The following is a 72089-nucleotide window of genomic DNA, read 5'->3' as shown; positions in this document are numbered from 1 at the left end:
GTATATATATATATATATATATAAATATAACACAGGGCTGTAACCCAAACCAAGCGCGAGGTGCAAACCTCTAATAAGTACCCAGGACGGGACCCGTAATAACAATACATGGGACGAGACCCGTAATAACAAGTGCACACTAACACGGTAACACGAAAGCCGATACAACAGAGCACAGATACTCACAAGACCAATGGACATGGAACAATAATCCACAAGGACAATGGGGAACAGAGGGCACATATATACACATACTAGGGGGAATGGGAACCGGGTGTGCATAATGAGACAAGACAGTCCGGAGTTGGTGGTAATAATCCAGTTCAGTGACGCCTAGAAGGCCGGTGACGTAGACCTCTGGAGCTGGTGAACGGAATGAGCGGCAGTACCGTGGGAATCCGTGACAGTACCTACCCCCCCCCCCCCCCCCCCCCCCCCCCCCCCCCGACGCTGGTGCAGTGGGACGACACAGGCCTCGGGGACGACCACGGGGACGTGGTGCGTGTCGGTCAGGGCACCAATGGTGAAAATCCCTGGTCAGCGAAGTGTCCAGAATGTCCACAGCAGGAACCCAGCACCGCTCCTTTGGGGAGTACCGCTCCTTTGGGGAGTACCCCTCCTCGGTCTGACCCGACGCCTCGAATCCAGGACTTCATGGACCGAGTAAGCTGGACCTCCCTCGACGTCCAGCCTCAGTGAGGGGACCAGGCACCGCTGGCCTGAGGAGAGACACATGAAAAGTCGGGTTAATGCGGTAATCAGCAGGGAGTTGCAAACGGTACATTACCTCATAAACCCTCCTCAGGACTTTAAACGGACCAGGCACCGCTGGCCTGAGGAGAGACACATGAAAAGTCGGGTTAATGCGGTAATCAGCAGGGAGTTGCAAACGGTACATTACCTCATAAACCCTCCTCAGGACTTTAAACGGCCCCACAAACCGCAGGCTCAGCTTCCGGCAGGGCAGATGGAGAGGCAGGTTCCGGGGGAAGAGCCAGACCCAGTTGCCTGGAGAGAAAACAGGCGCCTCACTGTGGTCTCGGTCAGCCTGCTCCTTGTGCTGACGCACAGTCCGCTGTAGATGAGTGTGCGCAGCGTTCCAGATCTCCTCAGCTAGCCGAAACCACTCATCCACCGCAGGGGCCTCGGTCTGACTCAGATGCCAAGGTGCCAGGGCCGGCTGATTCCCCAACACACACTGGAAAGGAGTGAGGTTAGTGGAGAAGTGGCGAAGGGAATTCTGCACGTACTCAGCCAAAGGTAGATAACCCGCCAACATTCCCCCGACTGGTCCTGACAGTAACAGCTCAGGAACCTGCCCACAAAATTATCTATATCCACAGTAAAACGAGTCCTATATCGACATAAACTGAAAGGCCATTCAGCAAGGAAGAAGCCACTGATCCAAAACCGACATTAAAAACTAGACTACGGTTAGCAACTGCACGTGGGGACAAAGATCATACTTTTTTGGAGAAATGTCCTCTGGTCTGATGAAACCAAAATAGAACTGTTTGGCCATAGTGACCATCGTTATGTTCGGAGGAAAAGGGGGATGTTTGCAAGCTGAAGAACACCATCCCAACCGTGAAGCACGGGGGTGGCAGCATCATGTTGTGGGTGTGCTTTGCTGCAGGAGGGACTGGTGCACTTCACAAAATAGATGGCATCATGAGGTAGGAAAATTATGTGGATATATTGAAGCAACATCTCAAGACATCAGTCAGGAAGTTAAAGCTTGGTCGCAAATGGGTCTTCCAAAAGGACAATGACCCCAAGCATACTTCCAAAGTTGTGGCAAAAGGGCTTAAGGACAACAAAGTCAAGGTATTGGAGTGGCCATCACAAAGCCCTGGCTTCAATCCCATAGAAAATGTGTGGGCAGAACTGAAAAAGCTTGTGCGAGCAAGGAGGCCTACAAACCTGACTCAGTTACACCAGCTCTGTCAGGTGGAATGGGCCAAAATTCCCCCAACTTATTGTGGGAAGCTTCTTGAAGGCTACCCAAAACTTTTGACCCAAGTGAAACAATTTAAAGGCAATGCTACCAAATACTAATTGTGTGTATGTAAGCTTCTGACCCACTGGGAATGTGATGAAAGAAATAAAACCTGAAATAAATAATTCTCTCTACTATTATTCTGACATTTCACATTCTTAAAAAAAGGTGGTGATCCTGACTGTCAGGAAAAGTGAAAAAATGAATTTAAATGTATTTGTTTAAGTATGAAACTTCCGACTTCAAATGTAGACAACGCTCCAACAGTCTTCCCAGCACAGACCTGGCCAACGAGACATGCTGGGTGTGGTCAGCAGAATGTTGTCATATAAACCACAAGGCCCATCCCAGCATGTCCCGGAACACTTCGTTGATAAAGGATTGGAGGACTGAAGGAACATTAGATGATGGTTGGGATGAGGGGTAAAGGATAGCTGAACTCAACAGTGGCTTTATTCAGTTTTCGATAGTCAATGCAGGAGTGCAGTGCCCCATCTTTCTTCTTAACAAAAAATAAGCCTGAGGAGCCTAGTGACATAGAGGTGGCTGATAAAACCCTGCTGAAGGCTCTACTGTACGTAGATCTCCATGGCCTCGGTCTCCACATAGGAGAGGGGGTAGACTTGTCCTCTCGGGAGGGCTGCGTCAGACAGCAGGTCAATGGCACAGTCCCAGGGGCGATGAGGAGGCAGGCATTTAGCCTGGGTCTTAGAGAAAACTTGTTGCAGATCCTGGTGTTCCTCTGGTAAATCCACTTGAGGGGCGTCGTCCGGACTTTCCACCATAGTGATGTTGACAGACACCGCAAGACACCTCCCCTGGGTTGGAACAGGGGAATTCCCTGGCTTGCCACCTCCTCGCCTATTAGTGAATAGAGGGCAGGTCGGGGAGAAATTACAATTTTCTCCACCGTAGGAACAGAGGCCCAGATTCCTCCTTCTCCTACACGCTGCCTCGGGCAAACATGCAGAACCCACCTCCATCGGCTCTGGCCACGTAGCAGGTCTAGCCATGGGCTCTGGATTCCGCGCAAGTCTTCGTCTGGACCGCAGGAGGTTGTCCAACCGGATCGCCATGCTGATGAGCTGGTCGAGTGACAGGTTGTCATCCCAGCAGGTTAACTCCATCTGTACCTCCTTCCGCAGTCCGCTGTGGAATTTCTCTACCCAAAATAGAGTACATCATGAACATGACGGGGATGAATCCCAAAACAAACAAGTATATTTATAACACAGGGCTGTAACCCAAACAAAGCGCGAGGTGTAAACCTCTAATAACTACACGGGCGAGACCTGTAATAACAAGTGCACACTAACACGTTAACACGAAATCCGTACAGATACTCACAAGACCAACAGACATGGAACAATAATCAACAAGGACAATGGGGAACAGAGGGCACATATATATACACATACTAGGGGGAATGGGAACCAGGTGTGCATAATGAGACAAGACAGTCCGGAGTTGGTGGTAATGATCCAATTCATTGATGCCTAGAAGGGCGGAGACGTAGACCTCTGGAGCTGGTGAATGGAATGAGCAGCAGTACCGGGGGAATCCGTGACATGAGGGTAGTAACATGTAGATAGATGGATTAGATGCTGGATCCTAAAATACCTTATTACTGCAGGTACAGTATGTTTCCCACAAAGTGTCAATAATCTTGAGAATATCTTATTCTCAAGCTGCAGTTTTCTTAGTAGTCATTATTTACGTGATAATGCCCGATAAGCCATGTTTGGAGGATATATTGGCACGGGTTTGTCTCGGGCCGGCAAACCGTGCAAATGTATCCTCTAAACACCGGCTTTCAGGGCATTATCAATTTTATATAACGGGTTACCAACCATTCAAATAATGATTGACATATTTTAATTAAAAACTTTATTTTGATGAATTTATTCATACTTTTTTATCCATATATCCATAAACATTATGCCAGCTGATTCATGATTTCGACTGGATGAGAAAGGTTGCCTGCCTTTCTGTCTCGTCCCGACACCCGACATGTTCATTACTATGGAACAGCTGGAGATCGAATTTGAATATCGAAACAATGTTGCAAATGTTGGAGAGACAGACAGCAAAGTTTATATAAATCTCTGCTGTTGAAAACTAAATGTTAGTCTAAAAGATGTTACGGTGAGTGAATGAGGACCCAAAAGCGAACTAACTTAAACAGAGCTTCTTTAATAACCAAACATAGGTAGGCTCAGATAGACCGGCAGATTCCGACAGGACAGGACAAGGTTACAGCAAACATGACGATAGTCTGGCTCAGGCATGAAACACAACAAACAAGAATCCGACAAGGACAGGAGCAGGAACAGAGAGAGATATAGGGACCTAATCAGAGGGAAAAAGGGAACAGGTGGGAAAAGGGGTGACGAGGTGGTTAGGAGGAGACAAGGCACAGCTGGGGGAAAGAGGAGGAGAAAAGGTAACCTAACAACGACCAGCAGAGGGAGACAGGATGAAGGGAAAGGACAGAGACAAGACACAACATGACAGTACATGACAGTACCCCCCCACTCACCGAGCGCCTCCTGGCGCACTCGAGGAGGAAACCTGGCGGCAACGGAGGAAATCCTCGATCAGCGCACGGTCCAGCACGTCCCGAGAGGGAACCCAACTCCTCTCCTCAGGACCGTACCCCTCCCAATCTACGAGGTACTGGTGACCACGGCCCCGAGGACGCATGTCCAAAATCCTGCGGACCCTGTAGATGGGTGCGCCCTCGACAAGGATGGGGGGGGGGGGGGGAAGACGAGCGGGGGCGCGAAGAACGGGCTTAATACAAGAGACATGGAAGACCGGGTGGACGCGACGAAGGTATCGCGGAAGAAGAAGTCGAACTGCGACAGGATTAATGACCCGAGAAATACGGAACGGACCAATGAACCGCGGGGTCAACTTGCGAGAAGCCGTCTTAAGGGGAAGGTTCTGAGTGGAGAGCCAAACTCTCTGACCGCGACAATATCTAGGACTCTTAGTTCTACGCTTATTAGCAGCCCTCACAGTCTGCATCCTATAACGGCAAAGTGCAGACCTGACCCTCTTCCAGGTGCGCTCGCAACGTTGGACAAAAGCCTGAGCGGAGGGGACGCTGGACTCGGCGAACTGAGATGAGAACAGCGGAGGCTGGTACCCGAGGCTACTCTGAAAAGGAGATAGCCCGGTCGCAGACGAAGGAAGCGAGTTGTGGGCGTATTCTGCCCAGGGGAGCTGTTCTGACCAAGACGCAGGGTTACGAAAAGAAAGACTGCGTAAGATGCGACCAATAGTCTGATTGGCCCGTTCTGCTTGACCGTTAGACTGGGGGTGAAAGCCGGAAGAGAGACTGACGGAAGCCCCAATCAAACGGCAAAACTCCCTCCAAAATTGAGACGTGAATTGCGGACCTCTGTCCGAAACGACGTCTGACGGAAGGCCATGAATTCTGAAAACATTCTCGATGATGATTTGTGCCGTCTCTTTAGCAGAAGGAAGCTTAGCAAGGGGAATGAAATGAGCCGCCTTAGAGAACCTATCGACAACCGTAAGAATAACAGTCTTCCCCGCTGACGAAGGCAGTCCGGTGACAAAATCTAAGGCGATGTGAGACCACGGTCGAGAGGGAATAGGAAGCGGCCTGAGACGGCCGGCAGGAGGAGAGTTACCGGACTTAGTCTGCGCGCAGACCGAACAAGCAGCCACGAAACGACGCGTGTCATGCTCCCGGGTGGGCCACCAAAAACGCTGGCGAATGGAAGCAAGCGTACCCCGAACGCCAGGGTGGCCGGCTAACTTGGCAGAGTGAGCCCACTGAAGAACGGCCAGACGAGTAGGAACGGGAACGAAAAGAAGGTTCCTAGGACAAGCGCGCGGCGACGGAGTGTGAGTGAGCGCTTGTTTTACCTGCCTCTCAATTCCCCAGACAGTCAACCCGACAACACGCCCCTCAGGGAGAATCCCCTCGGGGTCAGTGGAGGCTACTGAAGAACTGAAGAGACGAGACAAAGCATCAGGCTTGGTGTTCTTAGAGCCCGGACGATAAGAAATCACGAACTCGAAACGAGCGAAAAACAGCGCCCAACGCGCCTGACGCGCATTAAGTCGTTTGGCAGAACGGATGTACTCAAGGTTCCTATGGTCAGTCCAAACGACAAAAGGAACGGTCGCCCCCTCCAACCACTGTCGCCATTCGCCTAGGGCTAACCGGATGGCGAGCAGTTCGCGGTTACCCACATCATAGTTACGTTCCGACGGCGACAGGCGATGAGAAAAATACGCGCATGGGTGGACCTTGTCGTCAGAGAGGGAGCGCTGAGAAAGAATGGCTCCCACGCCCACCTCTGACGCGTCAACCTCGACAACGAACTGTCTAGAGACGTCAGGTGTAACAAGGATAGGAGCGGATGTAAAACGATTCTTGAGGAGATCAAAAGCTCCCTGGGCGGAAACGGACCACTTAAAGCACGTCTTGACAGAAGTAAGGGCTGTGAGAGGAGCTGCCACCTGACCGAAATTACGGATGAAACGACGATAGAAGTTCGCGAAGCCGAGAAAGCGCTGCAGCTCGACGCGTGACTTAGGGACGGGCCAATCAATGACAGCTTGGACCTTAGCGGGATCCATCTTAATGCCTTCAGCGGAAATAACAGAACCGAGAAATGTGACGGAGGAGGCATGAAAAGTGCACTTCTCAGCCTTCACAAAAAGACAATTCTCTAAAAGGCGCTGGAGGACACGTCGAACGTGCTGAACATGAATCTGGAGTGACGGTGAAAAAATCAGGATATCGTCAAGGTAAACGAAAACAAAGATGTTCAGCATGTCTCTCAGGACATCATTGACTAATGCCTGAAAGACAGCTGGAGCGTTAGCGAGGCCGAAAGGAAGAACCCGGTATTCAAAGTGCCCTAACGGAGTGTTAAACGCCGTCTTCCACTCGTCCCCCTCCCTGATGCGCACGAGATGGTAAGCGTTACGAAGGTCCAACTTAGTGAAAAACCTGGCTCCCTGCAGGATCTCGAAGGCTGAAGACATAAGAGGAAGCGGATAACGATTCTTCACTGTTATGTCATTCAGCCCTCGATAATCTATGCAGGGGCGCAGAGACCCGTCCTTCTTCTTGACAAAAAAAAACCCCGCTCCGGCGGGAGAGGAGGAGGGGACTATGGTACCGGCGTCAAGAGCTACAGACAAATAATCTTCGAGAGCCTTACGTCCGGGAGCCGACAGAGAGTATAGTCTACCCCGGGGGGGGGGTGGTTCCCGGAAGGAGATCAATACTACAATCATACGACCGGTGTGGAGGAAGAGAGGTGGCCCTGGACCGACTGAACACCGTGCGCAGATCGTGATATTCCTCCGGCACCCCTGTCAAATCACCAGGCTCCTCCTGTGAAGAAGAGACAGAGGAAACAGGAGGGATAGCAGACATTAAACATTTCACATGACAAGAGACGTTCCAGGAGAGGATAGAATTACTAGACCAATTAATGGAAGGATTATGACAAACTAGCCAGGGATGGCCCAAAACAACAGGTGTAAAAGGTGAACGAAAAATTAAAAAAGAAATGGTTTCACTATGATTACCAGAAACAGTGAGGGTTAAAGGTAGCGTCTCACGCTGAATCCTGGGGAGAGGACTACCATCCAGGGCGAACAAGGCCGTGGGCTCCTTTAACTGTCTGAGAGGAATGTCATGTTCCCGAGCCCAGGTCTCGTCCATAAAACAGCCCTCCGCCCCAGAGTCTATTAAGGCACTGCAGGAAGCTGACGAACCGGTCCAGCGTAGATGGACCGACAAGGTAGTGCAGGATCTTGAAGGAGAGACAGGAGTAGTAGCGCTCACCAGTAGCCCTCCGCTTACTGACGAGCTCTGGCCCTTTACTGGACATGAAGTGACAAAATGACCAGCGGAACCGCAATAGAGACAGAGGCGGTTGGTGATTCTCCGTTCCCTCTCCTTAGTCGAGATGCGGATACCTCCCAGCTGCATGGGCTCAGCACCCGAGCCGGCAGAGGAAGATGGTAGTGATGCAGAGACGGGGGCGACGGAGAGCGCGAGCTCCTTTCCACGAGCTCGGTGACGAAGATCAACCCGTCGCTCAATGCGAATAGCGAGTTCAATCAAGGAATCCACGCTGGAAGGAACCTCCCGGGAGAGAATCTCATCCTTTACCTCTGCGCGGAGACCCTCCAGAAGACGAGCGAGCAAGGCCGGCTCGTTCCAGCCACTGGAGACAGCAAGAGTGCGAAACTCAATAGAGTAGTCTGTTATGGATCGATTGCCTTGACATAGGGAAGACAGGGCCCTGGAAGCCTCCTCCCCAAAAACAGATCGATCAAAAACCCGTATCATCTCCTCCTTAAAGTCCTGATACTGGTTAGTACACTCAGCCCTTGCCTCCCAGATTGCCGTGCCCCACTCACGAGCCCGTCCAATAAGGAGAGATATGACGTAGGCGACACGAGCAGTGCTCCTGGAGTAAGTGTTGGGCTGGAGAGAAAACACAATATCACACTGGGTGAGGAACGAGCGGCATTCAGTGGGCTCCCCAGAGTAACACGGCGGGTTATTGATTCTGGGCTCCGGAGATTCGAAAGCCCTGGAAGTGGCCGGTGGATCGAGGCGGAGATGGTGAACCTGTTCTGTGAGGTTGGAGACTTGGGTGGCCAGGGTCTCAACGGCATGTCGAGCAGCAGACACTTCCTGCTCGTGTCTGCCTAGCATCGCTCCCTGGATCCCGACGGCTGAGTGGAGAGGATCCGAAGTCGCTGGGTCCATTCTTGGTCGGATTCTTCTGTTACGGTGAGTGAATGAGGACCCAAAAGCGAACTAACTTAAACAGAGCTTCTTTAATAACCAAACATAGGTAGGCTCAGATAGACCGGCAGATTCCGACAGGACAGGACAAGGTTACAGCAAACATGACGATAGTCTGGCTCAGGCATGAAACACAACAAACAAGAATCCGACAAGGACAGGAGCAGGAACAGAGAGAGATATAGGGACCTAATCAGAGGGAAAAAGGGAACAGGTGGGAAAAGGGGTGACGAGGTGGTTAGGAGGAGACAAGGCACAGCTGGGGGAAAGAGGAGGAGAAAAGGTAACCTAACAACGACCAGCAGAGGGAGACAGGATGAAGGGAAAGGACAGAGACAAGACACAACATGACAGTACATGACAAAAGAAATGTGAGATAATGTCTAGATGCTTTTTATAGTGGAGATCAAGTTTATAACATGCCTCGCTGGGCTGATGAGACAGTGGATTGTGCAGTCAGATGGAACAGAGTATATAGGCATTGTAACGTCATAGATTTAGCTGGTGGTAACTTGTGGAATAGACACTGGCAGGAATGCGCTTTTAACCAATCAGCATTCAGGATTAGACCCACCTGTTGTAAAAAAAGGTTTAGACATATGTATGTATACGCTGGATACAGTGCATTATTACCATAGTTCTGGTTCTCTCTGATGTGGTAAGCTCTTTGTGTCCATAAGGCAGCTTCATGAATATTTAAATGTCATATGTAGGTGTAAATAATGCAATGTCACGCCTTGACCTTAGAGAGCCTTTTTATTTCTCTATTTGGTTAGGTCAGGGTGTGATTAGGGTGGGCATTCTAGTTTTTCGTTTTCTATGTTGGCCTGGTATGATTCCCAATCAGAGGCAGCTGTCTATCGTTGTCTCTGATTGGGGATCATATCTTGGCAGCCTTTTCCCACCTGTTGTTTGTGGGATCTTGTTTTTGTATAGTTGCCTTGAGCAATGCAATACTGCACATTTGTTATTTTCGTTGTTATTTTTGTTGTAAGTTTCACTATTAAATATAATGTGGAACTCTACTCACGCTGCGCCTTGGTCCGATCCTTCTATCGACGAACGTGACATGCAAACAAATAAAAACACAGTGCACATTTACTAGGCAGCCAACAGTAAAACGCTGTGTCCCCTTAAGGTACAGGTAACTGCCAAAATTAAGAAAACACTTAAATGAGCGATACAAAGTATATTGAAAGCAGATTCTTCCACAGAGGTGTGGTTCCTGAGTTAATTAAGCAATTATCATCTCATCATGCTTATGACAGTTGCCCATTATTTTGGCTACAGGAAGATATCTCAGTGACTTTGAAAGAGAGGTCTCAAAGTAGCATAGGCGGTTTAAAAGTGTGTGTGTGTGTCTCAGTCGCCAGATCTCAACCAAATTGAACACTTACGGGATATTCTGGAGTGATGCCCTAAACAGCATTTTCCACCACCATCAACAAAACCCCAAGGGACGTAATTTCCCATAGAAGAATGGTTTCGCATCCCTCCAATAATGTTCCAGACACTTGTAGAATCTATGCCAAGGTACATTGAAGCCGTTCTGGTGGCTCGTGGTGGCCCATGCCCTATTAAGACACTTTCTTGGTGTTTCCTTTATTTTGGCAGTTACCTGTAATTGCCTTCACAATGACCGCAGTACAAATATTTTCAAACATGGCAGTACAGTACAGCTTCCTGCTTGGTACATGCATTTCATTAGGTTATCAAGTTTATTAAAGTAGATTACTTTTCAAGTAAGTCTCAGCACGTTTGAGTGACCATAGATCATTGTTTTCCAGCTGTTTTCCAGTTTTCCAAGATTCAAGTATCATTTTTACAAATGTCTTGTTATAATCCTAAAATGATGGATGTGAAGTGAACAAAGTATGAAACTACTTCAGTGTGTTGGTTTAGCAGTCCTCTTAGTCTTGCTCATTTTAACAGCTCAGGTTTGTCTTGTTATTATCCATCTGTTATGACAGCTTGATTGAGCAGCCAGTCAGTTCAATACAATTCCATTGTACCCCCTTCGCTTTTCTCTTTTATGATAATATATTTCCATGCAGTAGATTGCATCTAGCTGTTCAATTCTGGCACTATACGTGAATGGGTTCATAAGAAAAGACATCTGAACAATGCTTTGTATGGCGGACACATAATAACAGTATTAATGACCAACATGATCACTTTGCTGGGCAACTGAATTACAAACCATGATGAAAATGCAAGATGTACTTCTTGTTGTCCATGTTTTTCCCCTTTGAATTCAAAGACCTCTCACATCACCATGATGGTTTTTTAATACAACAATGGAATATTCAGACACAATGACTAAAATAACTCACGTACCAGTCCTGTCCAGCTCATATTCACGTTATTTTAAATAGGCAGACAGTACACAATTGATGCGGTTGAATTTGATTATTATTATTCTCTCTATTCCCTACATTCACTCTCTTGTTACTCTGCCAACCAGCTTTGTACTGAATAACTCGTTATATGTTCAACTCCTTCCTGTTCTGAAACCTTTGTGTTTTTAGAGTGCTCTGTCTGTCTGTTTTTCTCTGTGTAATTGGGGCTCTTGGCTAGTTCACCTGGAGTGGGCCAGTGGGGGAGTACCTGCCATCTGTACTGCTGTGGGGGAGCCCAGCCTGCCCACTGGCCACCTAGGGGCCGCTCAGCACTTAGGGGCCGCTCAACACCTAGGGGCCGCTCAGCATCACCAGGAGGGCCTGACATCTCTATCGTCAACCGCTGGGTAATGAGGGCCAGACAGCTGGCCGACTGACAGTCTCTGCTACTGCCTCAAGGAAAACTGTCCGAAAGGCATTCTGAGCTTTTCAGCAATGTAAGCAGTTCTCTGGTCAAGACACTCTGGGTTTGACTTTGAAGTGTATACAATGGCACCCACTGCCTGTTTGTTAATTAAACCATGGTTGATTTTACCTCAAAATGTGACCTTATTCTCTATTTGGTTAATATTGTTTGGTTATGTCCTCTCCCAGGCTGTGTCTATAGCAGAATATCTCCACAAGAAATGTTATCTTATTCACAAAATTGCCTCTGAGGGTAGTTTATGTACACTTTCAAAAGAGATATTCTGGATGCTCTCTATTAGTCTGATTAGAAGCAAGGCGAAAGAGTTCATTGAACAAGTGTGGTTGCAGCAATGAACCTACAGATGTCAGTGTTTTAAAGGGAAATGTGACATTTACATCGCCATATAGAGAATGCAGTAAAAACATGTATATATTCGAACTGGCTCTGACATTAAAATAATTCACACACCCCTCCCCTCCAGTTTATCCTCGATAGACACACTTGAGAACAAGGAACAACGAAATATGAAATGTATTGGATGATACTGTAATTGAAGTCTTTTTAGCTTTTGTCACTATACGCATGAAGTAAAACACGCAATACAACTGAGCACAGTATGTGAATGTGAGAGCATCAGATGACTCGGTCATGTGGACAGACTTGTCGATGAAGCCAACGCTCAGTCTACGAAAAAATATTGCACTGAGCCCTAGTGAAAGGATGACGCGAGGGAGGTTTGGTTTAATCCGCACACACTGTACGTGAGATGAAAGTAAACTGACGAGAGTCCTGTCTTGAAGCCTACCACCGGCATTCAAACACCGAATGGAAACGTGAAGAGTCTTTTGAAATGTGTAATTGGGGTTGCGAGTTTAGAAAACACGTAGGCTAAATATCCATTGATCAAATGAGAGAACTGTTTCAGCGTGATACATGAGAATCAAAATTGTCGCATCCTGAACGTTTTTTTCTCAGTATATGGACATTGCGCGCATCACCGCTGACTGTGCCATTGTGGGACATTTTCCAACCCCAAAGGAAGGACACTGAATCCAGCAGATCCTTTATTCATTCAACACACTAGACACATCATGACTGAGACTTTCTACTGCTCAAGGTGAGTACCATACTAAGATTGATAATTGCAACCCATGAGGACGAAATTGCAAAGTTGGGATACTTTACGCGACCAGGGCGCATTGAAATGACAAGCGCGCGTCCAAAATAAATGAGCTACCGGTACATTCTTATTGTTCGAAATTTATTTACATACCGGTATATTATTTCAGGGTGTAGGCTATTCCAATTGTAACAATTCCGTAGAAGTAATGTTGAATTGAGTTATAGTCTACTGTGATATCATCTCGTTTTCCCAGACAGTGAGCAGCTGATGGGCACATAACGCATGCAGCACGCATATGCTTCATGACTTATTTATATGGAAATAAAGTATCTATCTGGAATATCTCAGATTCTGATACATTCTCTATGGAGTCGCTCTTTAGTGGTACTGCACAATCATGGACATATTTCTCTATAGAGGTATCATCTGGTATGATCATGAGAACACCAAGATTAGACCTCTGTGGGAAATGGGTTTTTGAGGCAGGCACTTTACTTGATTGCCAACTGTCAGGGATTCTGGGTTTAGGCAGCAGCAGCACACACAACCTAAATATCCTTCAATGAGACGTCATTGTAAATATGAATTTGTTCTTAACTGACTTGCCTAGTTAAATAAAGGTTAAATAAAAATAAATAAAATCCTCATCATCATCATCATCATCCTCAATGGGCATACATCAAAATGTGCATCCTCATAGAGATAAATGCATCAGGTACCACCAAACCAGCTGTGGAGAGAGTTATCTAATCCTGTTGAGAGTTGTTTGGCCATTATCTGTAGTTGTATGTAGTTTACTGGAACTTCGGTACACATAGCCAGCCTTGGCACAGGAGTGAGGTTAGAATCTATTGAGTTGATGGAGACAAAGTGCAAAGCGGAGAAGAGTTGGAGCCTAAACAGCCAGAGTAGATGCAGCTGCAGTGCAAACTTCCACAATGATGTTAACCAAGCTCATCTCATCTTTGTTCTGTGTGTGTATTTGGGAGAGGTATTGGATTTGGTGCCTTTTAAACTCTCCCAGTCAAGCAAACCAGATGGACCCAGGGCTCTCTGTGTTCCTGCTTATCTCACTGGCCAGTTGGACTGGATTTATTCAGATGGTCCCACCAGAGCTATAAAGCTTCTCACAGAGAGGGAGATTGGCCTCTCTCTGTTTGCTCACTAATGCCAGGCCGCTACTTTATCAGTTGCTTGCTAAATTTAGAATTTAAATGGGTCTTTATTTTTGTTCATTTTTTATTGCTACACTGTAATATAATGATATTGCATTTTCCTTTGGAGGTGACTCAGAATTGCTTCCATTACTGTATTTCTCTATATATTTATTTGCAAGTGCCAATGGCAAACAGAGTGCTATTTTGTTGCAGCACAACTTTCTGTAATGTATCGATTAAATGAGACTTTGTGTAATGTATTGATTTAATGAGACTTTCTGTAATCTACTGATTAGATAATATGTAACATCTGTCATGGACTCTCGTTTTCATTGCCTTTCATCAGTCATGAGTTCCCTTCATATCTTTAGATTGAATGTTGCAGCACTGCCTTGTGTGTTCTTTACCGAGGTGTCATGATCCCCCTTTGGAAAGGATTATTGATTTAAACAAAGATTATAGATAAAAGAATACAGTTCACTCACATATGATATATATTTAGCGTGGCGTGGTAGCCTGATCAAATGTTGACACTATATAACTATGGTTGTTGTGTGATCAAATCAAATCAAAGTTTTTTTTTCACGTGCGCCGAATACACCTTACAGTGAAATGCTTATTTACAGACTATAATCAATGGTGTGAAAAAAAGGTGTGTATGTGTGTGTGTGTGTGTGTGTGGTGTAGGCAAATGTATATAGGTAAATGTAGGTGACTGTATAGTTAAAGTGACCATGCATATAAGATAAACAGAGAGTAGCAGCAGCGTAAAAGAGGGGTTGGGGGAAGGCACACAATGCAAATAGTTACCTGTTCAGGAGTCTTATGGCTTGGTGGAAAAAACTGATGAGAAGCATTTTGGTCCTAGACTTGGCACTCCGGTACCGCTTGCCATGCGGTAGTAGAGAGAACAGTCTATGACTGGGGTGGCTGGGGTCTTTGACAATTTTTAGGGCCTTCCTCTGGTGTTGAGGTCCTGGATGGCAGGCAGCTTTGCCCCAGTGATGTACTGGGCCATACGCACTACCCCCTGCAGTGCCTTGCGGTCGGAGGCCGAGCAATTGCCGTACCAGGCAGTGATGCAACCGGTCAGGATGCTCTCGATGTTGCAGCTGTAGAACCTTTTGACGATCTCAGGACCCATGGCAAATCTTTTTATTTTCCTGAGGGTGAATAGGCTTTGCCGTGCCCTCTTCACAACTGTCTTGGTGTGTTTGGACCAATCTAGTTTGTTGTTGATGTGGACACCAAGGAATTTGAAGCTCTCAACCTGCCCCACTACAGCCCCGTCGATGAGAATGGGGACGTGCCCGGTGCTCCTTTTCCTGTAGTCCACAATCATCTCCTTAGTCTTGGTTATGTTGAGGGATAGGTTGTCTCTGACCTCCTCCCTATAGGCTGTCTCGTCGTTGTCTGTGATCAGGCCTACCACTGTTGTGTCATCAGCAAACTTAATGATGGTGTTGGAGTCGTGCCTGGCCATGCAGTCGTGGGTGAACAGAGAGTACAGGAGTGGACTGAGCAGGAGGGGACCCCTAGGGAGCTCCAGTGTTGAGGATCAGCGTGGCAGATGTGTTGCTACCTACCCTCACCACCTGGGGGCGGCCTGTCAGGAAGTCCAGGATCCAGTTACAGAGGGAGGTGTTTAGTCCCAGGATCCTTAGCTTGGTGATGAGCTTTGATGGTACTATGGTGTTGAACGCTGAGCTGTAGTCAATGAACAGCATTCTCACATAGGTGTTCCTCAAAACATCATCAGGAGCAATGTGGGTCAGCGGCAATGCCATGTACTCTAGTTGCAGTAGTAAGTCAGGCAAATTAGTGTATGTAAGACAATTACACGGTGTGTGACTGCACAGCAGCTCACTACCCAGAGCTGGAAACTCCCCCGTTGCCCACGGAGACACTGATTAAACACAACTTCTTAGATGCTACAGCCTGAGGAGAAGAGCATATGTGAAAGAGGGAGCATCACAAAGAAAGGCAGGGAGATAGAGTATGAGAGTAAGAAAGATAAATAAAATCCCCCAAATGAACAAACATTTCCTGTAGCTGTTGTGCTCCCTCTTCTCTTACCTCATCAGTCCCCCCTCTAGCACCTGTTTATTTAGAGCCTGAGCCAACATTGAGGTAAAACGACTGTACATTTATATTCAAAGTAGTGGAGAGTGTGGGAGGAGAGATACAGGTGGAGGGAAACAGGGAGCTCACCTGCCATATGGTTCCTTTGGCAGTACACTGCATGCAGGGATTGCTATCTTGCAATATGGCACAATGCCTACAGATTGTTATCACTATTGTCAATGTAAATGCTGCTGTCACAGTGCTATTGTATTGGATGATCTCCTACAGGCTACTTCCATGTTGATTTGTAATCTCTGGCACTTTGTGATGGCATTGTGCCAGTGTAAATGGGTGAGCCTTTTAGATATTAAGTGAGACACACTGATGAATTAGTGAGAGAACGAGACCAATGACAGGACATTGAATAGATGAGCAGGGTTGAGAACTAAGAGATAAGAGCAGAGATAAAGAGATATACAGGACTCTAGGAGGGAACTTGACAGTGTCAGACATGTCATGTGAGGAGGAAGCAATGCTGCATACTGTATAGGGGAACATGATTTGTGCAGCAAAGTCCGTCTCTATGCTTTTATTCCCTGTACCGTGCCCTTGACTCATGCATTAGTGCAGCGTTTCAAGGTAGGGGCAGGCCGGCCCTCCAGACCATGGGAAGAAGCTAGGCTGATGCTTGTATTTGCATAGCTCTGTGTGTGAGCCACCTCCTTGGCCTTATTTACACTTAGGATTAAATCTGGAATGGGTGCTGCCGGTGCACCGGAGACTCCAGAGAGGAAGTTGTGAATAGCAGACAGCATGAATTGTCTCTCCTCCTCTTCCCTGTTTGCTGTGTTTCTCTCTGGGCTTCCAGCGATTTTTGTCAGCAGTGAAGGTAGCAGATGCTCTGTAAATCTTTGATCGTAATTATTCGTGCCAGCTACCTCCATCATTGGCATCCTCCTCCCTACACAGCCATATGGGATAGTTGAGGGAAATTGAGGAAACATACAGCTTTGGTCTGAATCAGTTATTATTGGCTTTGTGTGCATGTCCATATAAGGGTGTGTGTGCATGTGTGAATATGTGCTTCATGTGTTTCGTTCTATTGTGTATGTTATTTCCTCCTCATATGCTGTACTCTGTACCCGGGAGCCTACTTTGTATATGGAAGTCTACTGTCTATCAGTTGAGAGAGCAACATCTGCACTGCTTTCACTTTTCTATCCTGAATGATTGACGCCAACAAACCTTACACAGTATAGCGAACTATACAGTCATACCTGATCTACAGGGGCAGTTACAATAACTGCAGGATGTCGTAAGCAATACCAAAAAATGAACTCATGGCAGAAACGGACTGTCATATTGTACCAGCACAAAACTGTCTGAGTATCTAGCTGAGGGAACACTTCCAAACAGAACTATAGTTGTTCCTTGTCCCTGTCCCAATCACACTGGAGAAGAGAGCTTGTATTTCACTGGCCTTATTCCACATTCCCATCAGCTGTTATTCCAACAGTGCACTAGTAGCTTTACTCTTCCCTGCCGTAGCAGCGTACAGACGTGCTCTGGCTACAGCAGAACATAGTGCGTCTCTGTCTTTCCCTGAATGCTGAATTATAGAAGACCTGGTATTGCACTTGGGCTGCACAGGTCACTTTGACTTTCCCCTTTGATTGTCATCATACAGTACATACAACATGAGCACTCCCTGATTCAAAAGCCTCTTTCAAGTCACAATGAGCCAGTAGAGATCTACAGTGAAAGGTATGGAAGACAGAGCCCAGGGAAGTTAATTTATGAATGAATCTGACTATGGCAATATTGGGATGCTCTATATTTCCATGCGGACCCAGAATTCTGCAGTGTTGCAGAAATGTCTATTTTATCGCTGTGCATAATGCCATGCATTGTCAAGGGGTCACTGATTGTGTTTTGGCAATATGCTTGAAGAGATTCCTTTCCACAACCTTGGTTCACCACCCTGTGTTTTTTTTAATGAGTATACCATTCTAGATTGATAGAGTGCTGTTTTATGGTTCCCCATAAACGTCCTCTGCTACCCTGCCATCATTCTTAATGCTTGGTCTCTAAAGCTAGCAATTTGAGAATTGTTCACTGAACAACACAATTGATATATAAATGATATTATGTATAACAAACAATCCAACAAACTATGCTATCAAATACAATTATTAATAGCTTGAATTTATTTGAAGAGGGATATGGTCACTAAATGGTAGAATTCACTGCTTGTATGCCTATCCAATAATCACAGTATTGAGTGGTTTAAATGAACATCCATATGTCATTATAGCCATTTTAGAGCTGAATGTGGGTTTGTAAGAAGACCAATAAAAGCAGAATCCATAGCCCCGGGCCTGGCCCTCCAATGAGAACACAAATAAGACACGGAGGAGTGATCACAAAACATTTATTTTACCATAAACCCCACAGGTCCCATGTGATTAAATCTGACATTCGTTTAAAAGTCATCGTTAACAAAGACGGCATTTTCATGTCCTAATTCCTCTTCCCATCACTGTAGGTACCAGTGTCAGCCTCCGGCTCTGGCTCGCTCTCCCCCCCCATCTCCCCCACGTATGACCTACTTCTGTCTCCGCATCATTGTAAACAGATCTACTAATTGCTTTCATTTATTCATTTGGAAGTCAAGTTCTGTTGGGGCTGGCGCCCTCCCAGTTCATTCATGTGTGACGTGTACAATTCTCCCCTCCCCCCATGACTCATCCACATGGATTTGTGGCAGACCCCACGACAAAGGTATCCCATCAGGCTTTGTGATTTAGCCAATGATTAAATGAGTGCCATTTTGAGTGCGAGACATTTTTGCAGTGTCCCATTGTGACTAACCTAGAAGTGTGGCACATGACAATATACCGAACAGAATGCATTGACAAGCTCTAGAAGGAATGAAGATATCTTTATGGGTATATGGCTTTGTAAAGTTTTTGTCAACGCCCCTGATAGTCCACCCTAAAACCTAGAAGTGGGGAACATTGATGTTGAGCAATTCTCTGGAGGCAGTGCAGGTTTGATATGACCAGATCACATACAGATGTTAATTTGATCACTCTTTTGTTTGTCCTTGTTGCTAAAATATGCAGATGAGTTTCGCGATTTACATAAATTCACTGAAAACCCACACTAACACCCGTTATATTAACAGTATTGTACTTTTCATGTAGCCTACCTTTGACCAGCTAATAGCCTAACCATCGATCAAGCAACATCAAGGCCTAAACCTGTTAAAATCCTGTTGCTGCAGGATCATTTTGCTGTAAAAATATTGGTCCAATGAAGATCCTATATCTGTACACTCCTGTCCCTGTGCCTCCAACCTGTGTTATTACTCTGTTTTGTCCAGCCTGATCAGACTAGGCCACAAGACACACAATGTTCATCACATCTGATGTAATAACACAACTCTATTGTTGACTCAGTGTGAGAACATTGTGTCTGTCCTGCAGCCTGAAAGATGGTGTCAGAGTCTGTCTGATTCCAATCTTCTCACATGTTATCAGCCTGTGACCAGCAGGAGCCTCAAAGGCTGCTGCAAATGGAACGCATTGGGCCCCACCGAGCCATAAAGTACAATAAGCACTGTGCATGAAGTGCATAAAGCGGGAGAAGGAGATATATTTCTGTGATCATTTTAGTTCATGTTTATGTATGGTTACAGACGGTTACCCTCCAATGAATCACACATAATAAGACACTGCAGAGTTTATGCCAGAATGTCACCCCAATGCATGCTGAAAACATAGGCACAGCCCTGTGGATCTCGGTGGGGTTCTTAAGGTCAAATTAAAAATGGTGGCACAAAATTTTGACTCAGATTGGTGCCCGCCACCTTAGCCAGAGGCCTGAGCATGTTCTTCTATGAGTTTGTGTGAATGAGTCACGTCTGGGGCTGAGGCTGGGGTTGGCAGGAGCGTATCTGTCTGACGAGGCAGTGTATTCAGCAGGGAGGGCTGCAGCCAGCAAGATGCTGTCTCTACAATCTAGGGTAAACAGAGCAGCATTACTGCACGCCTCAGACGAGACTGAATCGAGAAGAAAATAAATAGATGGGCTGCTGTTACTTCCTGCTTCTCGCCCACCTTGTTATGTTTAACTTGATCTTCACAACACTGAATTAACCTCTGTAGGTCTCTGTATTGCGGAACTAAAATTGAGGGATTACCTATCATTTTGCACAGACACAGGCACAACACTTGAGGCGCAACTAACATCTTAAAGCAAATTATGTTGAGGTTCATAACACTGAAGTTTGTCATATGATTTTGGATTGGAATGACTTAGAATAAAATATTGGATTTCCCAAACCACTGAACACAGCAACTCAAGGTGGTCTTCCATGATATTGTAAACTGGGAGCTTAATATAGAGTTTGAAATGGGGTGTACTCCTGGGGGGATAAAAATGATTAGTGACAATCCATTTGCTTGCGGAACCTGTTAATGGAATTCACTCTCTGCATGTACAACAATTAAATGCTGCATAGAGACAAACCAGATTGCCCTGAAGGCATCATAAAACAGAGCTACGACTCACACCTGTGTGTGAATCCTGTAGAAGGGCCCAGAGACTCACTAGGCTAAGGCTATTCATTATATTTCACTACAAAGACCAACTGAATACAGTATGTTATTATATAACCACATGTATACCAAGATGGCATAGCAGTCAGGCGTCCTTTGTCCTCGTCTTGTCGTGTCCCGTGTATGTATATATATATATTTACATCTTTCTTCGCATATCTTTTAGATATTTTATTTTCTAAAAACTCAACTTCAAAACAATCTCCTGCAACCCGCCTCACCAATTAAAAAAAAGGTATTATTTACCTCAAATCTGAAATCCACAATAGAAGCTAGCCAGAAGCTAACCAAAAGCTAGCCTGAAGCTAGCCAGAAGCTAACCAGAAGCTAGCCAGAAGCTAACCAGAAGCTAGTCAGAAGCTAACCAGAAGCTAGCCAGAAGTTAGCCAGTTTACTGGCTAACGTTCGTATTCAGCTAAACACGGTTTGTGGTCATCAGCTATCCTTTAGCTCGAAAAGCTATCGCCAGTTTTGTACAACGCGACTCAGACCAGAACATATCGGACCTAATTTTCTCTCCATATCCCCGGATTTCAACCGCAAGCTCTGGACATTTACTCCTGGATCTCGCAGCTAGCTAGCTGCTATCCGTGTGACTATTGGAAAACGTTGATCCCGGAGCAAACATCAATTATTCCGGAGCTAGACAGCTGAAGAGTTCCATCAGCCACTTCTGGGCTACAATCACCTATCCAGACCCGTTTTACTGCCGATGCGGAGCCCCACCGGGCCTTTACGACTGGCCTACCGACGTTATCTGCCCGAGGGAGTTATCCAACTGGCCCCTCCCTCGCGATGTTACCTGAACGCCCATCTGCGGCCAGCTAATTGTTAGCTGTCTTATCGGCTGCTATCTGAATAGGTCTATCGGACAATTTTTCTTGGGTCACTATAACTATATCTATTTTGCCATTCGGATTAATCCCCTCTACCACACGGAACCCCACTAATCTACCGACGGAAACGCACAAGGTGGCTAAAAACAGACCTCCATCCTATGCCAGCTTGCTAACGATGGCCCGGCTAGCTGTCTGAATCTCCGTGACCCCAACCAACCTCACTACTCACTGGACCCTTATTATCACTCCACTAAGCATGCCTCTCCTTAATGTCAATATGCCTTGTCCATTGCTGTTCTGGTTAGTGTTTATTGGCTTATTTCACTGTACAGCCTCTAGCCCTGCTCATTATACCTTATCCAACCTTTCAGTTCCACCACCCACACATGCGATGACATCACCTGGTTTCAATTATGTTTCTAGAGACAATATCTCTCTCATCATCACTCAATACCTAGGTTTACCTCCACTGTATTCACATCCTATCATACCTTTGTCTGTACATTATACCTTGAAGCTATTTTATCGCCCCCAGAAACTTCCTTTTACTCTCTGTTCCGGATGTTCTAGATGACCAATTCTCATAGTTTTTAGCCGTACCCTTATCCTACTCCTCCTCTGTTCCTCTGGTGATGTAGAGGCGAATCCAGGCCCTGCAGTGCCTAGCTCCACTCCTATTCCCCAGGTGCTCTCTTTTGATGACTTCTGTAACCGTAATAGCCTTGGTTTTATGCATGTTAACATTAGAAGCCTCCTCCCTAAGTTTGTTTTATTCACTGCTTTCACACTCTGCCAACCCGGATGTTCTAGCCGTGTCTGAATCCTGGCTTAGGAAGACCACCAAAAATTCTGAAATTTACATCCCTAACTATAACATTTTCCGACAAGATAGAACGGCCAAAGGGGGCGGTGTTGCAGTCTACTGCAAAGATAGCCTGCAGAGTTCTGTCCTACTATCCAGGTCTGTACTCAAACAATTTGAACTTCTACTTTTAAAAATCCACCTCTCTAAAAACAAGTCTCTCACCGTTGCTGCCTGCTATAGACTAGCCTCTGCCGTCAGCTGTGCTCTGGACACCATATGTGAACTGATTGCCCCCCATCTATCAGAGCTTGTGCTGCTAGGCGACCTAAACTGGAACATGCTTAACACCCCAGCCATCCTACAATCTAAGCTTGATGCCCTCAATCTCACACAAATTATCAATGAACCTACCAGGTACCACCCCAAAGCCGTAAACACAAGCACCCTCATAGATATCATCCTAACCAACTTGCCCTCTAAATACACCTCTGCTGTTTTCAAGCAAGATCTCAGCGATCACTGCCTCATTGCCTGCATCTGTAATGAGTCAGCGGTCAAACGACCTCCACTCATCACTGTCAAACGCTCCCTGAAACACTTCAGCGAGCAGGCCTTTCTAATCGACCTGGCCGGGGTATCCTGGAAGGATATTGATCTCATCCCGTCAGTAGAGGATGCCTGGTTATTAAAAAGAAAAAGCCTTCCTCACCATCTTAAATAAGCATGCCCCATTCAAGAAATTTAGAACCAGGAACAGATATCGCCCTTGGTTCTCTCCAGACCTGACTGACCTTAACCGACACAACAACATCCTATGGCGTTCTACATTAGCATCGAACAGCCCCCGTGATATGCAACTTTTCAGGGAAGCTAGAAACCAATATATACAAGCAGTTAGAAATTTCAAGCAGAAATTTGCTTCCTGCAACACAAACTCAAAAAAGTTCTGGGACACTGTAAAGTCCATGGAGAATAAGAACACCTCATCCCAGCTGCCCACTGCACTGAGGATAGGAAACAATGTCACCACCGATAAATCCACTATAATTGAGAATTTCAATAAGCATTTTTCTACGGCTGGTCATGCTTTCCACCTGGCTACCCCTACACCGGTCAACAGCACTGCACCAACCCACAGCAACTCACACAACCCTTCCCCATTTCTCCTTCTCCCAAATCCAGTCAGCTGATGTTCTGAAAGAGCTGCAAAATCTGGACACCTACAAATCAGCTGGGCTAGATAATCTGGACCTTTTCTTTCTAAAATTATCTGCCGAAATTGTTGCAACCCCTATTACTAGCCTGTTTAACCTCTCCTTCGTGCCGTCTGAGATTCCCAAAGATTAGAAAGCAGCTGCGGTCATCCCCCTCTTCAAAGGGGCGGACACTCTTGACCGAAACTGCTACAGACCGATATCTATCCTACCCTGCCTTTCTAAGGTCTTCGAAAGCCAAGTCAACAAACAGATTACCAACCATTTCGAATCCCACCATACCTTCTCCGCTATGCAATCTGGTTTCAGAGCGGGTCATGGGTGCACCTCAGCCACGCTCAAGGTCCTAAACGATATCTTAACCGCCATCGTTAAGAAACAATACTGTGCACCCGTATTCATTGACCTGGCCAAGGCTTTCGACTCTGTCAATCACCACATCCTCATCGGCAGACTTGATAGCCTTGGTTTCTCAAATGATTACCTCGCCTGGTTGACCTCTTCTCTGATAGAGTTCAGTGTGTCAAATCGGAGGGCCTGTTGTCCGGGCCTCTGGCAGTCTCTATGGTGGTGCCACAGGGTTCAATTCTTGGGCCGACTCTCCTCTCTGTATACATCAATGATGTCGCTCTTGCTGCTGGTGATTCTCTGATCCACCTCTACGCAGACTACACCATTCTGTATATTTCTGCCCATTCTTTGGACACTGTGTTAACAACCCTCCAGGCAAGCTTCAATGCCATACAACTCTCCTTCCGTGGCCTCCAATTGCTTATAAATACAAGTAAAACTAAATGCATGCTCTTCAACCGATCGCTGCCTGCACCTGCCCGCCCGTCCAACATCACTACTCTGGACGGTTCTGACTTAGAATATGTGGACAACTACAAATACCTAGGTGTCTGGTTAGACTGTAAACTCTCCTTCCAGACTCACATCAAACATCTCAAATCCAAAGTTAAATCTAGAATTGGCTTCCTATTTCGCATAAAGCATCCTTCACTCATGCTGCCAAACATACCCTTGTAAAACTGACAATCCTACCGATCCTTGACTTCGGCGATGTAATTTACAAAATAGCCTCCAATACCCTACTCAATAAATTGGATGCAGTCTATCACAGTGCCATCCGTTTTGTCACCAAAGCCCAATATACTACCCACCACTGCGACCTGTACGCTCTCGTTGGCTGGCCCTCGCTTCATACTCGTCGCCAAACCCACTGGCTCCAGGTCATCTACAAGACCCTGCTAGGTAAAGTCACCCTTATCTCAGCTCAATGGTCACCATAGCAGCACCCACCTGTAGCACGCTCTGCAGCAGGTAAATCTCTCTGGTCACCGCCAAAACAATTTCTTCCTTTTGCCGCCTCTCCTTCCAGTTCTCTGCTGCCAATGACTGGAACAAACTACAAAAATCTCTGAAACTGGAAACACTTATCTCCCTCACTAGCTTTAAGAACCAGCTGTCAGAGCAGCTCACAGATTACTGCACCTGTACATAGCCCATCTATAATTTAGCCCAAACAACTACCTCTCCCCCTACTGTATTTATTTAGCTCCTTTGCACCCCATTATTGCTATCTCTACCTTGCACATTCTTCCACTGCAAATCTACCATTCCAGTGTTTTACTTGCTATATTGTATTTACTTCGCCACCATGGCCTTTTTTTTGCCTTTGCCTCCCTTATCTCACCTCATTTGCTCACATTGTATATAGACTTATTTTTCTACTGTATTATTGACTGTATGTTTGTTTTAGTCCATGTGTGTTGTTGTATGTGTCGAACTGCTGTAAATGAGAACTTGTTCTCAACTTGCCTACCTGGTTAAATAAAGGTTAAATAAAATAAATACATATCAGAATAGAAACTAGATCAGGAAAGTCTCAGAGTTAGGGCTCTAAAATTTCAATCAATTCCCTGTTTTTTCAGAAAATCCAGAATTTTCCAGCCCTGTTCAGAGTGTACATTATGCAGACGTGAGAAAGGCATTGTCAGGAGTTAGCATCTCTTGCTCTCCCTCCCAGGGGCCACAGGATTTAACTTTTATGTGGATCCTGCACAGTACAGCCTGCAAGGGCAATGACACATTTTCTTTTTTATCTGGATATAGAGAGTTTTGACATTTTCCTTCTAACATCCAGCCTTAAATTTGTAGCTGACATGAATTACAACCAAATAACTACATGATGACAGGATGACAACATAACAGGGCAGCAATGCCAGTGACAGTATGTACATAGTGCATAAAACATTAAGAACACCTAATATTGAGTTGTGCCCCCGACCCCCTTTTGCCAATCAGAACAGCCTCAATTTGTTGGGGCATGGATATCTCCAAGGTGTCTAACGCGTTTCACAGGGATGCTGGCCAATGTTGACTCCAATGCTTCCCAAAGTTGTGTCAAGATGGCTGGATGTCCTTTTGGTGGTGGACCAATCTTGATACACATGGGAAACTGTTGAACCTGAAAAACCCAGCAGCATTGCAGTTCTTGACACAAACCGGTGCACCTGACACCTACTACCATACCTCATTCAAAGATACTTACATCTTTTGTCTTGCCCATTGACCCTCTGAATGGAACACATACACAATCCATGTCGCAATTGTTTCAAGGCTTAAAAATTGGATTTTAATTTAACAATTGACAAGGAATCATAGTGTTCACCTGGATTCACCTGGTCAGTCTGCCATGGAAAGAGCAGGTGTGCCTAATGTTTTGTACACCAGTGTATAATTGTCATCAGTTTGAGAGTGAGTATATAATAGGATATGTGTTGTATGTTGTAGAGAACAGGGAGAGAATACACAGAGTGTCTGCCTGCCAAAGGGACAAGAGGAAACAGGGACACTCCAGTGATTTCCCCCCTGACGTCTTTGAGGCAGGGACAGATGGAGAGGAGATGCTGGAGTGGAGCTGGAGAAAACCCAGACACCACCGTGTCAGTCCTCCAGTCCTGTCTGTCCTCTCCATCCCTGGCTCCTACACAACACACCCTTCCGGACACCCTGTTAGTAGTAGCAATGGAGTGCAGCCATGGCCACTGCTGTCCACTGCGAGGACACAAATTACAATTTTTATTTAAACTTTATTCTAAACAGGAAGTCTCATTGAGCTAAATTATCTATTTTCCTATCTTAAGGGGACCTGGGACAGAGAAAGAAGGCAATTGTCTCCAAGCTAAAGTCTTTGAGCTGGTCAGGGGCTTCCGTACCATTCCACTGGGAAGTTGAATGTTTTGTGAAGCAGTGAGGCTACAGTAGAGAGCTATTGGTCTGGCATCAGACAGGACAGAGCATGTGGCGTGTGGCGGCAACACAGCCTTAGAGAGACAGCTTGGCTAAGTCTCTAGAGCTGCTGGGACGCAGACAAAAGAAGCGGGTGCACGCAGATGTGGGCTCCTAATTTACAGTCCTCTCCTCCGCGCATGGCACTTTTATTACTACTATAATGGACTGGGATGAAGTGAGTGCATGTATGAAGCCAACAATTCTACCTCATTGTGATCAATGTTCCCTACCGTAGATTAATAAGGAGTCATATAAAAAAAGGTAAAAGTGCAATTTGTTCTCCAGGTCCAAATTTACTAACCAGGTTATCTCATCGGTGTGAGAATTTTTTTTATTTAGACAGATGCAAACTCAAAGCATACAGCACGTGATGAATGGATTGTGAAAAGAAAGAAAGTCATGAATAAAGATTTTTTTTTACAAGGCTTTCACTCTCCTTTCTCTAATCCACTCATCCATCCACTCATCCATCCACTCATCCATCCATCCATCCATTCCATGCAGTATTCTAGGGCCATTGTTTGTCCCCTGGTTGAAGTAAAATATGCTAATGAAGTAAAAAAAAGGGAAAATGAAAGGGTTGATGCTGTCCGACTCTGAATCCTTAATGATTCACCGCCAAAAGGCCTGATTAATTTAGGAATGTCAGACGTCCTGGAAAGAGTGATTAATTCCTGGAGGATTTAACCATTTAGGAGAACAAGAGGGAGGGAAGGAAAGAAAACAGGCATCTGGAAATATGTAAGCATAATTAATACATTTGGATCCTATTTAATTAGCTGTCTAAACAGTATGTAAAGCACAGAGTCACTGTTTGTCACTGCTTTGTTGAAGTAATAGGCTACAGACCTCCCTGGTCATCACAGAGAGATAATGAACCCCTGCAGATAGGGAAAGCAGAGAGACCTCTCCTGCTAATCTGGCACTCTTTATTGATTGCAATGGGGATGGAGATCTACACTGCTCCTGTGAAGTGATTACTGGAATTACATGTTCTGTTGATGTATGTTGTGTCTGAGAAAGCAGAGTGGGAGAGAACAACAATGGTGAAACCATTTCAAGATGGTATTTATCAGTGTGATTCTGTTCTGTCTCTGGCCTGTATCTCTTCTGTATCCCTGTCTTTTATAATGGAAAACTCTTGTCACTGTAAAATGTCAACCTAGTAAAATTGGAGGGAGGTTATTCATATATTTATTTGAACCAAAACCTTATATGAATAAAACCCTATTTCATGAGTCCTTGCTAAAGATTTATGAAAGGTTTATTATAACGCCTTTGATTTGTTTCTAAATCATTCAAAGTATTCTAGGTCATCAAGACTAAACCAAACCATTTATTTTCTCTTTCAGGATAATGTGAAGACCATTGTTGCGGATATCAACTAGAGTACAGCCTGACTGAGAACAGTCGTATTCATTCCTACCCTACAGCACTAGACATTTAGTCTGGACTTGCCATCTCTTAGAAGTCCTATGGGGATGGGGATGTGCTTGGATATAGGATGCATTTACAGTGGAAGTACTAAGGGGCAGTCATGGTCCCTGACGTGGTGGCTGTTGGTCTTGATGCCCATCTCCCTAGCAATGGGCCAAGGCCAGTCCCAGTCCCTCAACACCTTCAAGTCAGAGAGAAGGGAATGGACCCTGAACCACCTGATTGTGCACAAGACCACTGGCGCTCTCTATGTTGGTGCTGTGAACCGGATTTACAAGCTATCTGCCAACCTGACCCTCCTGGTCTCCCATGACACAGGACCTGAGTACGACAACAAGGCCTGCTACCCTCCTCTTATAGTGCAGCCCTGCTCTGAGCCCCTGGCCTCCACTGACAACATCAATAAACTGTTGCTCATAGACTACTCCCACAACCGCCTGCTGGCCTGCGGCAGCCTCTACCAAGGCGTCTGTAAGCTAATGCGACAGGACGACCTGTTTATCCTGGTGGAGCCCACCCACAAGAAAGAGCACTACCTCTCCAGTGTCAACCAAACAGGCACCATGTATGGGGTCATCGTGCCCTCTTCACAGGGCCAGGACGGCACCCTGTTCATCGGCACGGCCGTGGGTGGGAAGCAGGACTACTTCCCTACCATCTCCAGTCGTAAGCTGCCCCGTGACCCAGAGTCATCTGCCATGCTGGACTACGAGCTCCACACTGACTTTGTATCCTCTCTCATTAAGATCCCCTCTGACACGCTAGCTCTGGTCCCGCGGTTTGACATCTACTACATCTACGGCTTTGCCAGCGGGAACTTTGTCTACTTCCTGACCGTGCAGCCAGAAACCCCAGAGAATGGGATGCCTGCTGGCAGTTCCCCAGGTGACCTGTTCTACACAAGCCGCATCATACGCCTCTGCAAAGGGGACAGGAAGTTCCACTCTTATGTGTCACTGCCAGTGGGCTGTGTACACAAGGGAGAGGAGTATCAACTCCTACAGGGTGCCCACCTGTCCAAGGCAGGGAAAGTACTGGCCAGGTCCCTCAACATCAGTGCCCAGGATGACGTCCTCTTTGCTGTGTTCACCAAGGGCCAGAAGCAGTACCACGAGCCCCTGGACAACTCAGCCCTGTGTATCTTTACCATACGAGACATTAACGCCCGCATCAAAGAGCGCCTGCAATCCTGCTACCAGGGAGAGGGCAACCTGGAACTACATTGGCTACTGGGAAAGGATGTGCAGTGCACCAAGGCGGTAGGTACCTGTAGCTACCTGAAGAGGGCTTTGCAACCAGTCCCTTCATTAGCACCCAGCAAGCCAGGGGCTGACCAGCACTGGCTCCTCTGATGTGGCATACAGACACATTATTCAGACAGTGAAGGTGACAGGTTAGATAATTGAATATTTAAAGCTTTTTGATTACCCCACAGCCTTGATTACACCAACAGTAGTTGATAGGCCCCAAGGTAGCCAAAATCCAGTTACAGAGTCCCATTCAACATTTTTATATTCCACAAGAGCAACAGAGAAGTAAGTGGAGGAGATTCATTTATAATTCTAATCAGAGGAGTTTTCTATGCGGCTTTTATACCATTCAGAGGTTTAGGCTCTCCCTGCGTGGCGCAGTGGTCAGAGCAGCACGCTTCTCTTCCAAGCATCATGAGTTAGCGCCAGTGCTGGGTTATTTATTTGTATTATTTTGGTGAGTGCAGAGGAAGGCGTTCTCAGGACCGTTTCAAACGTCCACAATTGAAGTCAGCCTTCTCTCTCTATGTTTCTCTCTCTGTCTCCCTTTTTCTGTAATTCAGTATGATAGGAGTATCTCAGCATTCAGAAAAACAGGTAACAAGGACATCCATCAAGGTTGCTATTCAGCAACTCTCACACAACCACCCATTTCGACAATAGTCTCATACTGCCTCTTACCCCTATCATCACTGTTCCAGTGCAGAAGAAAGAAGAGATTCTCTCGAGAGGTGCAAGAAATTAAAGTACAAATGTGTTGCCCTAAAAAGTGAGATTTCTATTCTGCCTGACAGGCCATTAGTGGAGGTTTGAGGTGGGTTGTGCTAGATGTACTGTAGCAGGACTGCTTAGCTTGTGAGCCTCTTTGATGCTAAATCAAAAGCTGACATCTCTGGGGCTGTGTGTTTGTGTGATGTCAGATCTAGCGATTTAAAATCACAGAAACCGGCACCAAATACATAGTGTTTTCATGTTTGCCAAGAGCAATTAAAATGATCAACAAACACACTCTCCTGGCATTGTTGACAAATTTAACAGCCCCAATATATTTTGAAGTCGCTAACTTTGAATACCATGGTAACAAATGTGAAGTACACCTTCTCTTGCTCTCTGTCATCTCACCCATCTCTCCCCATCTTTCCCCATCCCTCTCTGCAGCCTGTGCCTATCGATGATCACTTCTGTGGGCTGGACATCAACCAGCCCCTGGGGGGCTCCCAGCTGGTATCTGGCCTGACTGTGTACACTGAGACCAGGGACAGGCTGACCTCGGTCATCTCTTACGTCTATAACGGCTACAGCGTGGCCTTCCTTGGCACCAGGAGTGGCAGACTGAAGAAGGTAAGCATGGGTAATACACTGACAGATATAACAGGGGGATTCTTTCTCCACAGTCACGTACAGTAAGCAGCCAACAGTTAGAGATCAATGAGGATTTATCAACAGGAAAAATAAATCAACAGCCAAGACTAGCAATATCATAGATTATAGCCCCCTGGGTTTAATTGCTATGCAAGAGGCACAAATCAATTTTGACAGTATTTAGTTTCTTCAAGAGTCTCTCTTGATTTAGGCCTTCCGAGTGGCGCAGTGGTCTAAGGCACTGCATTGAAGTGCTAGAGGCGTCACTACAGACCCTGGTTAATTCCCAGGCTGTGTCACAACTGACTGTGTTCAGTAGTCCCATAGGGTGGCGCACAATTGGCCCTGCAACATCTGGCTTAGGGGAGGGTTTGGCCAGGGGGGTAGGCTGTCATTGTAAATATGAATTTGTTCTTAACTGACTTGCCTAGTTAAAATAAGGTTAAATACATTAAAAAATATATATAACTGTATTGACATAAATCAAGATAGGGAAAGATTATTGTATGGATGAATGGGAACATTGTGACATTAGCCAGTGGGCACAGTGTCAGCCTGTCTGGCACACATGCAGGGTGGACTTGGAGCAGAGGCTCACATAACTAGACAATAACTCCTCTGCTTTCTCTTCCCTCAGTGTGTGTGTGTACGTAAGGACAGGGTTTATCATTACACTGACATGATGCAGACTCCATAGTTCCCCCATGGAACATCATGTCTGCACTCCTATTCCATCATTCCAAATGGTCACAGAGAGTGGAAGTGGGGCATGACAATAAATGCCATTAGGAGATCAGTCAGGCAACAATGCCATTGGAAAGGGCAGGCTGAGCACACTGGAAGGTCAGGGGTCAGAAGGTCAAATGAATAAGCAACACTCTCACCGTCCAGCATCTAGGGATATCACACCCAGCAACACCCATTTCCAACCCGACTTCACATGTCTTTTATCAACAGATTAGATATGTCTGTATGTTTGTTGTTGGAGTGTGGTCTTCTTGGGTAATTTCCTTCTAGATTGGATTCCGTTGTTCCATTGTTTAGCCTACTGTGTTTTCCTGGCTCAAACTCAACACCAATGCCGAGTATGCCAGTAATCCACCAGTGTGCCACCAGTGACAGTAAGGCTCCATTTTAATAAGATTAAATGGTATAATGCAGATTAAATAGTGTCAGCAGGTTATGGCTTACTTTGACATAGTTATTCACTTACCAAGAAGAGGGCATTGACCTCTGTAATATAGGTGTTGCATGGCAAAACACGAGAAGGACATGAATGCATCCAATATTCTTCTCAGTGCTAGTTAGCTATAATCACTTAGTAGTATTTCCTTTGGATTAATATGATAAGCACACAGCTCTCATGAATGATCTCAAGTGCAGATACTGCATTCATTATAGCTTTTTGAGAACTGACCAAGTGAGGACACTTTCCAATGTGTATGTACTAAATTACTTGAGCTTTTCAAAGACAGCTTCAGAGCGGAAAGGAAATATTTGGTAATTGAAGTGATTAGACGAGAATCTCAGACAGGAAGATGGGGACTGGCAATGAAGGTGTGTTTGAGTCTCTACTGAAAATATTTTCAGAACGGCATGCTTTGAACAGTAGCCTCAGTAAAGACATCTTCACAGCAGATAAACAGTTCACCACAAATTATATTCTAAATCGCAAGAGACAACATTCACGTTTAGATCCACAACATCTCAAATGCAAACAAAAATGATTATTATAATAATACAACAAAATATATATAGTAACACAAGGAATAAATACTCAATGAGCAATGATGGCCTGGCTATGTGCATGGGGTGGCAGTACTTTGTCAATGTGCAGGGGTACAAGGTAATTGAAGTAGATATGTACATATAGGTAGGGGTAAAGTGACTAGGCAACAGGATAGATAATAGACAGTAGCAGCAGCGTATGTGATGAGTGTAGAAGTGTGTACGTGTGTGTGTGGCGAATGTGTGCTTGTGTGTACATGTAATGTGTGAGTGAGTGTGTGTGTATGTGTTGGAGTGTCAGTGTGTGTGAGAGTGTGGGGAAAGTCCAGTGTGTGTGCATAGAGTCAAAAATAAAATGCAGATAGTCTGGGTAGCTATTTGGTTAACTATACGCTAACTATTTAGCAGACGTATGGCTTGGGGGTAGAGCTGTTCAAGAGCCCTTTGGTCCCAGACTTAGGGCTCCGGTACTGTTTGCCATGTGGTAGCAGAGAGAACAGCCTAAAACTTGAGTGGCTGGAGTCTTTGACAATTTTTAGGGTTTTCCTCTGACACGGCCCGGTATAGAGGTCCTGGATGGCAGGAAGCTTGTACCCCAGGGATGTACATTAAGCGATTTGGACACCGAAGGACCTGCTCAACTACAGCCTTGTCGATGTGAATGGGGGCATGTTTGGCCCTCCATTTCCTGTAGTCCACAATAAGCTCCTTTGTCTAGCCCACATTGAGGGAGAGGTTGTTGTCCTGGCACCACTCTGCCAGGTCTCTGACCTCCCTATAGGCTGTCTTATCATCATTGGTGATCAGGTACCACCGTCGTATCATCGTCAAACTTGATGATGGTGTCATGGGTGGCCAGCCAGTCATTGGTGAACAGGGAGTACAGGAGGAAGACTAAGCACGCACCCCTGAGGGGCCCCGCTTGGAGGGCACTATGGTGTTTAACGCTGAGCTGTAGTCTATGAACAGCATTCTCACGTAGGTGTTTCTTTTGTCCAGGTGGGAAAGGGCAGTGTGGAGTGCAATAGAGATTGCGTCATCTGTGAATCTGTTTGGGAGGTATGCGAATTGGAGAGGGTCCAGGGTGTCTGGGAGGATTGTGTTGATGTGAGCCATGACCAGCATTTCATGGCTACAGATGTGAGTGCTATGGGGTGGTCGTCATTTAGACAGGTTTCCTTGGCATTCTTCAGCACAGGGACTATGGTAGTCAGCTTGAAACATGTAGGTATTACAGACTGGGTTGAAAATGTCAGTGAAGACACTTGCCAGCTGGTCAGTGCATGCTCTGAGTACACATCCTGGTAATCCGTCTGGCCCTGTGGCGTTGTGAATGTTAACCTGTTTTAAGGTCTTACAACACATGGGCTATGGAGAGCGTCATCACACAGTTGTCCGGAACAGTACTCTCATGCATGATAGAAGGGCAGCTATGTCCATATATCCTCTGTTTCTCTTGAGTTCTGCTTGCATTTGGACACTGAAACATGTACTGCACTTAGTACACACCCATGAGCATGCAGGCTAAGACATGCACACGTGCAAAAATACACGCACACGCGCACACACACACACACACACACACACACACACACACACAGGATGCATCCGTTAAATAGCAGTTAAGAAAATTAAGTCCAGATGAGTGCCTGAATCGCCCCCCAAAACAAAAGGAACGGAGGAGGGGTTATAGAGGAGGACAGGAACAAGAGAACAGGAAGCAGGGCCCTGAACGAGAACCCAAAAGCTCTTAAGGGAAAACACAGAGACCTAGATGAGTCTGTGGTCATGTCGTAGAAATGGTGTTATGGGGGCTTGGAAGCTAGCCACAATGTAGAATGTTAAGTTCAGGGAAAAACTCAGGGATCATTCAGCAAACCTCATACCTTTGGGCCAACACTGACACACACGCTGTATGTTTTTTTTCTTTGTCAGACGAGCCCTCTCACACAGCACATGCGTACGCACGTACGCACAGCATACACACACACAAACACAATTAGAGTGCAGTAAGCCTAGTAAGTAATCATCTTTGGCAATTGCATTTGTAAACATACAGCTTGTTCAATGTCAGGGATCAATACAGCTCTCTTAGTAGCAGTGATGAGATGTCTGACTGATTAGAGCAGGTGTGTAACACAGACCTCCACCTCACTAAACACTAAGCACTACAGCACCATCCTGTCTTAACAGGACAGACACACGCTCCTCCTCATCAGCATTCAGCCAAAGTCATGATGGATACGGGTTAATCAATGTCCACTCCAGTCTGTCAGCTAGAATTTGCCAAAACACACAGCCGTTCAACCCTGAAGGTTACCAGACGTACTGGCTTTATGTCACTGTATTTTCAGTCAGTTAGAAAGAGATGCTTGGAAAATGTCATGAATTTTTGTTGCTAGTGTCCCTACTACCATACTGTATCTGGCAAAGGAATAAGGGACACTGGGTGGATACTAGACTAAAACGTATAGGCTAGCTGAAGAGATTGCTCCCAGTCTATTATCCATATGTTAGGATACACTAAACACACTTTGCCCATGCTAGTCACATCTGGTCACATTTAGTGGAAATGGCAGGCCAACGACATGTACTGTAAACTGATCACCTTTGACACAAACCTCCAGGGAAATGGAAAGCTATAGGAACATTTATGTACAGAAATGTGTACCTCTTCTAGAACCCTTTTAAATTGATTCCTTGATCATAATAATCTCATAATCAATCCTGCATGTTAATTGTTAAAGGAGGAGAAATTAGAAAGAAGTGACTCGGGGTAGCTGTCTTGCAACTTTCAAACTACCCAATTAGGCAATTTTTAAAATGACATCTTAGCCTTAGGTTTTGTGTTTTTTGTTTTAAGGATGGAAGCACAGACCAACAACCACTGAAAATAAGCTGAAAAAAGCAGCAAACCATGCCAATAGAGCTGGGGGGGGGGGGGTTGTTTTCATAACTAAGAATTACGTGGGATCATATGAAATTCCAATAGTTATTTGGGTTATTTGACTTTATTGTTTGTATCCAATGTTGGTCTCTAAGGGGGTTAAGATTCATTTACAAGGAAAACACACCATTGTAGGTATAAATATGATTCAGGAGTGAAAAGCATTTCCTCTTATAGGTTAGCTTGGACATTTAAAGGGATAGCTCACCCAAATTAGAAAATGACACATTGGTTTCCTTACCCTGTAAACAGTCTATGGACAAAGTATGACAGCAATCTATGATTTGGTTTAGTTTCCCTGGCAGTAGCTGGCGCTGTTTCCAAATGCTAACATTTTAGTGTCTATAAGTGACTTTGGTGAGCTTCACATGATTCTTGAAAAATGCTAACATCGGGGCCATGACTTAAATGGGATTTGTGCCACAAATGTAAACTAAACTATTTCTCTGAGTGAAAGAAAATGTGGGAGGGGCCTCATTATCATATTTGCCAGCATGCTTTGTTGAAAGTTGATTCTTAGAATAGTTTGTTTCAATACCTTTGTTTCTGCATGCACATTGATTGATTCGTTGATCTTATACTATACAAAGATAAATAAATAAAATGTTTCTAAACTAATCCAATCTGTAAGGGGTTTGATTGATCGCACCTGTTACTGAGATGATTATTCCAGTTTAGATTGTTTTTAAATCCTTCACCATAGTCATTCTGAATGCCGGTTGTGGGTGATACAATATTCCAATTGTTGGATTTCCTCCCTCTGGCTGGATTCCAATAGGAATTACTAATCACTTCACAAACCAGCATATTGTGACTTGAAAGTCTGATGTGGCCCATGAGCCAGTATTTTCAGACCACAATGGTGAGGATAACTAAGCCATAACTAAAGGCCTTATCAAATGTATAATATATGGTCATAAACGTTTCATTTAAATGCATCCATTTACTGTAGATAGTCACTTGGTGAAGGTGTTAGGACTAAAAGTTATTGAATGCAGCAATCATGTCTGTCACTAACAAACACAGTCATAGGTGGGTGTCTCTCAAATTCACTCAAAAAAGGCATGCTGGGAAATATACAAACAAGGCTTTACACCCTAAAGTGTTAAAACAACATCTACCCCCCAAAATACTGTAACACTACATGTATTATTCCATAACACAAAACATTTAAGTCAGAATTTGCAACACCCATAGTGTTAGGAAACCAACACTTTAGGGGTGTTAGTTTGTCAAAACTTTGAAAAGTGTTAGTTTTTACACTGTGGATGTTAAATTCTGATCTCAAATTTGTCCTTCTATTCAGTAAAATCGACAGCACACAAAGAGAGAGCGAACATCTTTGTGTGCACATACAGTAAGAGCCTTGAAATTCAATGATTTGTGGTTTGCGGTTCATATGTTCTGTTGACAAAACATTTTCTTCATTAGATGACTAAGGTTGATAGGACAGCAGTCATCGGTTGATCCTTGTGAACTAGCCACTTGTCGTCATGTACATTACTTCTACCACAAACTCTGGCTGAACTAGGACAGCTTCTAGAAACTGTGCACATGTCAGCAGCTACCAGCAGGCTCATTATAAAACCAGTGAAATGCTCCTTCTCTCATTACGGACTGTGGGCTTAAAGACAGATTGAAGATCTGTTGTAGTCCCACAGGGCCAGAGCCCGTGGCAAACCTGTTTTAGATTATAAACCCATGTATAAATGGATTGAAATCAAACTCTGGGCTGGTCAAAAGGTCAACATTTCATCTGAGCTCATGAATTGGACCCTGTCCACCATGGTGGCCCCTGGTCAACCTCCTAATGCCCTGCTAAATATCTCTATGGACAATTTAGGATTTATTTACGATAACATTTTGCTAAGGGAACGCACACAAGCTTTGGTTTCTATTTATGAAATATGGAGTGTGGGAAATGGAATGGAAGCCGACTCCGCTTTGTGTGGGATTGTGGTAAGAGAGTCCGAGGGTGAGGAGGAAGACAGGGAAGGGGGGCAGGGATCCACTAAATAGACGAGAAGTTAAAGAGAACAACTTTCTATTGAGTGACTGGTTAGGAGGTTGAACGTGTCAAATCAATGGTGGACAGAGCTGGTTAAATGAGAAACGGAGCAAAGTGGACACCGTGATCCTCTGGTGATCCTGCTGAGAGAATCCCCTTACTGTGGGGCTGCTTGCCAGGCGTTGGTCTGTTTGTCCCAGAGGGATTGTCCTGTAGGATTCTCCCATCTCAGCCCAAGATATGTTTTTCTCTGTACTCCCCTTTGTTTTTGGTGGGGAGCCCAGCTTGCAGGAGAGGACTTCTGACTGGAAGGTGGAAGGGTTGATTGATTGGTGCAGTTTTGGAGCCCAGGGGATCCAATCATGCAATCCGTTTGTATTGATTGCTGCTGTGTCTATTGAGAGAGCATTGTGAGTCTGCCAGTGACTGTGTGTACTGGCCTGGCACGCAGGGAGATTTGCTGCAGTCCAACCTGAGCTTGGTGCTGGAGATTTGTAGTGTCCAGATAACTAGAATGGAGGATATGTTGTTTATTATAGGGTTCTCTTATACTGTATTTAGAGGATTATTGTCTTTATCTAAAAAAGTACATTGAATGATATTTTTGTGCCTGATTTCTTAGCAGCCATTAAATTTGAGATTGTACATCTAATGAGGATATTTTCTCTTGGGTGTTGAACTTGAAGGTTTATTAATTTTGTCTGTCAAGACTCAGGGTAGATGTGATAATAATGTACTGTGATGTATGGAGCAATTCAGATGTCTGATACAGCCTACTAATGAGGGCAGTGTTTTCTGTGTATTGATGAAAATGTGGCCTGTGGATAGAAGGGGGTAGGGGAAGGGAATTCAATTCTCTGTTTGGAAGTAGAAGCCTATCCGCCTGCATGCTTTTAATGAGCTCCAAAAAGATGGTGGTTTGAAAGTCATGCCAAAGTCAAATCTTTAGAGTCTGGTTTACTTGAAAACAAGCCAGAAAAATGCCACCACCAGTAACAGCATTAACTAATCCTGGAGTAGGGACAGCATTACAAAGCCAAGCTAAAACCACAGTAATCCATAGGTATGTTTGGTCAATACCATCCCTTTATTTCATATTCAAGCATACAGATGTAATTAACCAGACCCATGTCTGTCTTTCTCTCCTTCAGATCCGAGTGGATGGGCCTCCTGAGGGCGGGGGGCAGTATGAGACCCTGACCGTGATGACAGATGGCAGTTCTATCCTCCGAGACATGGCCTTCACTCTGGACCGCAACTTTCTCTACGTCATGTCTGACAGTCTGGTGAGGAATCTCCCATTTCCTGCTGTATCAGAAGCAAATGTTTATAGGTTAACAAGACCCTTAACTATGAACAGAATGATGTACGTACTGTATGGGTTGAAAGTTGTGATGCAAAGAAAAATAAAGAAATTGATGATTAACAAACATTATTATGGCTCAGGGTAATGTGTATAATATACACTATATATACAAAACTATGTGGACACCCTTCAAATTAGTGGATTCGACTATTTCAGCCACACCCATTGCTGACAGGTGTATAAAATCAAGCACACAGCCATGTAATCTCCATAGACAAACACTGGCAGTTGAATGGGCTTACTGAAGAGTTCAGTGACTTTCAACATGGCACTATTATAGGATGCCACCTTTCCAACAAGTATGTTCGTCAAATTTCTGCCCTGCTAGAGCTTCCCCGGTCAACTGTAAGTGCTGTTATTGTGAAGGGGAAATGTCTAGGAGCAACAACGGCTCAGCCCCAAAGTGGTAGGCCACACAAGCTCACAGAACAGGACTGCAGAGTGCTGAAGCGTGTAGTGTGTAAAAATCGTCTGTCCTCGGTTGCAACACTCACAAGTTCCAAACTGCTTCTGGAAGTAACGTCAGCACAAGAACAAGCGTCGGCTGGAGTGGTGTAAAGCTCGCAGCCATTTGACTCTGGAGCAGTGGAAACGCGTTCTCTATAGTGATGAATCCCGCTTCACCATCTGTCAGTCTGACAGACCAATCTGGGTTTGGCGAATGCCAGGAGAACACTATCTGCCTGAATGCATAGTGCCATCTGTAAAGTTTGGTGGAAGAGGAATAATGGTCTGAGGATGTTTTTCATGGTTCAGGCTAGGCCCCTTTGTTCCAGTGAAGGGAAATCTTAACGCTACAGCATACACTGACATTCTAGACAATTCTGTGCTCCCAACTCTGTGGCAACAGTCTGGGGAAGGCTCTTTCCTGTTTCAGCATGACAATGGCCCCGTGCACAAAGGGAGGTCCATACAGAAAGGGTTTGTCATGATCGGTGTGGAGGTACTTGACTAGTCTGCACAGAGCCCTGACCTCAACCCCATCAAACACCTTTGGGATGAATTGGAATGCCGACTGAGAGCCAGGCCTAATCACCCAACGTCAGTGCCCAACCTCACTAATGCAAGTCCCCGCAGCAATGTTCAAGTGGAAAACCTTCCCAGAAGTGTGGAGGCTGTTATAGCAGCAAAGGGGAGACCAACTCTATATTAATGCCCATGATTTTGGAATGACTTTCAATGAGCAGTTGTCCACATACTTATGGCCATGTAGGGTATATAACGAGAATTGAAAATAGTAAAGATTAATTTGATCCGAAATATTTGATCTTGTGCTCTCCTTCATACATTGTGATACTATTGTACATTTTTAAATCTTCTCTGATTATATTATATTATACGTACACTCCATGTTGGGTTGTGTGTAAGATATGCAGGGCATGTTCAGACAGAATGACAGATGCTCTAATTACTCACCCATGTGCACTGACTAACATGTATCTCATACTACACACATCCCATAAAAACCAATAGACTAACATGTATTTCATACTACACACATCCCACAGAAAACCATTACAAGTCCATTCATCTACACACATCCCACAGAAATGACTTGCCTTCGATGTATCTTCTAATCTACATGCTACACACATCACATTGAAAACCAGACATTTCATTGGTTTGGGGATGTTTTTTGGTGTTCTCCAGTTGGGCCAGCATCACAGCAGCTAGCAGAGCAGTTGTTGTTGGCAGATATCCTCTGGACTCTTTGGAGATAAGAGGGAACAGTGGTAATCACTTTCAACTCCCATCAAGTGATTTTTCTGGCAAAGTCACATGGCGTTGTGTAATGGGATTAGATTTCAGTACGGCCAAAAGGCCTGCTATCACTGCTACACTCACTTGTCTCCCAACTGTTGGAATATATTTTTTAAACTAAACTGATGGACAAAGAGGAAGAGGGCGTTTGAACAACACAGGCGGCATAAATTAGTTTAATGTGTCTAGGAATAATCTCTAAACATCAAGTGAAGGAATTAAATGAGGTTGTCTGTGAGAAATGAGGGAGAAACGGGCACAGGCATTGTACATAAGTGTCTCTTGATACAAATGAAGGAAGCACTTCCTAGAGTTTGATAGACTGGAAGAGACAGGACATCACTTATTGACGAGCCCTGGTTGTTCAAGGAGATACTCTTCCCATTCAGACTGTAGTATGAGAACATGGATGCATGTAACCAACCAAACCAGCCCATGGCCATGCACTCGCTCTCTCCTAATATTGGAATCATACAGTCTGCTTGTGGCTTTTGGCCCCTAGGGACCAGGAAAGGAGTAAAGCCTTCCTCCCTTTCTCTTATTCCAATCAGACCTTCCTAGAGCTTTACAGAGGAATTCCAGGAGGAGAGGGGCTTGCTGGGCTGCTCTTTCAGATTTCCTGCTTTCCCAGCCGATCCCAGAGTATGGGGATTTGGGGATTTCTCTGAGCCAAACAATAGAGAAATTATGTGAAATGAGGAGCGAGGCACAAACAGATTTGACTGCGATCAGGCGACCCTCGCAGAATAACAATGAGCCTCTCTGTCTCCTGCCGAGCATGATGATGCAGAGTGGAGAGGAACAGAGTGTGTGTGTGTGTGTATGTGTGTAAGTAGTCTAAGAATGCACTTTTTTTATCCTACCAAGCAGCTTTATAATAGTTTGATGTCCTCAGGTTGATTATTTGTTGAAACATCTATCTATCCCTGCTTTATGTTGAGAAGTATTGGGGCGGCAGGGCCTAGTGGTTAGCCTAGTGGTTAGAGCGTTGGACTAGTAACCGGAAGGTTGCAAGTTCAAACCCCCGAGCTGACAAGGTACAAATCTGTCTTTCTGCCCCTGAACAGGCAGTTAACCCACTGTTCCATTTCAGTCAGTATAATTAACCTGAAGGCAATAGCTATAACCTGAGTGAAATGAACATCATCATACAAGCTACACATCGTACGTAAACAGTATAGGCTGCCTGTAGTGCTTATAGAGCAGGGCTCTCCAACCCCGTTCCCGGAGTGCTAATGTCCTGTAGGATTTTGCACCAACCCAATCTAGCGCACCTGATTCTAATAATTAGCTGGCTGATTAGCTGAATCAGGTTAGTTACAACTGGGGTTGGAGTGAAATCACCAGGAGGGTAGCTCTCCAGGAACAGGGTCGGAGAGCCCTGTTATAAAGGCAGCCATGACCCGTCTCGTCAAGGAACAAAGGCAGAGGAGGAAATACTTCGAATCTGGGCATTTTGTTGAGCGTGGTTTGGTTGGACTTTGTGTGAGGTTGTTTGGACAGGAAGGGTTAAGTCTCTGTCCTGGCTTCTGTCCTGACCCGCCGTCCTTGAACCTTTTGTTATCCCTGTCAAGGGGTCAGCAGCTGTGAACACAACAGGTCAGGGAGGAGAGCAACCTCTGTCTGTCCTCCCAGCAGATCGACTAGTCACATAATAAGCTGATGGTTGATGGATAGGGTCAGTTGAAGAAAGATAACAATCTGAAGCATTCATCAAGTGACTGCCAATGATTTCAATGTGAAAATTAATTTGAGTTACATTTCTATAGATTTTCTAGGGCTGTACATTTGTAGGAGAATGTGGTCCTAAAATAATTCAGCTGCCAATGTCATCTCATTGTGATTCACAGCTATGCCTTTATGCTCAGGTAAAATCCGATGGACAAATAAACTCCCATCATCTGAGCACCAGAGGCGCGCAGCACCAGAGGCACGCAGCACCAGAGGCACGCTGTTGGCACAGTGACACCAAGGCTCTGTCTGTCTGCTCCTTCCCATTCTCAGCTAGTTTAGAAGAGGCTGATCTGAGTTGGGTTGGTTTAGTCGATTACTTCTCCTGCATCAGATTTGCCCGTCCATCCCTTCTAAAATAATTTTCCTAATGGAATGCACTGTGTTCTGAACACTTTAAAAAAATACAAACGGATTTTGCGGGAAGAGGCAGATAATCAGTTTTGCTAACACAGACCTGGGAGAGAACCCACTTACGCTATCAAGTGCAGCAGAGATGTTCTAATCCATAATTCACTCTTCATTTGTGACTGCTTACAACAATAAATTGCTTGCATTGTCCGTCAAAGGGGAGAATAATAGCAAAGTATAAAATAGCAAAGAGCTTCAACCTGTTTGTGTATGCACTGGCTGTTGGCGCTGCCCACTCAACAGCAACGTCTGTCACAGCGACTAATGGGAGCGTATGCTTTGCCAGGCGTCCACACAGAGAGGAGGTGTGTGTGTGTGTGTGTGTGTAGGCTGATCTAGGCTGTGAGCTCACCCATGTAGATCAGGCTTATCTTTGCTGTGGCTTTACTCCTTTCTCAGCCCGTTTGCCAGAGCCACTTCCTCTGTTGAACACACCCACAATCAATCAGCCGAATCAATCTGATTTCATGGACTACCATTTTTTTCTCAATTTCCTTAGATAATGTGAACTGTGTGTCATTGGTCAAGCCAACAGGAAATACACTATTTCAATGGATACATGACACTTATCACATACCACACACAATTAACCAGCTAAAAAAGTAATGAAGCAATTATATAGAGCAATATGTTTTACACTTATTCTAAATCATATGCTATTCATATCTATGTGTATGTGAATGTTGTAGCCTCCATGGCCTCTGTGCTGCATCTAAGCCTTCCTCTGTTGTGTTGTAGGTGACCAAGGTCCCAGTGGAGGCATGTGAGCAATACGGGACCTGCGGAGAGTGTCTGAGCTCTGAGGATCCTCATTGTGGCTGGTGTGTCTTGCACAACATGTAAGTCCACTACCACACTATTCTTAAAAGGCACAATGGCCATGGTTTAACACACCAATCACATAACTTACCAACAGCTGGAATTTAGATGGAAAAAAAGGAGTAAGAGTTTATAGAATCCCTTGAATAGAAAATGATGCTATTGAGCACACAGATACAGACAGACAAACTGTCACTGCTGGTATGGGGGGACAGAATGAGACAATTGGGACAGAGTACAGAAGGATTACAGGGAGTAGACAGGGTAACCCACTGGGCTGCTGCAGACTCCATAACATTTTGGTCTTTGAGAGACTGGGCTTACATCTTAATTGTCTGACCGGGATGTTAGCTTACGTAATAGAACAGGACAGACCAGAAGGGATTCAGAAGATTAAAACCCAGGCAGTGTTTCTGAAAATTTACTGAAACAGACCTCAGAAAGGATTTAATATGCAGTATTATATTGCATTTGCATTTCAGCAATCTCTACGATCATCATTATCTAAATTGCAGCTCTTGGAGTGTACTCTTATCATCCTACTTGACTAGCAAAACACAGAATAGATTTATCCTAATTATACTGAACAAAAATATAAATGCAACATGTAAAATCTCCGTCCCATGTGTCATGAGCTAAAATAAAAGATCCCAGAAATTGTCCACATGCACAAAAAGCTTATTTCTCAAAAATGTTGTGCACAAATTTGATTGCATCCCTGTCATTTGCCTAAGATAATTTGTCCACCTGACAGGTGTGGCATATCAATAAGCTGATTAAACAGCATGATCATTACACAGGTGCACCTTGGGCTGGGGACAATAAAAGGCCACTCTAAAATGTGCAGTTTTGTCACACAACACAATGCCACAGATGTCTCAAGTTTTGAGGGAGCGTGCAATTTGCATGCTGACTGCAGGAATGTCCACCAGAGCTGTTGCCAGAGAATTGAATGTTCATTTCTCTACCATAAGCCACCTCCAACTTAGTTTTAGAGAATTTGGCAGTACGCCCAACCTGCCTCAAATTCGCAGACCACGTGTAACCATGCCAGCCCAGGACCTCCACATTTGGCTTCTTCACCTGTGGAATCTTCTGAGACCAGACACCCGGACAGCTGATGAAACTGTTGGTTTGCATGACCGAATAAATTCTGCACAAACTGTCAGATACTGTTAAATAAAATAAAATTTTATTGGTCACATATACATGGTTAGCATATGTTAATGTGAGTGTAGCAAAATGCTTGTGCTTCTAGTTCCGACCATGCAGTAATATCTAATAAGTAATCTAACAATTTCACAACAACTACCTTATACACACAAATGTGAAGGGATGAATAAGAATATGTACATATAAACATATGGATGAGCGATGGCATGCGGCACAGGGAAGATGCAGTAGATGGTATAGAGTACAGTACATACATATGAGATGAGTAATGTAGGGTATGTAAACATTATATAGTGGCATTGTTTAAATTGACTAGTGATACATTTATTACATCCAATTTTTAATTAATAAAGTGGCTAGAGATTTGAGTAAGTATGTTGGCAGCAGCCACTCAATGTTAGTGATGGCTGTTTAACAGTGATGGCCTTGAGATAGAAGCTGTTTTTCAGTCTCTCGGTGCACCTGTACTGACCTCGCCTTCTGGATGATAGCGGGGTGAACAGGCAGTGGCTTGGGTGGTTGTTGATCTTTTTGGCCTTTCTGTGACACCGGGTGCTGTAGGTGTCCTGGAGGGCAGGTAGTTTTCCCCCGGTGATGCGTTGTGCAGATCACACTACCCTCTGGAGAGCCTTGTGGTTGAGGACAGTTGCCGTACCAGGCGGTGATACAGCCCAACAGGATGCTCTCGATTGTGCATCTGTAAATGTTTGTGAGGGTTTTAGGTGTACGCCGAGGACCTTAAAACTTTCCACCTTCTCCACTACTGTCCCGTCAATGTGGATAGGGGGGTGCTCCCTCTGCTGTTTCCTGAAGTCCACGATCATCTCCTTTGTTTTGTTGACGTTGAGTGTGAGGTTATTTTCCTGACACCACACTCCAAGGGCCCTCACCTCCTCCCTGTAGGCCGTCTCGTCGTTGTTAGTAATCAAGCCTACCACTGCAGTGTCGTCTGCAAACTTGATGATTGAGTTGGAGGCGCGCATGGCCACGCAGTCATGGGTGAACAGGGAGTACAGGAGAGGGCTTAGAACGCACCCTTGTGGGGCCCCAGTGTTGAGGATCAGCGGGGTGGAGATCTTGTTTCCTACCCTCACCACCTGGGGGCGGCCCGTCAGAAAGTCCAGGACCCAGTTGCACAGGGCTTAATGCCTGTGAGCTTAATGACGAGTTTGGAGGGTGCAATGGTGTTAAATGCTGAGCTGTAATCGATGAACAGCATTCTTACATAAGTATTCCTCTTGCCCAGATGGGTTAGGGCAGTGTGCAGTGTGATTGCGATTCCGTCATCTGTGGACCTATTGGAGCGGTAAGCAAATTGGAGTGGGTCTAGGGTGTCAGGTAGGGTGGAGGTGATAAGATCCTTGACGAGTCTCTCAAAGCACTTCATGATGACGGAAGTGAGTGCTACGGGGCGATAGTCATTTAGCTCAGTTACCTTAGCTTTCTTGGGAACAGGAACAATGGTGGCCCTTTTGAAGCATGTGGGATCAGCAGACTGGGATAGGAATTGATTGAGAGAAGCTGATGAGGGAAGCTCATCTGCGTGTTCATCGTCCTCACCAGGGTCTTGACCTGACTGACTGCAGTTCGGCATCATAACCGACTTCAGTGGCCAAATGCCCACCTTCGATGGCCACTGGCACGCTGTAGAAGTGTGCTCTTCACAGATGTCCCAGTTCTTCCATGGCCTGCATATTCACCAGACATGTCACCCATTGATCATGTTTGTTATCCTCTGGATTGATGTGTACGACAGCATGTTCCAGTTCCTGCCAATATCCAGCAACTTCCCACAGCCATTGAAGAGGAGTTGGACAACATTCCACAGGCCACAATCAATAGCCTGATCAACTCTATGCGAAGGAGATGTGTCGCGCTGCATGAGGCATTTGGTGGTCACACCTGATACTGAATGGTTTTCTGATCCACGCCCTTCTATATATTTTTTAAGGTATCTTTAATCCCACACATGTGAAATCCATAGATTAGGCCCTCATTTATTTATTTCAATTGACTGATTTCCTTATATACTCTATAACTCCGTAAAATGTTGCATTTATATTTTTGTTTTGGTACTTTATTCGTCATTTGTTTACTTTAGTGCAGTTTCCACTCCAAGTCCCAGTATTATACACCTGTACGCATGCTACTTCCATGAGCTACTATTCACTATATAGTTTATACTGCCTGAATTAAATACTCAACTTGTCTCTCAAGAGTAAAACAGGGAGTTAGAAAATGCAACATGCAATCACTGTATATGCCCACCCAAAGCATGTGGAGGTAAACCCCATGTGACCTACAGAAGAGTGTGTGTGGTGGGTTAATGTCTAAGGGGCTAGGACAGGAGAACAAACAGCTCTATCAGACATGACATGGAGGGGGAGATGAGATAAAAGGGAATGAAAGGGCGTCTGGGATGAAATGGCTGTCCAGAGGCACTTCAATTAATGAGAGGCCAAGAAGTTAGTGTCTATTCTCCCTGTGGGTACAGGCTGTATCAAGGAGACGGTAGGAACAACAACCATCCATTCTGCCTTCATTGTCTTGTAATTACAGTTGAGGTCTCTGTGCGCTTTGAAGGCTCTCATGAGATGTCACCCTCGACAACATCCGAGAGTTCATTAAGCACTGTCTCATCCCACAGTGGGCATTACAAATGTAAAAGAGAGACACGCTCTATTGTCAAATCCCCGTCAAGAGGAAGCGTGATCGCTGAGAGATGCAACCTTGAGATCCTCTCATTGTCTTAAATGCTTTTTTTGTGTGTTTGTGTGCATTTTCTAAATCTCCACGTCCCAAGCTATCACAGTTTCTCATTTAAAGAGACTGATTATATAACCCCAACATAAAACACAATTTATCCCATTTTACAACAATCCAGAACAATCCAATCACACTGATATGGGCTCACTTTCCTTAGTCGACCTCAATTGCTTTGACATTGCAGCAATGTTGCTAAGATGTCCCTTAACATTTTGAATAATGTCCTGGTTCCCATCCATAGGTGTGCCAGAAGAGACCGGTGTCAGAGAGCAGAGGAGCCTTTCCGGTTCGCCACTGATATCGAACGTTGTGTGAAAATTATCGCTCACCCAGACAGCATCGCCGTGTCAGCACACAGTGTTCCCGTGAGTCAAATCTTAACCATTCGTTCTTTACTTCTGATCAAACTGATTCTTACATCTTTTGAGTTGATGGTGGTGACGTGGTCCTGAGTTTTTCATGACAGACCAGACAGTTCCAAACCAGCTATCCCTCTCTCCTCCTCTGCTATAGCTCCTATTGGAGGTGAGCAACGTGCCTGACCTCTCAGCTGGGATCAGCTGTGCCTTTGGAGAGCAGGCGGAGATGGAGGGTCATGTCAACGGCAACAGAGTCATGTGTCTGTCCCCGTCTGGCAAGGAGGTCCCACACATACCTGAAGGACAAGGTGAGAAAAGATATAGCTCCAGTATAGAACCAATTTCTATGTGTTCCTCAGTGATACAGATGTGACCTCTTTTTCAGAGGACCAACAGCCTGAATAAAGTTAAGCACTGTATAACCAAAAACCTGGAAATCCATAAATATACTCAAAATCAGATGTATCCTTACCCCCCCCCATCTATCAGACTGGTTGAGTGTGGAGCTGCGTCTGAACTCTAAGGAGACAGGTGAAATGCTGGGCAGTACAGAGGTCAAGTTCTATAACTGCAGCATGCATCACACGTGAGTACAACACCCACACATGATCTGATCCATTCAATAGATAGTAGAGTACAACCTCATTAAGGGCATTGATGTACGCAACCCCACTTAAGTACAGGCAGGTAGGTAAACCTCTAAATTCAGGTCAACCTTAGGCAGTCAACCCCGCATTGTTAGCTTATTTGGTTCTACTTAGTGTTTCTAGAATGGTTCCCTGAGGAACAGTGTACATCAGGGATCATCAACTAGATTATGCAGTTGATCATAGCGCACTGCGCTTTATTACAGGTGACAATTTTAGTACTCATCACTGCATTCGCTACCAGAAAGTTGGTTGGTCCTCTTTGATGTCATGTAGGTTGATACATTGCTACGTTATCATTTATAAAGCTATTTTACAAAAAGTCCCACTGTACCTACCATCATAACTAAACTTTAGACATACTAGTTACCACACCTGGTCTTAGGGATGGCTAACTATGAAAATTCCTTTGGTCTCTACTGAGTTAGGTAAATCAGCTTTAAGTTTTCTTGAACCTTATTTGTGGAACAAAAATGGATCTAACCAGAATAGAAAGAGGAGTGGGAGGACCCTGGCAGCGTCATTAAATAGCATCCCCACTCCTCTTTCTATTCTGGTTAGAGCCAGTTGTTCTGTGAAGGGAGTAGTACACATCATTGTACGAGATCTTCAGTTTCTTGACAATGTCTTGCATGGAATAGCCTTCATTTCTCAGAACAAGAATAGACTGACGAGTTTCAGAAGAAAGTTCTTTGTTCCTGGCCATTTTCAGCCTGTAATCAAACCCACAAATGCTGATGCTCCAGATAATCAACTAGTCGAAAGAAGGCCAGTTTTATTGCTTATTTAATCAGGACAACAGTTTTCAGCTGTGCTAACATAATTGCAAAAGGGTTTTCTAATGATCAATTAGCCTTTTAAATGACAATCTTGGATTAACTACCATAACTTGCCATTGGAACACAGGAGTGATGATTGCTGATAATGGGCCTCTGGACGCCTATGTAGTTATTCCATACAAAATCAGCCATTTCCAGCTACAATTTCTAAGTGACTCCAAACTTTTGAACAGTAGTGTATATACAAAAGTATATGGACATCCCTTCAAATGAGTAGATTCGGCTATCTCAGCCACACCCGTTGCTGACAGGTGTATCAAATCGAGCACACAGCCATGCAATCTCCATAGACAAACATTGACAGTAGGATGGCCTTAATGAAGAGCTCAGTGGCTTTCAACGTGGTATCGTCATAGGATGCCACCTTTCCAACAAGTCAGTCTGCCAAATTTCTGCCCTGCTAGAACTGCCCCGATCAACTGTAAGTCCTGTTAATGTGAAGTGGAAACATCTAGGAGCAACAACGGCTCAGCCACAAAGTAGTAGGCCACACAAGCTCACAGAACGGAACCACTGAGTGCAGAGGCATCTGTCCTTGGTTGCAACACTCACTACTGAGTCCCAAACTTCCTCTGGAAGCAACGTCAGTACAAGAACTGTTCGTCGGGAGCTTCATTAAATGGGTTTCCATGCCCGAGCAGCCGCACAGAAGCCTAAGATCACCATGCAAAATGTCAAGCGTCGGCTGGAGCGGTGTAAAGCTCGCCACCATTGGACTCTGGAGCAGTGACAACTCGTTCTCAGGAGTGATGAATCACACTTCACCATCTGGCAGTCCGACGGACTAATCTGGGTTTGGCGGATGCCAGGGGAATGCTACCTGCCTCAATGCATAGTGCGAGGAGGAATAATGATCTGGGGCTGTTTTTCATTGTTCAGGCAGGGGCCTTAGTTCCAGTGAAGGGAAATATTAACACTACAGCGTACACTGACATTCTAGAGGACTCTGTGCTCCCAACTTTGTGGCAACAGTTTGGTGAAGGCGCTATCCTGTTTCAGCTTGACAATGACCCTGTGCACAAAGGGAGGTCCATACAGAATCGGTTTGTCGAGATCGGTGTGGAAGAACTTGGCTGCCCTGCACAGAACCCTGACATCAACTCCATCAAAGACATTTGGAATTAATTGGAACGCCGACTGAGAGCCAGGCTTAATCACCCAACATCAGTGCCCGACCTCACTAATGCTCTTGTGGCTGAATGGAACCAAGTCCCCGCAACAATGTTCCAACATCTAGTGGAAAGCCTTCCCAGAAGAGTGGAGGCTGTTATACCACCAAAGGAGGGACCAACTCCATATAATGCCCATGATTTTGGAATGAGATGTTCAATGAGCAGGTGTCCACATACTTTTCGTGAAGTAGTGTAGCTCTCTGGCAGGTACATTCAGGTCAACTTTAACATATTACTATAATATAAATGCAGTACAAAGCCTCATCACATCCAATTCATCAGAATGAGGTGTCCATTAGCAGCTAGCGACCCTCTCTGGTCTATAGTGTGATTAATATGTCAGTCTAAACAGCCTCCCCCTTCTCTCCCCTCCCCTCCCTTTTTGCCTCACACAGCACAGCAGCATCACATCAGCCTCCGTGATTAATTATCCTGTGTTTGAAACGGCCTGGCAGGCCAGTTCTATTAATACAGAGCTGTTACAGAACATACTGACTTACTGTTGCTCGTGGCCTTTCTGAAACACTGCTGTATTAACATTATGCGCTAGTGGTACAATGTTGAGGAAACTAACTATGCTCTCTTCATGCACTGTATCTTGGATGGATCATTAGACACATACTAAGATCATGTGTTTGGCCACAGAGTCTGGAAGCATTTGGATATCTGTTGGCTGGTTGGTCATATGATGTCTGTAACGTGTCCATCTGTCCCTCCCTCTGTCTTTGCCCTGCAGGTGTCTGTCCTGTGTGAACAGTACCTTCCGCTGCCACTGGTGTAAATACCGCAACCTGTGTACTCACAACCCCTCCAGCTGCTCCTTTCAGGAGGGCCGGGTCAATGCCTCAGAGGTAGCTACATGGCTATGGATTAACAAACACTAGATTAACAATTTTGTCTCTATAATACACATTAACACATGTTTACATTAACCAGTGTTTAATCTATCTTTATAATTGAATGGACCTTGATAGAAGCTTTTTGATGTCTGACCTTTGACTCCTGGCGTACGTTCTACAGGACTGCCCCCAGCTGCTGCACTCTGGAGAGATCCTGATCCCAGCAGGGGAGGTGAGACCCATCACCTTGAGGGCCCGGAACCTTCCCCAACCCCAGTCTGGCCAGCGGGGTTACGAGTGTGTGCTCCACGTCCAGGGAAACAACCACCGCGTCACCGCCCTGCGCTTTAACAGCTCCAGTGTGCAGTGTCAGAACAGCTCGGTACGCACTGTGTGACCCTCTCTAACACTCCCGCCGGGACCAGCCTCAACCTGGCTGTGCATTATCCAGGACCATTATCTCTAGTGTAGTGAATTACATCTGAGGTAGTCTCTGAGCGTAATCTGAATCTGATCTCATCCCACTGAAATGATCTGTCATGCGATGTCTCGATAAATTAAGAAGTAGGTTGTCTGCAGTGGAAGGACTAAAACAGACATCTAAATTATGTCTGAAACCTAACATGTCCGTGTCATTCAAACATACATCTAGGTCCTTGTAATAGGGACATAATAGGTTCCCTTGAGACTCAAGTTTCAGTGGAGACCAACTTCTCAGATAGTTGAGTGAGGAAGAGTGGCAGACAGGGCTACACAGACTACATGACATTTTAATGTATCTATACCTCACTCTCCTCTCTCACGTCCAATGAACAGCCTCTCTAGTCCCCGCAGAGTCCTGTCCCAATATGGGCAAGTCCCAGGGGAGAGGAGCAGATAGTGATCATAGAAATGACAGGTGGTTAAAGTCTCTCTCTCTCTCTCTCTCTCTCTCTCTCTCAGTACATCTATGAGGGTGTAAAGATCAGTGACCTGGCGGTGGACCTTTCTATCGTTTGGAACGGCAATTTCATCATCGACAATCCCGAGAAGATTAAAGGTGCCTGTGCCATCCATCATTGCCTGCAATTGCTGAGGAGTGGAAAACAGTCACTCTGTTGGGATGAATGGGGTCTAGCCCACGTCAAAGCTTTCCCTCTGCCTTCAGATAAAGTTCACATGGCTCTCACGCTCTACTGTGTTATTATGAAGGCCAATCATTTGGGCTGTGAGAGTGAAGGGTGAACTTTTGTGTTTACCATTTTTGGTTTCTGACTGTTAGAACTCTTTCCATTATGTATTTGGTTGTAGAATAGTGCCATTCAATATCTAAATACTGTGAAATATACACGCACTGAATATAATTCAACTGCGGTCCTCCTCTATCCCACAGTGCACCTGTATAAGTGTGGTGCCCAGCGGGACAGTTGTGGCATGTGTCTGAGGGCTGAGAGGAAGTTCCAGTGTGGCTGGTGCAGTGGAGAAGGCCGTTGCACCATGAAGCAGCACTGTTCACCCATCAGCCCCTACGCCAGCCGCTGGCTCAACCTGTCCGGCAGGAATGTCAAGTGTACCAACCCACGCATCACCGAGGTTAGTTAATCAGTGAGACCCTTACCTTTTCCTGCAAACCTCTACTATAACCTTCATCATTATCCATCATAGGGCCTTAGTAACAAGAGGCCTTCTCAGAAATAACCTGTAAAAACACTGGGATCAGTCCTTAGACATGAGCATCATATCCTCCTTCAAATCAGTAGAACACAATTAAGGAAGGACTATACGAGACACAGCGTGTGCCACATAGAGTACAACATTATCTCTGCAACCAAATGAATGCAGCCATGAGCCGTGCACTATGCAGCCTATTTTGTGAGTCTTTTTGGCCCTAACTCCTTCTTTATTACAAGAGACATAGTGGGTCAGACAGACATATAACTAATGCTCCCACTTCAAAGAGCCGCAAGCCTTTGAAGTCCCTGTCACATTATTAGTGTTTCAGTGGCAGTCTGGGAGGGAATTGATTCAGACCCGGACTGCTACTGCCTGCTGCTGGGAACAGGGATAGAGCTGCACTACAGACCTGAGGGGTGTTTGTGTGGTCAAGCCATTTTAAGGAGAGCTTCTGAATAATTATCTTTGTACATAGTGATGCAGTGCTGCTACAAGGCCTACGCATGGAATATTACTTAAAGGCTGTATTTGAACCGCATGATTTCTGATTGATATGTTTTCTACCTATTATTTTATCCTTTCACTTTCAAACACTAATATACAGTGTTCTGAAGTGCTCTAAGTCTCGCACTTCTCCATGCCACTGTCTCCTCCCTGTAGGTGAGTCCAGTGGCAGGGCCTCCAGAGGGTGGGACACTGGTCACCATACAGGGAATGAACCTGGGCCTGTCCTTCTCAGAACTGTTGGGGAACGTGGAGGTGGCAGGGGTACATTGCACTCCACAGGAAGAGGGCTACATCACTGCAGAACAGTAAGAACCAACACGCACAGAAGCACCCAGACACACATGCATGCACAAACTCAGGCACTTACACGCAAAGACACACACACGCACACACAAAGATTACAACCAATGATAGAGATAGAGATAAACAGTTTGCAGCAGGCTTGCTTTAGTGTACTGAGGAGTGTAGAGCAGAGCTGTTTTGTGTGTCTTCGTGAGGCTGACGGCACCGCTGTAATTGAAATGCGCTGCATGTCACTGACTGCAGGGACAATCTGTTAGCCATGGGTTTCTCTCACAGCCATGTCATTCAATTGGTCCATGGCTGAGGGCACCTTATTTATGTCCTTGTATAAAGAAACATGCCAGCAGAAAATTGGAAAACTCGCCCGACATAGCAGAGGGGGGCGAGAAGAGGATTCATTGGGTCCTGTTATTGTCAGGTGAAAGGTTAATCCCTAAGACATTTCTGGGACTACTCATTTAGGCCCCACACAGTGCTTTAAAGCATGGCATTACAACCATTATTTTTACTGTAGGTCAGTTTTATAATGACTTATTCATTGCATACTTTATCTTATTGACCTGACACGCTAACAAATTTATGGAGAACACACTGTTGCCATGGTGCCCGAGTTAATGGTGGGTGGTAGAGATGGGGTGTAGTTTAACATTGCTATTCTATTGGTGCTATTGGTTTTCCATTAGGAAGAACGATGGCCTTCCATATTGACCTACCACTACTTTGAAAGTCTGCCACAATCACATTGAATGGAGAGACCAACAGAAAATAGCACTTTCTGTTCACTTGAAAAAAGTGTACAGCAAAGTTCTCTCTTTCTCTCTCTCCCTCTCTCTCTCTCCCTCTCCCTCAATTCAATTTGCTTTATTGGCACGACGTAACAATGTACATATTGCCAAAGCTTATTAATATCGAAATTGTCAACAGGACAACAGTGACAACAATAACCAAGTGTCAAAATAACCATACATTCAACAATAACAATAAGCATACAGTAGTCTCTCTCTCTCTCTCTCTCTCTCTCTCTCTCTCTCTCTCTCTCTCTCTCTCTCTCTCTCTCTCTCTCTCTCTCTCTCTCTCTCTCTCTCTCTCTCTCTCTCTCTCTCTCTCTCTCTCTCTCTCTCTCTCTCTCTCTCTCTCTCTCTCTCTCTCTCTCTCTCTCTCTCTCTCTCTCTCTCTCTCTCTCTCTCTCTCTCTCTCTCTCTCTCTCTCTCTCTCTCTCTCTCTCTCTCTCTCTCTCTCTCTCTCTCTCTCTCTCTCTCTCTCTCTCTCTCTCTCTCTCTCTCTCTCTCTCTCTCTCTCTCTCTCTCTCTCTCTCTCTCTCTCTCTCTCTCTCTCTCTCTCTCTCTCTCTCTCTCTCTCTCTCTCTCTCTCTCTCTCTCTCGAGACAGGATTGTGTGTGAGATGGACTCTACGTCTCAGGGGAGGGCACCTGGTCCAGTCCAGCTGTGTGTTGGTGAATGTAGACCAGAACTACGAACTCAGTCCTCCCAGCTCTACTCCTTTGTGGTATGATATGCATACATAGTACACATCTCTCTACTTCAGTATTATTGCTCTGGAACAGTTTGTTCTCATAGACTATCATATGAGTCATCGACAACAGAGTTGATAAAGTAACATGCCATGTGGAATATTGAGAACATGCTCTTTTCCCAGACCTCTAACCTGGTGGGACTGACCCCTGGCCGAGGGCCTGAGTCTGGCGGAACTAAGGTCACCATCGTGGGGGAGAACCTGGGTGCTGGTAGCAGAGTGAATGTTACCTTTGGAAACCAGACCTGTGAGCTGTACAGGTGAGTGCAGAGGAGAAGGCCAAAAGAGAACCCTCTACAGAAGCACCTACAAAGATCCTTATATAAAAGTGGGGACTTGATGAAAGTGCCTACTCTTATTTTTTCGGGATCAATTTTAAAAGGTCCTGTGCAGTTAAATATGTGATTTTCCCAGATTCTTCTGTTGAACTGTTTCAACGCGTTTCCACTGCTCCAGAGTCCAATGGCGACAAGCTTTACACCACTCCAACCAACAGTTGACATTTTGTATGGTGATCTTAGGCTTCTGTGCAGCTGCTCGGCCATGGAAAGCGATTTCATAAAGCTCCTGACGAACTGTTTGGAACTCGGTAGTGAGTGTTGCAAACGAGGACAGACGTTTTTTACTCAGTACGCGCTTCAGCACTCGGCGGTTCCGTTCTGTGAGCTTGTGTGGCCTACCACTTCGCTGCTGAGCCGTTGTTGCTCCTAGAAGTTTCCACCTCACAATAACAGCGCTTACATTTGACCGGGGCAGCTCTAGCAGGGCAGAAATTTGACAAACTGATTTGTTGGAAAGGTGGCATCTTTTGACGGTGCCACATTGAAAGTCAGAGTATGCCATAGTCTTCAGTAAGGCCATTCTACTGCCAATATTTGTCTGTGGAGATTGCATGGCTATGTGCTCGATTTTATACACCTGTCAGCAGTGGGTGTGGCTGAAATAGCCGAATCCTCTCATTTGCATATATACTTTTGTATATACAGTATGCTTTTGTATATACAGTGTATTTTTCCACACTATGAGGTTGGATTAATTATGATAATGCTTTTTTAGTGTAAGAGCTGTTTGAAAAGACTCCCTGAAATTGGTGGGATGGAGTTTTGGCCTACCTGGCATTAATTTAGTTAGTAGACCAAGAAAATGAATAAGAAATGATTTATTGGGGAATTGCTAAGAAGCTATTTATGTTTATTTTTGACCATTTTAATTTAAAACAATCCCAGAAGGTACTTAAATTGTTACCCAGAAGAGTTGCTATTTGACAATGAGAGAAAAAAGACTGTATTGGACCTTTAAAGATCAAAAAGGCCTCGTTGTGAGAGTCAGTAGGGTGAAGAAGAGGAACCATTAGCTATAAATCCTCTAATTACCACTTTTCCTCTGTAACGTGTCTCTATTGAGTAAGAGGCAGACAGTAATGCTCGCTCGCCCTGCATGGTAATGTGCATAACTCACTGTAGTAGAGTTAAGATTCCCATGAGGTAAAGAGTAGGCACAGACAGAATCAAAGGAATTTAACCTTGTTGGTATTCCCTGTTGGTTTTCCCAGACGGACCATGTCGGAGATTGTGTGTTTCTCGGCACCCTCTGTGACTGGCGCTGGCCTGGTGCAGGTCAGCCTCATTGTGGATCTGGCCAAGGTGCCAGGAAACCTGAGCTTTGAGTACATTGAGGATCCCACAGTCCAGCGCATCGAGCCAGAGTGGAGCATCACTAGGTACAGTAACCCCCCCAGCAAAGAATAAACTGATATTTTAATAAACTATTGATGTTTTTCCCCCATTTGGTTCAGCTGTATATTACTGAGGGATAAGGTGAGTGAAGATGCAAGGCACCACAGCAACCTGCTCTGCTGGCCTTCCTGTCAAAGATTATGCATGATAGTTGGTGCAGTGCGGGGTGTGACTCGAGGACACAGAAACAGCCAACCAGGGAGAAGTTGTGCAGTGGAGTGGCTAGTGGCTTTCTACTAAGTCAACTGACAGAGGATTTCACAGACTTATAATTAAAGTCCCATCGTCTCATCATCTGTGTGCAGTCACACCATGTGGCCACCAAAGCTTAGGTATCCTTTGAAGTGTGGGAATGACTGGATCCATCTCAAGCTAACTAGACAGATGTTCCACTTTTCCATTTAGTTTCTCTCTTCTCCAGATCGGTCTCATTTTATTCTGAGCTCTACATGTAGACCAAGTGATAACAGGGTTAGTTTGTTTGTGTTAATACATATAACACAATCAGGTAGCATTCAGGAAATGCCAGTCTTGGATACCTGATAGATGAATAAACAGGAAGCCAGCTAGCAGAACCGTTCCACTTGGCTCTAACTGGCCAGAACAGTTCAATGTTTTCCTGGTACCAAAGATGCATTTATGCTGAAAAAAGTACAATTCAATACAAATCAGGTGATTTTGATGACGACAGGAAGAGGAAATTGCCGTTTATCTCCCGGATCACCTATTCAGTGGCTAATATGGAGGTGTAAAATGGTGTATGTGTTGTGTTTTCTAGTGGACACACTACCCTGATGGTGACGGGGACCAACCTAGATGTGGTGCAGGAGCCGAGGGTCAGGGTCAAGTATGCCGGTCACGAGTCTGTCAACGTGAGTCTGTCCACTGATAACATATTACTGTATCTCTTTCCCCTGTCCTGTATATTGTCTAGTCCTGAGAAATGGTGGCCAATTCTAATTGTCATTTCAAAAGTGTTGACAATTATTTATTTGTTCTTGTCTGTCTCTGTCCTTGGATCTCTCCCCAGGTGTGTAAGGTGCTCAACACCACCACGATAAGCTGCTTTGCTCCCTCCCTGAAGGCAGAGTACACACCGGAGCAGGAGTCAGTGAAACACGTGGAGGAGTTTGGTTTTGTCTTCAACAACGTGCAGGCCCTGCTCACCTACAACAGCACCAGTTTCATCTACTACCCCAACCCTTACCTAGAGCCCCTCAGCTTGTCTGGGGTGCTAGAGCAGAAACCTGGCTCCCCCATCATACTCAAGGTGGGACCACCCAGCCCAACCTAAAGCAGCCCATAACTCTGTAGCAGTACTGTCATAAGATGAGGAGTTCTATCTACTGACCTGACGGATGTGGGGTTTCCCTCTTTGTGTTGCAGGGGCGTAACCTGGTGCCCTCGGCATCTGGAGGGGCCAGGTTGAACTACACTGTGCTGATTGGGGACACACCCTGTTCCCTCACCGTCTCTGACACACAGCTCCTCTGTGAGCCACCCAACCTCACAGGCCGGCACAAAGTCCTGGTCAGTTTGTCTGTCAGACTGTCGAAGTCCAGTTCTAGATAAACTATTAAAGGCCCAAAGCAGACGTTTTTGTATGAAATAATTTCTGTGTAACAATTAAGGAAGAATTTTGATGACAGTCTGTGAGTGGTCTGAATGGCGAGGGGAAAACTGAAAACTATCTGTTAATGGTAGACAGGTTGGTTTGGAACTCGGTTTATTAACTTATTTGCCACTTGGTGATGTCCCCAAGCAAGCCAAAACTCCACCCATGCAAAACCTGCTGATTAGAAGTTCTTGAGTAGATTGTATTTTCAACCAGCAACTGGATGGAAATAACACTGATCAAATTATTTCAGACTTTTACACTGTTCTTTTCATTAGCTGCTATACAATATGATACAAAACACCGGAGAACTTGGACTTTAAGTCAAATGCAGCTTGGCCAAGGTCAATCAAACATATAAAAAAGGAAAGTATTGATCAGTATAGTTGACCTATGTGTTACATTTTGCATGACGGCCTATGTACACGTGTGTTTATGGTTTATTGTCTATGTACAGGTCCAGGTGGGTGGTCTCCACATCTCTCCTGGTGCAGTCCACATCCGCTCAGACAGCCTGCTCACCCTCCCCGCCATCTTCAGCATCACGGCTGGAGGAGGCCTGCTGCTCATCATCGTCTTCATCGTCCTATTGGCCTATAGACGCAAGTCGCACGAGAATGACCTCACTCTCAAACGCCTGCAGATGCAGATGGACAACCTGGAGTCGCGAGTGGCTCTGGAGTGCAAGGAAGGTGAATCTGACCAGCACATGTTATCAGACAATCTCAACTGCCCATACAAGATAACAATAAAATGCTAATCCAATCATGCTCTCTCTCTCTCTCTGTAATTGCGCCTAGCTTTCGCTGAGCTGCAGACTGACATCAACGAGCTGACCAGTGACCTGGACAGGGCTGGGATCCCCCACCTGGACTACCGCACCTATACCATGAGGGTCCTCTTCCCTGGCTTCGATGACCATCCTGTACTCAGGGAGCTGGAGGTAACCAACCATTACAAACCTGGCAACACCTGACCCCTTGCCATCTACTGTATCTGTACATTATTTGTAGAATCAGATGATATACCCCATGCAAGATCCCTCTACTCTCTGAGGGTTCTGTGTGTGTCTCTGTGTGTGTGTAGGTGTCTGGGAGCGGGCAGCAGGGTGTGGAGAAGGCCCTGAAGCAGTTTGCCCAGCTGGTGAATAACAAAGTGTTCCTGCTGACATTTATCCGTACTCTGGAACTCCAGCGCTCCTTCTCCATGCGTGACCGCGGCTATGTGGCCTCGCTCATCATGACCGCGCTGCAGGGCCGCCTGGAGTACGCCACAGACGTGCTCAAACACCTCCTCTCTGACCTCATCGAGCGCAACCTGGAGAGCAAGAACCACCCTAAACTACTGCTGCGCAGGTACAGACAGAGAACGCTTTTTACCTGTTTTTCTGAATGCTGAAAACCTCATATCACACAGAATAACTGTCACAGAGAGAGAGAGAGAGAGAGAGAGAGAGAGAGAGAGAGAGAGAGAGAGAGAGAGAGAGAGAGAGAGAGAGAGAGAGAGAGAGAGAGAGAGAGAGAGAGAGAGAGAGAGAGAGAGAGAGAGAGAGAGAGAGAGAGAGAGAGAGAGAGAGAGAGAGAGAGAGAGAGAGAGAGAGAGAGAGAGAGAGAGAGAGAGAGAGGAGACCACAGTGTGCCGTCACTGCAGTGATTTGTGACCTGTTGCCAAAAGAAAAGGGTAATCAGTGAAGAACCATCACCATTGGAAATACAACGCATATGGATGTCTATTTATTTTCCCTTTTGTACTTTCACTATTTGCACATTGTTACAACACGTTATATAGACATAATATGACGTTTGACATGTCTTTGTTCATTTGGAACTTCTGTAATGTTTACTGTGTAATGTTTACTGTTAATTTTTATTGTTTATTTCACTTTTGTTTATCATCTATTTCACTTGCTTTAGCAATGATAACATATGTTTCCCATGCAATAAAGCCATTGAATTGAGAGAGAGAGAGAGCGAGGGTAGACAGCCATTGTCAGTCTGACTTATACTCTATGTGCCACTCATGAAACATTCAGCTGAAGCTCACATTTCCTCCCCTCCACCTCACTTTATTCTGCACAGCACATTGTTTTCCCAGGACTGGGAGAAGCCTGCTAAATCTTTCATAGGAGGCACTCAATCTGAGACACACTCTTTAAATATAAGGATGTGTTAACATGGGAGCCAGCAAGGCTGACCTTGTTAGCCCAAACATTCTGCAGTCACAAAAACAATCCCAAAGATAATGGAATGCAGGCAATGGGAAAGAAGTGATAGCCAGCTATATGTTTGAGAATGAGCATTGAGCAGGAGCTAGGAGCTAGAAGCAGAGCTGCCATGTCTATCGGCACCATCTTTCGAGAAGGAAAGAGATGAGCAAGTTAGGAGGCTGCAATGTAGCTATACTGTAGTATTACCTCTAAGGGGAGGCGAAAGGTTCATATTTAACAGCTAGATCTTTGAATGTTTTATCAGATAGAACATACAAGTATGTTTTAGTGTATCTATTGATACATAATAAATCACAATCTTGCCCACATAGCGTTTGATGATGGGATGAGCACTGCTGACACAGTGAAAGGAGAGAAAGTGGTCAGATAGTAGCTTTTGCACAATTATGTCATGACCCAAATAGGTTCCATTCTATAGCAGCAGCACTCAGGTTCTGGTGTTAGTCCTCTGAGACCATGCAGAGCAGCATATTACTTTTACATAAACTAACTCACCATGTTGTTTTTTACACAACTCTGGGTTGTCTACCGTCCCTCTTAAGCATTATCTCTACCTAAATGGTCAGACCACTCGACGTTCCGACATCTCCCTCTTTTAAAATGTATCCGTCTGTTCCTTTCTTGCAGAACCGAGTCAGTTGCAGAGAAGATGCTGACTAATTGGTTTGCCTTCCTACTTCACAAATTCCTTAAGGTAATATCAATGACTTGGAACCTCATCACTGCAGATGTCACCATGATGTATCACTCCAATCCTCGAATGATTGTTATTGATGATACACCAGATGGATTTCTATGTGCGTTGGGATTACACGCGTGTGATATGGACGTGTTTTATGAACAATGTACATCTCCTCTCCTTTCCTCTCTCAATCCTCTCCTCTCGCACACGTCCTTTCCTTCCTGGACAAAGGAGTGTGCAGGTGAGCCTCTCTTCATGCTCTACTGTGCCATCAAGCAGCAGATGGAGAAGGGACCTATCGACTGCATCACTGGGGAGGCACGCTACTCCCTCAGTGAAGACAAACTCATTCGTCAGCAGATTGACTACAAGACCCTGGTGAGTCACCATACCATACGACAATATGTCTTAGATGTCGGATTCTATTAAAACCACTTGGAGTATTTTCTTAGTCATAGTTGCCACCATAAAAGTGAGGGGCTTGCTTACACCACAGTTGGTAGGGGACATGCTGTGCGCGCCTCTGTAAATATTAACTCATGGTGCCCTTATGTCAAAGCTCTGAATAGGAGATAATTAATTGGCTACTGTAGATAATACGATCTAGAAGAAAAAGAAACGCACACCTATTAAGACGAGGTGCTGGCTAGCGGAGTAGAAAACTTGAAAATAAAAGAGAGCCGCACACTCTAGGAGCTCAGATGCAAAAATGTAATTACCAACGTTTCGACAGCCAAGCTGTCTTCATCAGGGTATGTAGATAATACAACTTTAAAGAGCCAAAAGGATGATACAAATCATGTTTGACATGCTGTTCAGTGACACAATCAGCTAAGAGTTAAACCTGATGATGTAATCAAGGCTTGGCCCCTGGGAGAACTTGTCCGTAGCTAAAGCAGAAGTTGGATGCAGCAACAGTGTGGCTCATCCCCCAGAGGCATTAGCCTGAGAGCAGCCCAGTTACAAGACGACACGTCTCTGGTCACCCTGTGGGAGAGGTTGTGTCTCATTATCCATTTAATGCCCCACTAGAGCTGGCAACCCGACATTCAGCTGAAAGTGTGAAATTACATTTCTGGCCAAAGCTGTGAGAGAGATGGCACACAAGGAGAGGAGAGCCTTTTCCATGCAGCCAGGAGGCCGGTTTAAAGAGAGGGACAGTGAATACTAATAACAGCACTCTCTCTCTCTCTCTCTGGTCCCTCCTCAGACTCTGAGCTGTGTGAACCCAGACAACGAGAACAGCCCTGAGTTCCCCGTTAAGGTGCTCAACTGTGACACCATCACCCAGGTGAAGGAGAAGATTCTGGATGCTGTCTGTAGGAACATGCACTTCTCCCAGAGGCCTCGGGCTGCGGACATGGACCTGGGTGAGACAGACTGGCTCCAGTCAGAATGAATGGATGACATACAATAACTAATACAGTGGTTATTCACTGTCTGCTTGTGTCTGACTTATTGAACCTTGAAAAGGGACTCATAGATGCACACCTGGGTTTTTCCCCCCACCAGAATGGCGCCAGGGGAGGACGGCACGTGTGGTCCTGCAGGATGAAGACATCACCACTAAGATTGAAGGAGACTGGAAGAGACTAAACACCCTCATGCACTATCAGGTCAAACCACTCAATCCCCATCACACAGTTCACTAACACAGTTCACAGCCTCTGTACATTCTGTTGTCCACAATGCTGCCTCTGGCCATAGTAAACCAAACTAATCCACCTCTCTCATCTCCTGTATTAGTCAGATGCCTCCTGCTATGGGTAGATCATGAGGGGTGTTCATGTTAAACAGCTTTAAATAGAGCACTAGTGTAAACACATTAAAGTCCATCTCACTCTGCACTCACAAATGCTCTGACTATGGGGTGTAAAACATGTTTGCATTAAGCCAAGAGACAAAGACATCCAACTTTAGCTGCCACACCAGGAGGGGGGGTTTGAAAGAGATGAATGTGTTGATAAAATCTATCAAGGAAATGAACAATTTCCCTCGATTACTTTTAGTCTCTCTGGGGGGGAAATGCTCCTCTCTGCTACGTACCTGGTTCTGTGACAGCCCGGTCTGTGGCTCCTGTAGAGCAGCAGCAGTGAATTCTACTCATGCTGGGAGCCTGCTTTACTGCAAAAGGCATGCACACCTCTCTGACCTTCTACTCCCCTACCAACCCACCGCAGGAGCCTGCTGAGGGGAGGATGGCTCATAATAATGGCTGGAATGAAGTGAATGGAATGGGTTCCAGCCATTATTATGAGCAGCCTCCTGTGCTGGGTTGGTAAGGGAGAAGCAGGGTTCGAGAGGATTTTAATTACCATTCCAATTATTCCGTTCCATCCATTATTATGAGCCCATCCCAAATTAAGGTGCCACCAACCTCCTGTGCAACCCACACACTCACTCCGTTCTACCACAGCAGGCCACCTTGTGACTCGTGTCCAGGTCCAAGCTTCGAAGCTTCAGGGACAGCATCTTCTCAAGTGTTGCGCAGACCGTCTGGAACTCCCTCCCTCCAGCCATCTGTGACTCTGAGTTCATCACTATCTTTCAGCCCAACCTAAAAACCCACATCTTCACCATTGCCTACCCCCTAAGTTCAAGTTCATTATACTGCATATCACAAATTGTAAATTGAATAACTTCTATAGGTCTTCATCGGGCCAAATTTCTCATATCAATGTCATATTCTGACCCAATAATGTGGATTTGGGAGTGGGTCAAACTGACATGAACCCTTGTGTTTTCCGTATGAATCCTGCAGGTGTCAGACCACTGTGTGGTAGCCCTGGTGCCCAAGCAGATGTCCTCGTACAACCTGCCCTCCTCAGCCAGCTTCCCACGCAGCATCAGTAGATACGGTCAGTCAATCAGACCTGCCCTGGAGCCACTCTCACCACCAAACCACTCACTTACCTATTCATTATTCTACCAGACCGACTGAGATAATATATCGTGACCGTCTGTCTGGGACCCTCTCTCTCTGCAGATGTACCATTCCGCTCCACCCCCACCAGTCCTGACAGCCCTCACTCCCGCGTGCCCATGCTCACCCCGGACATGGAGAGTGGGGTGAAGGTGTGGCACCTGGTCAAGAACCACGACCATGGGGACCAGAAGGAGGGTGAGCGCGGCTCCAAGATGGTGTCCGAGATATACCTGACCAGGCTACTGGCTACTAAGGTATTCCCTTACTCTCCCCCCAGAGCATCTTAGCAATTACAGATTCAGTCATTTTGTTCCAATGCTATGGTGTGTTTTTAACATTGCTGTGGTTTTTTATTTAGGGTACACTGCAGAAGTTTGTGGATGATCTGTTTGAGACGTTGTTCAGCACTGTGTGCCGGGGCAGTGCTCTTCCACTCGCCATCAAGTACATGTTTGACTTCCTGGACGAGCAGGCTGACAAGCATGGCATCCATGACATGGACGTTCGCCACACATGGAAAAGCAACTGGTAAGGGAGTGCAGATTTAATGTGCTACTTGAAAGCAATAATGATTTTATGCTGATTGTGTCAATATATAGACTGTCTATAAACTGTTCTTTCTCATCCTCCCTCTGTCCCAGCCTGCCTCTGCGCTTCTGGGTGAATGTGATCAAGAACCCGCAATTTGTGTTTGACATCCATAAAAGCAGCATCACAGACGCCTGTCTGTCTGTGGTGGCTCAGACCTTCATGGACTCCTGCTCTACCTCAGAACATCGCCTGGGCAAGGACTCCCCCTCCACCAAGCTACTCTACGCCAAGGACATCCCCAACTACAAGAGCTGGGTGGAGAGGTGAGATGAGTGTGTGTTTTACTCAAATCACACAACTGTAATATTATTAATGGATTCGTGGTTATTCTTTTACACTGAAATCACAGAGGAAGACTGACTTCAGTGTCCAGGCTTTTTGTTAACAGTCCACACTGAAACATATACCCACTGGTCACACACTAGTTGAATCAATGTTGTTTCCACATAATTTCAATTAAATGATGTTGAACCAACGTGGAATAGATGTTGAATTGATGTCTGTGCCCAGTGGGTAGCAGCTAGCTATGTTTGTCAGTTTGCGCTCTGAAGTTGTTTCCACCCGGAATATTAACAAGACAACACTCCATCTTAACTTGTCCTCCACACTTACTGGATTGGTTGAACAGTGCAGAAGAGAACCTGTCAACAGTTTTTTTTTTATCTCGTCATGTCCAGAATGTGGGGTGTGTAGTTTCAGGTGTTTCTTTTACGCCTGCTGTGTTTAGGTTACATGTTGGCTGACAGAACAGCCTGTGTGTGTTTCTGTCTCCCGCTAGGTACTACGCGGACATAAACCGCCTACCTGCCATCAGTGACCAGGACATGAATGCCTACCTGGCCGAGCAGGCCCGTCTTCACTCCAATGAGTTCAATGTGCTGTGTGCCCTGCACGAGATGTATGCCTACGTCAGCAAGTACAGCCAAGAGGTGAGGCCCTATACCTCAATGTCTTTACAAAATACAGTAGGGGGCTAGGGTGGCATCCAAAACAGGTGCATCTAGATTCAACGTAAATTAAAGTACCCCTTAGCCTGCCTAATTGTAGTAACAGGAGGGTATTTGCAGCACAAAGTACAGTAACCTTGTGTTTCCCTGCCTGCTTTGCTGATTTTGTGTCTGTCTTGTATGTGTATGTGTCAGATCATTGAGGCCCTGGAGCAGGATGATCAGGCCCAGAAGCAGAGGCTGGCCTACAAAGTAGAGCAGATCATCACAGCCATGTCTGTGGAGAGCTGAGGCAGACGTGTGTACTCAGAGACACACAGACAGACAAGGCCCAGGACACAGGTCACATGCTACCAGAAGAGCAAGCAGCCCCACAAGCAGCAGGTGAAGGAAACTGAACAACATAATAATTCAGCCTGAGTGCTCAACAAGGGAAGAGCACAGATATACAAGCAAATTCACCAAGCACTGCTGTCCTCTCTCTATCTGCTGCAGTGGGGCCACATGTGGAGGTGTAAGGGATGAGCAGGCAACGAGAGACTACTAAACAGTACCACAAAAACAAAATACATGCATATCATAGCCTTGGCCTTGGACTGACATTCCCTTTTCAGCGGCCAAGTCTAATGCTGCGTCATAAAACCTTCAGGAAGCCTTATGAAGGCTCCTTGAAGGTTTCAGTTAATGAACTCTGCGATTAGGTGACATTAAAATGTCATCTCCAGATCATCCAAGGTAGCAAAATATTTTTGTTTGGTTATCGCCCTGCCAGACACTCAATTTACCAGACACACTCTGAGCACTCTATCATAAAAACCCACACAAAGCTCTTATTACAGGGTGGGGGGGGGGGGGTCAATTCTATTATGGCGTACTTTGGGCTGGATTCAATCAAATCTGCCTTAGTAATGTTTACACAGTAACTCTGCCTACTGCCTGTGCAAACATGTGCCTAAATCTGGGAACTGGATGCATTGTGAGGGGAGGTAATCTGGTGCCCAAAACCTTCTATGAGTCTATTTGAATTTATTTATGCTGTTGTGTACATACTGCAGTCCAGATTTAATTGAATTAAGCCATCAGAATTCAGTACATTTGTAAAGAGAATAAATCTGAATAGAAAACCATTCCAAATATACCCATTATTTAAAATGATCACTTCAGCCTGTTGACCCTTGCTCTTAGTCCTAAAAGTTTCTCATGTTTCATACTATGTAAAATGCCCTGTAGCCAAAGTAGAAATTATATTTAGAAAAGTTTAACAAGGTGGTCTTAAGTTATTAAGGCACTCTGGGGATGACAGAAATTAGGGAAGTGGGTTTCTAGACCATGTATTTAACCAACTGTATATTAGCAGTGACCCAAAGTAGCCAATGGAGCTTTGGGAATCATTCCTTAGAGCTGGAAGATTAATGACACTTCCTGTGGGTCAGATCAGTTTCCTCCTGGTTTATGAGACCCCTCAGCCATCAGTCAATGTTTACATTGAACATGATACTTGAATTTCAGTAGATCATTGTGTTATACTTTCAGAGAATCCTCAGGTTTCTACATAGCATACTTTCAAAGGTGGAAACTCAAGATTCCTGTTGTATCAAGTAGACTGTAGCTTTCTTTTAAATATGTCCCATTAACGTTTTTAAAAGATGAGGTCAAGATGAGAGAATAGCCTTTTAAATGATTTGAATTTAACATATTCAAATGATAAATTATTTTTTCTGTTACATTCACTGAGTGTCATCTTAAAGATTAGCATTATAAAACGGGACTCTCCATTGGATTGCTTTAATTCAGGGTTTCTGTTTGATATGTTTATCTGCACTGAAATCATTCATTACCCTCTTGATGATTTCTCCATTATTCTCCAGTAATTTTGACCAGTTACTTGTCCTGGGCCCGTTTTCCCAAAAGCATTGTTCATCGTTAGACCCTTCTTCATAGGAACATTATTACATCTCCAAGCTGTTTCCCAAAACCATCGTTATTAACGTAGCACTTGGAACCAATCGTAATCTAATGCCTGTCTCAGACAACTTGTAGAACAGCTAAGTGCGTCCTTAGATGCTTTTCCCCCCTCCTGCGTCCCATTATACACAGAGGATATCCACTAACATTAGAATCACATGGTTTATCAGTTTCTGTGGCCGCCAATGACTTCAGAACAAAGCTGACTACAAATCCAAAGTTGCCAATGTCTTTTCAATTGATACAAACATGCGACGTATAAAAATATGCTTCAAATGAAAACTGAGATGAGTACATTAAAATATAAACAGTAGGCCTGTTTCATTCATATAGAAATACATTTAATGTTTTTTAAAATTTTATTTCACCTTTATTTAACCAGATAGGCCAGTTGAGAACAAGTTCTCATTTACAACTGCAACCTGGCCAAGATAAGCAGTGCGAGACAAACAACAACACAGAGTTACACACCTCAAATAAACAAACGTACAGTCAATAGCACAATAGAAAATTATATGTACAGTGTGTGCAAATGAGGTAAGATTAGGGAGGTAAGGCAATAAATAGGCCGTAGTGGTGAAGTAATTACAATTTAGCAATTAAACACTGGAATTATAGATGTGCAGAAGATGAATGTGCAAGTAGAGATACTGGAGTGCAAAGGAGAAAATTAAAAAAAAAAAATAATAATAATAATAATAATAATATGGGGATGAGGTAGTTGGATGTGCTATTTACAGATAGGCTATGTACAGGTGCAGTGATCTGTGAGCTGCTCTGACAGCTGATGCTTAAAGTTATTGAGGGAGATATGAGTTTCCAGCTTCAGTGATTTTTGCAATGTTCAATCAATTGAGTTCTATTTTGCTATTTTTAGACTACTGTCTGTATTTGTCTCTATATATTTAATGATGTGTAGCATAATGTACGCAATGATATGCCAAATCGGTGATTTAGTGCATTTTCATAAATGTAATTTGGTAAGCGTTATTATAATATTTGCAGCCGTAGGTGGTAATATCTCTCTAGAAACTGATCCGTCGTCAGTATTGTTAAATAATTATAATGTTAAGGAAAGATTTGCATGGAGAAAGCTGATCTGAGAGTCTATCAGTATGGGAAACGCATGTTACATATTTGGCAGTTGTAGGAAAGATGTCTTATTTAAACACTCTTAAGCCTAAATTCCATCGCTATCGGAAACCGGGCCCTGGTCATTTTGGTCAACATTGGAGGGCACTCCACAAATAGATAGTCGTAAAAGAGTTTTAAAAACGTAACAGTTGAATCAAAATAAGAAAACCCATGTCCTGTTTAAGTGTTAAATGTTTCATGTGTGATGTTTTTATGATGATAATTTATAAATGTGTGGTGCAATAAACTGTAATACATTTTACCATTGAACCTTTTTTAAACAATAAATTATTGTATAAATATTGTACATACAAAACATTACTATTTTGGAAGCAAACGATTCACTTTGTACTGTTGCTATACATTAAAATGTCAACTGATGGAAATACATTTGTCTGGATTATAAATGAGTCCTTGCCAGCATGTGTAGGCCTTGATTATATGTTACACTTGTAGCTTATGGATATGCATATTATTCTTTAAAATATTTCAGACCAATAGAATAGACGCCTTGACGCTGACTTGGCCCTTCTGCCTCACAACGAAGCTAACATGCAGTGGATTTTCTACTGAAGCATTTTGTGTTTCATAATTCATGGCAACTCCACTTCATGTTCCCATTCTTACACTTGAGCCAATGTCTGATGCGATTATTGGGAGGTGATTTGTCTGCCGGCGTAAGCAGCACTAGAACCAAACCAGCCCTGTAGCCTACTCTACTCATCATGCTTTGGCTGCATTAGCATGCAAATTGAATAGTGTTGTAAATTGGTATCGGTTTTGCCTGGAGTGGTTCTCTGAACAGGGCTCCCACAGTCTGATGTCAGAGGTCGACACTGATCTTTGGGATGTTGTTCAACTGTTGTCCATTAATCTGGGTAATTGCTAACATTGATTTGGCTATCTCCATTATTGATGCCTTTAGAGCTCAGAAAGAGCTTGGAAAAGTAAATAACTTCAGGTCTGTCTTATTTTCTCGAAAAATTGTCCTGAGTATTTTATTGAGCTAAGATAAATCATTTGAGCAAATGAAAGAGGGATTGGATTCTCAGAATCTCTGAAAATCCATTTGTGGAAAATAGAATGAATTAAATACGAGCCATAAACATGGCTATATTTGAACAAAGAACATTTTTTAATTAGAGATGGTACTTGACCACTTGTCCTACAGCCAGCACACAATTCTACAGTATGTAGGTACAGTAGAGGGGGCCTCAAGGGTACTTACCATAGGAGTAATTAATTATTCATACTAACCCTCTGGGGCTCTATGTAAAGGAGCTGGGGAGAGGTACCTTGCCTTTAAGACCTTATACTGTACCTGTCATATCCAGGCAGAGGGGCCTTTTTCAGTACTAACAGCCTGACTTCTCTGCCTGTCAGAGAGCCTCCACCCAGCAGCTAGCATTCAGCTCACCTCCCCAAGAAACACCGGGGAGCATCATTCGAGCTCACACCTTCTCCACCCAGACAGACAGACAGACGGAGACAGACAGACAGACAGACAATCAGCCTACAGGAAGTCCTATTATTTGGCATATGGCTAGAAACCAACTGGATTTATTCACACTACAGTAGAGCTACAAGAAACACACTATGGCACTTTAATCACAACCCAACAACCATACAATCTGAGAGTGCATTTCCCCTGCTTGATGGGAACATAAATAAGCCTACTTGATTCTATCTAGTCACAATATGGCTGCTTCAATAGTCCAGATCTCGTCTTCCTCCATAGCCCTGGCTGCATTATGTTTGAGCCAGGGAAAGCAAGACCTTGCTTTCACTGCAGATCTTGGAGAATACTTCAGTTCATAGCTATTCCTGTGCAATGAATACTAAATGGGAAAGACCTTGGAGTCTCTTTGGACCCTGAGCAACAGAACAGTCCATGTAAAGTGTAGCCATTCCCTACGCACAAAGAAATCATACTAGTATCTACTATTTATCATTTAATATCTCACCTCACTTTTTCTCAAGCACATAATACATTATGCAGGTGCACATTTACAAACGCACATTCTGTCATAATGTAGTTAAAAATGATTGTTTATGAAAAAAAAGCGCTAAGTATAGCCATCATAGTCAGTGTTGTTGGATAGATGGATAGATGGATAGGTTAGACTGCTAGACCTATAATATTTGTTGCTCGTTAATCTCCAGTCTGGTGCCCAGACTTCATCTCTTCAAAATGTACAAACTGGTCATATCTCATGTTAAGAACAAGGTGATTACTTATATGTCTACCTAACCTTTTTTTCACACACTTATTCACAAGTCATATCTAAATAAGATTCATGCACCCTAGTCAATAATTCATTTTCATGCCACTAGATGGTAGGCAACAATCAGATGGCAACAATCATTTAGTTCTTAGGCTGGGAGGTGTAAACTGCATTACAGGAAACTTTCATCAATGCCTGAAAAGTGCTTTTTCAATGAAATGTCCATGTATCAGAGAGCACTTTAAAAAAAGTATTGATTCAACCTCAGTGAGAAAAAACCAAGGCTGGCCAAAACAACTCCCTCTTGAGTAGGGAAAATACTGCAGAGACCTGGATAGAGAGAAACTGTGTTCGTGGCCGGACCCATTCTATTCAAAAGTCACCATTACATGTTAGACTAATGATTTACTGCAAAAGCATTTGTGTCAGTCTATTTGTCTTCCATTGTTTTATTCTAGTTAACTATAGGGCTATTATTGGCAACGATATAAGAGAAGTAATCATTCTCTGTTTTACGCTGTGGCATCTCATATTGAGTGACAATTACATATTCCCTGAACATCATATACAGTGGGGCAAAAAAGTATTTAGTCAGCCACCAATTGTGCAAGTTCTCCCTCTCAAAAAGATGAGAGAGGCCTGTAATTTTCATCATAGGTACACTTCAACTATGACAGACAAAATG

At 44.8% G+C, this 72089-nt stretch overlaps 1 protein-coding gene across 1 annotated transcript; it reads left to right on the top strand.

The window, feature by feature from the left end:
• Positions 1-12229: 12229 nt before the first annotated feature.
• Positions 12230-68511, top strand: LOC110527988 (plexin-A2). The gene is made up of 32 exons (XM_021609704.2): positions 12230-12741; positions 28098-29441; positions 30591-30773; positions 38629-38763; positions 43485-43585; positions 47746-47869; positions 48018-48171; positions 48353-48449; positions 51258-51372; positions 51542-51742; positions 52303-52399; positions 52733-52932; positions 53674-53825; positions 55212-55329; positions 55480-55616; positions 56909-57076; positions 57871-57964; positions 58123-58362; positions 58479-58622; positions 59165-59399; positions 59508-59650; positions 59794-60062; positions 61562-61628; positions 61848-61994; positions 62827-62986; positions 63129-63232; positions 64378-64474; positions 64603-64796; positions 64901-65070; positions 65184-65396; positions 65912-66062; positions 66276-68511. Exons 2-32 carry the CDS (start codon positions 28221-28223, stop codon positions 66369-66371), a joined length of 5727 nt encoding a protein of 1908 aa, XP_021465379.1. The 5' UTR covers positions 12230-12741; positions 28098-28220; the 3' UTR covers positions 66372-68511.
• Positions 68512-72089: the final 3578 nt, after the last annotated feature.

Source organism: Oncorhynchus mykiss, chromosome 7 (assembly GCF_013265735.2).
Source record: "Oncorhynchus mykiss isolate Arlee chromosome 7, USDA_OmykA_1.1, whole genome shotgun sequence".
Lineage (NCBI taxonomy): Eukaryota > Metazoa > Chordata > Actinopteri > Salmoniformes > Salmonidae > Oncorhynchus > Oncorhynchus mykiss.
The sequence above is the reverse complement of the archived record's forward strand: the minus strand, read 5'-3'. Positions and strand labels throughout refer to the sequence as shown.

Coding starts and splice junctions, on each gene's coding strand:
- LOC110527988 (XM_021609704.2), top strand. CDS start 28,221: ATGGGGATGGGGATGTGCTTGGATATAGGATGCATTTACAGTGGAAGT. Junction 57,965..58,122: donor CCGGTCACGAGTCTGTCAAC/GTGAGTCTGTCC, acceptor ATCTCTCCCCAG/GTGTGTAAGGTGCTCAACAC. Junction 58,363..58,478: donor GCTCCCCCATCATACTCAAG/GTGGGACCACCC, acceptor TTTGTGTTGCAG/GGGCGTAACCTGGTGCCCTC.